General features: G+C 31.5%; 3 protein-coding genes across 3 annotated transcripts; 1 reads left to right on the top strand and 2 right to left on the bottom strand.

Annotated features, from left to right (window-relative positions):
• Positions 1-30,768: 30,768 nt before the first annotated feature.
• On the bottom strand, positions 30,769-36,349 carry LOC132748629 (ER membrane protein complex subunit 3-like). Its single transcript, XM_060738241.1, has 7 exons — positions 36,178-36,349; positions 35,273-35,330; positions 34,636-34,735; positions 34,046-34,150; positions 33,326-33,407; positions 32,639-32,718; positions 30,769-31,923 (listed from the first exon to the last, which is right to left on the bottom strand). Exons 1-7 carry the CDS (start codon positions 36,324-36,326, stop codon positions 31,721-31,723), a joined length of 777 nt encoding a protein of 258 aa, XP_060594224.1. The 5' UTR covers positions 36,327-36,349; the 3' UTR covers positions 30,769-31,720.
• Positions 36,350-45,292: 8,943 nt separating this feature from the next.
• On the top strand, positions 45,293-53,680 carry LOC132748628 (phosphoserine phosphatase-like). Its single transcript, XM_060738239.1, has 6 exons — positions 45,293-45,381; positions 45,997-46,151; positions 46,417-46,551; positions 48,265-48,410; positions 49,723-49,865; positions 52,616-53,680. Exons 2-6 carry the CDS (start codon positions 46,012-46,014, stop codon positions 52,727-52,729), a joined length of 678 nt encoding a protein of 225 aa, XP_060594222.1. The 5' UTR covers positions 45,293-45,381; positions 45,997-46,011; the 3' UTR covers positions 52,730-53,680.
• Positions 53,681-53,754: 74 nt separating this feature from the next.
• LOC132748627 (large ribosomal subunit protein bL9m-like) lies at positions 53,755-71,538 on the bottom strand. Its single transcript, XM_060738238.1, has 7 exons — positions 71,384-71,538; positions 66,072-66,240; positions 57,579-57,703; positions 57,143-57,181; positions 56,402-56,503; positions 55,083-55,163; positions 53,755-54,061 (listed from the first exon to the last, which is right to left on the bottom strand). The coding sequence occupies exons 1-7, from the start codon at positions 71,471-71,473 to the stop codon at positions 53,807-53,809; spliced, it is 861 nt and encodes a 286-aa protein (XP_060594221.1). The 5' UTR covers positions 71,474-71,538; the 3' UTR covers positions 53,755-53,806.
• Between the last annotated feature and the right edge of the window lie 551 nt (positions 71,539-72,089).

Genomic DNA, 72,089 nt, shown 5'->3' with positions numbered 1-72,089 from the left:
ACATTGATAATTTTCTTATAATATTTTCATTTCGAGATGTTAACAATTCAATAAATTTTCATATTTGTTTTGTTTTCCAAAAATATTTATCTATGAGCTGTTGCATGTAGCTGAAGATATTGCTATGGTGACATATGCCGTGTTTATTGTCTGTCAAGGCTTCATCAAGCCGGATCTACCAGTCAGATATACTGTCTTTGATACAGTTTCTCTCCAAAGATCTCCCGATCTAAGAATTTATCAATTTGTCTGTAATGACGAGTTCACCAGGAAAATGTTTCTAATCCACTGTTAAACATCAAAACAATTGTATAACAGAAAATAAACAACATTATATATTATCATCAAAGACAAATGATATAATGCACGTTGTAGTTTATTTATGTCGTAAAATTGTTTTACGCACGAGGACATGAAGTTCAAGTCTATGATATAAATTCTTAACTTGCTTGTTGCTATGCCAAAAACTCTACCGGCGTTACTGATAGCAGGCCCCTTGACAGCTTGGCACCTCCAAATCTAAAATAAAAATCCAGGCCAAACATTATTGTACCATGTTTATAAGATGAAGCACAACAATTAAGGAAATATCATACATTCAGCACACGTAACAATAATAAAATTGACTTTAGATGAAAATAAAAACAGTGCATTAAAGACTTCGTGTCGAATAATTTAAGCCGCTCAATTAAAAAATGCCCTGTACTAATAATTTGCCCTTTACTGCCTAACAAAATTTGCCCTTAACTGATAAACAATTTGCCATTCACCATCGTTCACATACAAAGAACACTCCTTGATTATCAAGAGAGAGGCCAATTCTTTAAAATTGTGTTATAAACAGAAGACCATTGGGCTTGCGATGTGTTCATCTGTAAGTAAGGAATGAAAATTAAGATGACGATAAACAAGGCAAAATCAATATTCATACAGAATTGGATCACTTTATTTTCAATGTTACTGCCCAAATTACGAGAACATAAATGTTTTTTGTAAGGTTTTCGAAATCACAACTTGTGTTTTTCAGTGTGAACGGGCGATTGTTGTTTATTGTCTAGAAATTATGTGGTAATTTCATGTTTTTATGCAAGCTAGATAACTTGAGGTCGATTTATTCTACATAAAAGGGGAACACGCAAATTTAGACCAAATAACCTGCATAATGAAAATGTGAAAGCATTTCGTTCTAAACTTTTCTGCACATCCTGTATGAACCCTACACACTTATCAAACATTATACAAGTTAAATTAAGATTAATTTTGTTATTTTACTTTTTTGTAGCCTGTTTTGTAAAGCCTCATTTTTGTACTTTAGTGCTTCTAAAATATCTGGAGGCAACACAGTGTATGATTATATAACAATATTGACAAGATCAATCGGATGCCGTCATTCTAACCAGAATTTTATAATATAAGTAAATTTGCCGGGTAAATCAGTGTATGACATAATTATAAATAAGACTGCAAACTTATAATGAGGAGATACAAAATGAAACAATTATACGATACTTTTATAAGCTATATATAATAAAGCATTTATTTGTTTACAACTTCATTATTTTAAACCAATCATATTATAGTTCAGATCTTCTTATGTCCTTTAAAGGCACATTATGTCCAAGAAATGTTTTTATTCTTATTTCTTGAAAGCTTTTTGCTTTTCGTGTCCTGTTCTAGTTTTCAAAAAGGCTACTTATCGGCCAATCAAATGGATCACATTTTGCGCCTGTTGCTCTCTAGGAGTAAGTTCAGATATATAGTGATTTAGTATTTTGAATGGAAGTCAATTTACTACTTTGTTTACATTTTGCTAATATTATGATAAATAATTTCACATTCAGCACTACGTTTTTCAGGTAATAAGCATCTACAGGTAATATGCTTTAAAACCATTATCTAAACATTTTAAAACTCCTGTTTCACCTCTCTAAATAAGGAACAGTTTATTCGTTTCTGAAGCATAATGTGCCTTTGAACCTATTGAACAAGTTTATCAATTTTGATAATTTATGAGGTAAGACAAGTGCAACATATATTAGTCATCACTCTTTGGGAAACAATTCATCAAATGTATTTTGCAATAACTAAATTGGCCCATAAAATGGAAGTAATGAAGCAAACATCTTACATTATTATTATTTGTATTTCATTATTTATATATAAAGTTATTACGTTATGAATCAATATAGACCTTCATGTGATATTTTGACAAGTACTTTCACTCTTTTATCGCTGGAATTTTACAAAAAGTGTTAGCTATTAAGTCAATTTTATTAATATCAATAGTATAGAAACAGTCAGAATGGTACAACAAACTGTATTTCGTAATGGTAATTACAATACCAGATGCTGTATCCGGGTACTATTACAGTTTTAAATCAGAAAACGAGGCTGTGGAGCAGACATAAAAATAACAGACAGCGGGGTTATACATTCTTGATCTGAGACAGAAAAAAAGTTCTTATTACAGAAATTAATGACATAACATTGTTTTTAGACACAAACACATAATGCGCTCCGGGCTTAATTCAGTGCAGTTTGTTTACTATGAAAGTTCTCAATATCCGCATTGTACTATTAAATCATGGCCTACAGCATGCAATTTGGTTCTCTTTTTGCATGCTTTTAGTTAATATTATTCCAAACTAAAATGCATTTTCTAACACGTTTTGGATAAATATAAACGAAGGCAAAAAGAAATTGTAAATATCAAACGAACTCTTTAATCTTCTAGCTAGAATCGTGTAGTGAATGGAAATAAAAATGAAACATATTGCTTCTGGTCAGTAATTAAAACTTAATTTATAACTGTGCGGATAATAATTCGTGAATAATGTGTGCCAAATACGTTACAGACACATACTGTAAACGTGATTATTACAGAAGATAATTAAATGTATGTAGTTCTTATCTATTTATAGTTACAACTTAATTAAATTGTGTACTTTACGCGAAAAAAGTCTTTAAAATCTCTTGCAAGACCCTGTTTGCCCCTAAAAGAATATTCCTTTTTAAGTAAGCCCAGAAACAAAGAAATAAACGTCGGACTCGTGTTTACATGAGACCAGAAATCAGTTTGATTTCTTATTCAACAGTACGTTAGTTATATACCAACATGAAGTTTCTATACAAAAAATGTTTCGTTGTTAGCGAAAGATGGAGTTTCCAAACCAAAATGTTTTGTTGTATGCGAAACATGGAGTTTACAAACAAAAATTGTTTAGTTGTTAGCGAAGCACGGTGTTTCCAAACCAAAATTTGTTTAGTTGTTAGGGATGACTAACCTGATTTGTCTGCATTTTTTTCCTCACAAAAAAAAACACACAGCAAAACAAAACACATTTAGCATCAGTTACAGGGTAAATGGCGTTTGATGTCTTGACTTAAGTCAAGTATTCACATGTCCGCATGACAGTAAAATATCCACAGCTAGTATCCCCTCCATATCAAATTGATACAACCATCTGAATGAAAATTTGCATAATTAGGAAATCTGGTACACGCATTTTGCTTTACTTAACAATTTTTCGCATGGAAGAAATACTCTGGGCGCTCAGACAAATAGTTGCAATTACTGGCCAATGTGACCTGATAATTCGTGACATTGTTATAAATAAATTGCTTTGGCTTTGCATATATTCTTTCTATTAATTTATTTTTTTTTCAAAAATATTTATCTATGAGCTGTTTTCTCAAAACATTGTACTATGGACATTCTAATAATACGTGAAATTCACCTTCTAGTTTTAATACATAGGCTCCCAAGAAAGGTACAGTGGTGCTTGTAACCGCAAGACATGAGACATACTAGACATGGTTCGGTGATTTTGTTTATTGACTGTGAATGTATGGTACCGTCCACTAGCCTCTACCCCCACCCTGACGAGCATGTAGCTGAAGATATTGCTATGGTGACATATGCGGTGTTTATTGTCTGTCAAGGCTTCATCAAGCCGGATCTACCAGTCAGATATACAGCCTTTGATTCAATTTATCTCCAAAAATCTCCCGATCTAAGAATTTATCAATTTGTCTGTAATGACGATTTCACCAAGAAAATATTTCTAATCCACTGTTAAACATCAAAACAATTGTATAACAGAAAATAAACAACATTATATATTATCATCAAAGACAAGTGATAATAATGCACGCTGTAGTTGATTTATGTCGTAAAATTGTTTTACGCACGAGGACATGAAGTTCAAGACTATGATATAAATTCTTAACTTGCTTGTTGCTATGCCAAAACCTCTACCGGCGTTACTGATACCAGGACACTTGACAGCTTGGCACCTCAAAATCTAGAATAAAAATCCAGGCCAAACATTATTGTACCATGTTTATAAGATGAAGCACAACAATTGAGTAAATATCATACATTCAGCACACGTAACAATAATCAAATCATCTTGAAATAAAAATGAAAGCAGTGCATTGAAGACTTCGTGTCGGATAATTTAAGTCGCTCAGTTAAGAATGCCCTTAACTGACAATTTGCCCTTCAATGACAAATATTTGCCCTTCAATGACAAACAATTTCACTATACTGACTTACATTTTGCCCTTCACTAACAAACAGCTTTCCATTTATAAACAAACAAAATTACCATCACTGATTATTGAGATGGTGGTGTGATTACTATAAGCGGGTGATTCTTACTTTTTGTGTAAGCTTCTAGCTTTATAAACAGAAGACCATTGGTTTTGCTCTGATCACCTTTTGCAGGGTGTTCATCTGTAAGTAGGGAATGAAAATAAGAATGTCTACAAACAAGGCAAAATCAATGTTCATAGATAACTGGACCACTTTATTTTCAATGTTACTGACTAAATTACAAGAACATATTTTTAAAGGTTTTTGAAATCACAATTTGTGTTTTTCAGTGTGAACGGGCGATTGTTGTTTATTGTCCAGAAATTATGTGGTAATTTCATGTTTTTATGCAAGCTAGATAACTTGAGGTTGATTTATTCTACATAAAAGGGGAACACGCAAATTTAGACCAAATAACCTGCATAATGTAAGTGTGAAAGTATTTCGTCCTAAACATGTCTGCGCATCCTGTATGAACCCTACACACTTATCAAACATTATACAATTTAAATTAAGATTAATTTTGATATTTTACTTTTTTGTAGCCTGTTTTTAAAGCCTTATTTTTGTACTTTAATTTAGTGCTTCTAAAATGTTTGGAGGCAACACAGTGTTTGATTATATAACAATATTGACAAGATAAATCGGATGCCGTCATTCTAACCAGAATTTTATAATATAAGTATACACACTTATCAAACACTATACAAGTTAAATTAAGATTAATTTTGTTATTTTACTTTTTTTGAAGCCTGTTTTGTAGAGTCTGACTTTTGTACTTTAGTACATCTGTAATGTCTGGAGGCAACCCAGTGTATGATTATATAACAATATCGACAAAACAAATCTGATGTCTTCATTCTAACCAGAAAATTATATTATAAATTTGCCGGGTAAATCAGTGTATGATATAATTATAAATAATACTGTAAACTTATAATGAGGAGATACAAAATGAAACAATTATAAGACACTTTTATAAGCTGTATGTAATACAGCATTTATTTGTTTGCAACATCATTATTTTAAACCAATCAAATTATAGTTAAGATCTTCTTATGTAGGATTCTAGTCCTAGGACCAGTATGCCCAAGAAATGCTTTTATTTTTATTTCTGAAAAACTTTTTGCCTTCGTGTCCTGTTCTTGTTTTCAAAAAGGCTACTTATTGGCCAATCACATGGGTCATATCTGGCGCTTGTTGCTCTCTTGGAGTAAGTTCAGTTATAGTGATTTAGTTTTTTGAATGGAAGTCAAAATATTACATGTAGTACTTTGTTTACATTTTGCTACTTTCATGATAAATAATTTCACATTCAGCTCTACTTTTCCATGTAATTAACATCTAATATGCTTTAAATCCATTATTTAAACGTTTTAAAACTACTGTTTCACATTTCTAAATAAGGAATAGTTATTTCTTTTCTGAAGCAATATGTGCTTTTGAACCTATGGAACAAGTTTATCAATTTTGATAATTTATGAGGTAAGACAAGTGCAACATGTATTAGTCATCACTGTTTGGGAAACAATTCATCAAATGTATTTTGCAATAACTAAATTGGCCCATAAAATGGAAGTAATGAAGCAAACATCTTACATCATTATTATTTGTATTTCATTATTTATATATAATGTTATTATGTTATTATGAATCAATATAGACCTTCATGTGATATTTTGACAAGTAATTTGTACTATTCACTCTTTTATCGCTGCAATTTTACTAAAGTGTTAGATATTAAGGCATTTTTATTAATATCAATAGTATAGAAACAGTCAGAATGGTACAACAAACTGTATTTCCTAATGGTAATTACAATAACAGATGCTCTATCCGGGTACTATTACAGTTTTAAATCAGAAAACGAGGCTATGGAGTAGACATAAAAATAACAGACAGTTGGTTTATACATTCTTGATCTGAGACAGAAAAAAGTTCTTATTACAGAAATTAATGACATAACATTGTTTTAAGACACAAACACCTAATGCGCTACGGGCTTAATTCAGTACAGTTTGTATATGAACGTTTCAATATCCGCATTGTACTATTAGATATGGCCTACAGCATGCAATTTGGTTCTCTATTTTCCATTTTTGCACGCTTTTAGTTTATATTATTCAAAACTAAAATGCATTTTCTAACACGTTTTGGATAAATATAAATGAGCAGAAAAAAATTTTTAAATATCAAACAAACTCTTCAATTTCTACCCTAAAATCTTTGTATTTAAAAGGGAAAAAAAAATAAAAACTTTTTTTTTCGGGTTTTATTTAATTTAAAAACCAAATTTTAAAAATTTTGGAAGAAAGTTTTGCCAATTACTCACAGTCACGTATTTGTAACGGGGATTTTTAAAAAGGAATTTTTTAAAAAAATTTTCCCGTAGTTCGTATCATTTATATTTACAACTTAAAGGGTGGTGCCCCTACGCAAAAAAAAAGTTTTTAAAATCTCTTGTTGACCCTAAAAGAATATTCCCTTTAAAGTTAGCCCAACAACAAAGAAATAAACGTCGGACTCGTGTTTACATGAGACCAGAAATCAATTTGATTTTTTATTCATGTAATTTTCCGTAATAGTACGTTAGATATATACCAACACGGAGTTTCTAAACAAAAGATGTTCTGTTGCTAGCGAAACACGAAGTTTCCAAACAAAATTGTTAAGTTGTTAGCGAAACACGGAGTTTCCAAATCAAAATTGTTTGGTTGTTAGCGAAACACGAAGTTTCCAAACCAAAATTGTTTAGTTGTTATCGAAACACGGAGTTTCCAAACAAAACTTGTTTAGTTTGTAGCGAAACACGAAGTTTCCAAACAAAAATTGTTTAGTTGGTAGCGAAACACGAAGTTTCCAAACAAAAATTGTTAAGGTGTTAGCGAAACACGGAGTTTCCAAACACAAATTGTTTAGTTGTTAACGATGACATACCTGATTTTGTCTGACAAAAAAACACAACAAAACAAAACACATTTAGCATCAGTTACAGGATAAATGGCGTTTGATGTATTGAATTAAGCCATGTATTCCAAAGTCCGTATGACAGTTAAATATCCGCAGCTAGTGTCCCCTCCATATCAAATTGATACAGCCATCTGAATGAAAATTTGCAGAATTAGGAAATCTGGTACACGCGTTTTGCTTTACTTAACAATTTTTCGCATGGAAGAAATACTTTGGGCGCTCAGTTACTGGCCAATGTGAGCTGATAATTCGTGACATTGTTATAAATAAATTGCTTTGGCTTTGCACATATTCTTTCTATTAATTGATTTTTTTTTTTTCAAAAATATTTATCTATGAGCTGTTTTCCCAAAACATTGTACTGTGGACATTATAATAATACATGAAATTCACCTTCACTGTAACCGCAAGACATGAGACATACAAGACATGGTTCGGTGATTTCGTTTATCGACTGTGAATGTATAATACCATCCACCAGCCTTAATCCCCACCCTGACGAGCAGGTAGTTTAAGACGTTGCCATGATGACATATGCCGTGTTTATTGTCTGTCACGGCTTCATCAAGCCGAGTCTACAAGTCAGATATACTGCCTTTGATACAATTTCTCTCCAAAGATCTCCCGATCTAAGAATTTATCAATTTGTCTGTAATGACGAGTTCACCAAGAAAATATTTCTAATCCACTGTTAAACATCAAAACAATTGTATAACAGAAAATAAACAACATTATATATCATCATCAAAGACAAATGATAATAATGCAGGCTGTAGTTTATTTATGTCGTAAAATTGTTTTACGCACGAGGACATGAAGTTCAAGTCTATGATATAAATTCTTAACTTGCTTGTTGCTATGCCAAAACTGTTCTGGCGTTACTGATAGCAGGTCCCTTGACAGCTTGGCACCTCGAAATCTAGAATAAATATCCAGGCCAAACATAATTGTAACATGTTTTTAAGATGAAGCACAACAATTGAGTAAATATCATACATTCAGCACACGTAACAATAATCAAATCATTCTGAAGTAAAAATGAAAGCAGTGCATTGAAGACTTCGTGTCGGATAATTTAAGCCGTTCAGTTAAGAATGCCCTTAACTGACAATTTGCCCTTCAATGACAAACATTTGCCCTTCACAGACAAACAATTTGCCCTATACTGACTTACATTTTGCCCTTCACTAACAAACAGCTTTCCATGTACAAACAAACAAAATTACCATTACTGGTTATTGAGATGGTGGTGTGATCACTGAAGAGCGGCTAATTCTTACATTTTGTGTAAGCTTCTAGCTTTGTAAACATGTGACCGTTGGTCTTGCTCTGATCACCTTATGCTGGGTGTTCATCTGTAAGTAGGGAATGAAAATAACGATGTCTACAAACAAGGCAAAATCAGTGTTCATAGAGAATTGGATCACTTTATTTTTAATTTTACTGACTAAATTACAAGAACATAGTTTTAAAGGTTTTTGAAATCACAACTTGTGTTTTTTTTTTCAGTGTGAACGGGCGATTGTTGTTTATTGTCTAGAAATTATGTGGTAATTTTATGTTTTTATGCAAGGTAGATTACTTGAGGTCGATCTATTCTACTTAAAAGGGGAACACACAAATTTAGACCAAATAACCCGCAAAATGTAAGTGTGAAAGCATTTCGTCCTGAACTTGTCTACGTATCCTGTATGAAACCTACACACTTATCAAACATTATTCAAGTTAAATTAAGATTAATTTTGTTATTTTACTTTTTGTAGCCTGTTTTGTAGAGTCTGATTTTTGTACTTTAGTGCATCTATAATGTTTGGAGGCAACCCAGTGTATGATTATATAACAATATTGACAAGATAAATCGGATGCCGTCATTCTAACCAGAATTTTGTAATATAAGTAAATCGGGTAAATTAGTGTATAATATAAATATAAATAATACTGTAAACTTATAATGAGTAGATATACAAAATGAAACAATTATAAGACACTTTTATAAGATATATGTAATATAGCATTTATTTGTTTACAACATCATTATTTTAAACCAATCAGATTATAGTTCAGATTTTCTTATGCCCATTATGCCCACGAAATTCTTTTATTTTTATTTCTGAAAAACTTTTTTTTTGCTTTTCGTGTCCTGTTCTAGTTTTCAAAAAGGCTACTTATTGGCCAATCAAATGGATCACATTTTGCGCCTGTTGCTCTCTAGGAGTAAGTTCAGTTATATAGTGATTTAGTATTTTGAATGAAAGTCAAAATACAAGTTACATGTACTTTGTTTACATTTTTCTACTTTTATGATAAATAATTTGACATTCAGCACTACTACCTTTTCCAGGTAATAAGCATATAATATGCTCTAAAACCATTATCTAAACATTTTAAAACTCCTGTTTTCACCTTCTCAATAAGGAACAGTTTATTCTTTTCTGAAGCATAATGTGCTTTTGAACCTATTGAACAAGTTTATCAATTTTGCTAATTTATGAGGTAAGACAAGTGCAACATGTATTAGTCATCACTCTTTGGGAAACAATTCATCAAATGTATTTTGCAATAACTAAATTGGCCCATAAAATGGACGTAATGAAGCAAACATCTTACATTATTATTTGTATTTCATTATTTATATATAATGTTATTATGTTATGAATCAATATAGACCTGCATGTGATATTTTGACAAGTAATTTGTACTATTCACTCTTTTATCGCTGCAATTTTATAAAGTGCTATTTATTAAGGCATTTTTATTAATATCAATAGTATAGAAACAGTCAGAATGGTACAACAAACTGTATTTCGTTATGGTAATTACAATAACAGATGCTGTATCCGGGTACTATTACAGTTTTAAATCAGAAAACGAGACTATGGAGTAGACATAAAAATAACAGACAGCGGGTTTATACATTCTGGATCTGAGACAGAAAAAAGTTCTTATTACAAAAATTAATGACATAACATTGTTTTAAGACACAACCACCTAATGCGCTCCGGGCTTAATTCTGTGCAGTTTGTTTTCAATATCCGCATTGTACTATTAGATCATGGCATGCAATTTGGTTCTCTTTTTGCATGCTTTTAGTTAATATTATTCCAATTTATAAATGCATTTTCTAACACGCTTTGGATAAATATAAACGAAGGCAAAAAGAAATTGTAAATATCAAACGAACTCTTCAATCTTCTAGCTAAAATCGTGTAGTGAATGGAAATAAAAATGAAACATATTGCTTCTGGTCAGTAATTAAAATCTAATTTATAACTGTGCGGATAATAACTCGTGAAGAATGTGTGCCAAAAACGTCACAGACACGTACTGGAAACCTGAGTATTACAGAAGGTAATTAAATGTATGTAATTCTTATCTATTTATAGTTGAATGGTGCACATATGCAAGAAAAGTCTTTAAAATCTCTTGTTTGACCCTAAAAGAATTATCCCTTTTAAGTAAGCCCAGCAACAAAGAAATAAACGCCGGACTCGTGTTTAGGGGGGACCAGAAATCAGTTTGATTTCTTATTCAACAGTACCTTAGTTATATACCAACATGGAGTTTCTAAACAAAAACTGTTTAATTGTTATCGAAACACGGAGTTTCCAAACAAAAAATTGTTTGGTTGTTAGCGAAACACGGAGTTTCCAAATCAAAATTGTTTTGTTCTTAGCGAAACACAGAGTTTCCAAACAAAAATTGTTTGGTTGTTAACGAAACATGGAATTTCCAAACCAAAATTGTTTAGTTGTATGCGAAACATGGAGTTTACAAACAAAAATTGGTTAGTTGTTAGCGAAACACGGAGGGTTTTTTTGTATGACAGTAAAATATCCACAGCTAGTATCCCCTCCATATCAAATTGATACAGCCATCTGAATGAAATTTGCAGAATTAGGAAATCTGGTACAAGTATTTGGCTTTACTTCACAAATGTTCGTATGGAAGAAATACTCTGGGCGCTCAGACAAATAGCTGCAATTACTAGCCAATATGACCTGATTATTCGTGTCATTGTTATAAATACATGTACATGTAAATTGCTTTGGCTTTGCATATATTTTTTCTAATTATTGAATATTTATACCCCTGTCCGAATTTTTATTACCCCTTACTATTTTAAATGTTAATTTCCTACAGGCCAATGGGAGTTATTTTTGCTGTTTATTCAAGTGTACCTGCTACCATGTGACTGAAAATTGTACTGTTACATAGGCACAGCAAAAATCTGAAAATAAAACAGCTATAGAAACAGTATGCCAATGAAGTACCGTAGGTATTTGTTCGAGGTAATAAAATAAATAATGTCTATGTTCATGTACATTATTTTATTTTATATTTGTTGCCTTATGATAACATTTAACAAAGCTTTTTGTAATGGAATCGTGAAAGTCATTAGAATTAGAGAAAATAGTTAATAAGACATGAAACAATTATTTCAGACTTAGCTGATAAAACTGTACTGTTGTATGCATAATTTGTAAAATTAGAAATCTTTAATTAATCTGTAACAAGCCTTATGTCGGTATGATTTCATGTCTTGGAGTTAATCTTGATCGGCTAGAAGTCGGATAGAGATTTAAAGCAAGGTTGAAGTAAACTAACGCGCAGCTCGGAAAGGGTATCTTCATATATATATGCATGTAGTCCCGGGGGAAAATCCGGAGATACACAGAAGAATTGGTGAAGAGCGGGACATCCCACTGAAACACGCTCAATCAACTAGCTTTAAACGTTCTTTTAGGGATTCCTGTATTTTCTAAGTACAAGATATTGTAAGCATTAAAACCATGATAGTCTGATTTCTAGCGTTCAAGTAACATTCTCTAGTGACCTAGCAATGGATCTTATATTTTAGAGATTAAAAAGAATGTTTTAAATGTTGTTGCCTTCTGTTTGCTCAAAGTTTTTTTTAACACAGCTTCAAAATATAAACTTGAAATTCTGTTGTAGGAAGCAAAGTTTATAGCTTTGTAATATCGTGTTGTTATTTAATGTTTCTGTTACATTTATAGTGATTTAGTATTTTGTATGGAAGTCAAAATGCTACTTTGTTTTGCATTTTGCTACTTTTATCACATATTCCTTTACATTAAGCGCTATTTTCTTCATATAACAAACATCTAACATGCTCTGAAACCATTACTTAAACGTTATAAAATTCATGTTTTACCTGTTTAAAGAAGTAAATATCTATTCATTTCTGAGACATAATGTGCCTTTAAATTACGAAATCATTTTGTATATAAATAACATGTTTAATACATGTACGTAATTACGTATTATATAGGCCAAATTAAAAGACGAAATTTATAAAAAAAAAAAAAAAAAAAAAAAAAAAGAAGAAAAAAAGAGAAAACTATAGGAATGACAGGAATCCGTTTGAAAGAATTGGCATTTATTTGTTAAATTGTTTAGCTCGAAGCAAACTCACTCCCGGCCAAAATACTTCTTTGTTGTTATATTTTCTGACACAGTCCATCAGGAGAATTGTTTCAATTATATCTTCATGGTAAGTTAGTAAGACTAAAACGAAATGGACGCCTTACACGGTAAAAATGAAAATGTTGAAGACTCTGATGGCCGGTTCATGTGATAAAAGTCTACTTCCTTATTTCTCAAGAAAGGCACAAGTTAAAATACATAGTCTCACAAGAAAGGTTCAGCTAGTAATCCTAAGTAGGAGGTGCTTCACGGGACACATTAAATTGTATATATATAGACCTGCTAGACATGGTTCAGTGATTTCGTTTATCTGTGAATGTATGGTACCGTCCACTTGCCTCAATCCCCACTCTGACTAGTATGTTGCTGAAGATATTGCTATGGTGACATATGCGGTGTTTATTGTCTGTCAAGGCTTCATCAAGCCGGATCTACCAGTCAGATATACAGCCTTTGATTCAATTTATCTCCAAAAATCTCCCGATCTAAGAATTTATCAATTTGTCTGTAATGACGAGTTCACCAGGAAAATATTTCTAATCCATTGTTAAACATCAAAACAATTGTATAACAGAAAATAAACAGCATTATATATTATCATCAAAGACAAATGATATAATGCAAGCTGTAGTTTATTTATGTCGTAAAATTGTTTTACGCACGAGGACATGAAGTTCAAGTCTATGATATAAATTCTTAACTTGCTTGTTGCTATGCCAAAACCTCTACCGGCGTTACTGATACCATGCCCATTGACAGCTTGGCACCTCAAATTCTGGAATAAAAATCCAGGCCAAACATTATTGTACCATGTTTATAAGATGAAGCACAACATTTGAGTAAAAATCATACATTCGGCACGCGTAACAATAATAAAATTAACTGAATATGAAAATGAAAACAGTGCATTGAAGCTAGACTTCGTGTTGAATAAATTAAGCCGCTCAGTTAAGAATACCCTTAACTGACAAACAATTTGCCCTTTACTGACTAACAATTTGCCCTTCACTGACAAACAATTTGCCCTTCACACACAAACAATTTGCCCTATACTGACTTACATTTTGCCCTTTACTGACTAATAATTTGCCCTTCACTGACAAACATTTGCCCTTCACTGACAAACAATTTGCTCTATACTGACTTACATTTTGCCCTTCACTAACAAACAGCTTTCCATGTACAAACAAACAAAATTACCATTACTGATTATTGAGATGGTGGTGTGATCACTGAAGAGCGGCTAATTCTTACATTTTGTGTAAGCTTCTAGCTTTATAAACATAAGACCATTGGTCTTTCTCCGGTCACCTTATGCAAGGTGTTCATCTGTAAGCAAGGAATGAAAATAACGATGTCTACAAACAAGGCAAAATCAATGTTCATCGATAACTTGACCACTTTGTTTACAATCTTACTGACTAAATTACAAGAACATATTTTGGAAATCACAACTTGTGGGGCAATTGTTTATTTTCCTGAAGAAATTATGTGATAATTTTCATGTTTGATTTTAGGATTACTAGAGGTCGATCTATTCTTCATTAAAGGAACACAAATTTAGATAACATAACCTGCATAATGTAAGTGTGAAAGCATTTCGTCCTGAACATCCTGCTTGAACCCTACACACTTGTCAAACATTATACAAGTTAAATTAAGATTAATTTTGTTATTTTACTTTTTGTAACCTGTTTTGTAGAGCCTGATTTTTGTACTTTAGTACATCTAAAATGTTTGGAGGCAACACAGTGTATGGTTTTATAACAATATTGACAAGATAAATCGGATGCCGTCATTCTAACCAGAATTTTGTAATATAAGTAAATTTGCCGGGTAAATCAGTGTATGATATAATTATAAATAATACTGTAAAAATTATTATAATGAGGAGGTAAAAAATGAAACAATTATAAGACACTTTTATAAGATATATGTAATACAGCATTTATTTGTTTACAACATCATTATTTTAAACCAATCAGAGTGTAGAAAAGATCTTCTTATGTTATTTAGGAGTAGACTTGAAATAATTAGACTGTATTTTAAACCTATTGAAAAAGTTTATCAATTTTGATAATTTATGAGGTAAGACAAGTGTAAACATAAATTAGTCATCACTATTCATCCAATGTATTTTGCAATAACTAAATTGGCCCATGAAATGGAAGTAATGAACCAAACATCTCAATATAGACCTTCATATGATATTTTGACAAGTACTTTCACTCTTTTATCGCTGCAATTTTACAAAACATGCTAGATATTAAGGCAATTTCATTATTATCAATAGTATAGAAACAGTCAGAATGGTACAACAAACTGTATTTTGTAATAGTAATTACAATAACAGATGCTGTATCCGGGTACTATTACAGTTTTAAATCAGAAAACGAGGCTATGGAGTAGACATAAAAATAACAGACAGCGGCGGGTTTATACATTCTTGATCTGAGACAGAAAAAAGTTCTTATTACAGAAATTAATGACATAACATTGTTTTAAGACACAAACACCTAATGCGCTCCGGGCTTAATTCAGTGCAGTTTGTTTACTATGAAAGTTTTCAATATCCGCATTGTACTATTAGATCATGTCCTACAGCATGCAATTTGGTTCTCTTTTTGCATGCTTTCAGTTTATATTATTCCAAACTAAAATGCATTTTCTAACACGTTTTGAATAAATATAAACGTATAGGTAAAATAAATTGTAAATATCAAACGAACTCTTCAATCTTCTAGCTAGAATCGTGTAGTGAATGGAAATAAAAATGAAACATATTGCTTCTGGTCAGTAATTAAAACCTAATTTATAACTGTGATGATAATAACTCATGAAGAATGTGTGCCAAATACGTCACAGTCACGTACTGGGAACGTGATTATTACAGAAGATAATTAAATGTATATAGTTCTTATCTATTTATAGTTGCAACTTAATTGAATTGTGTACTTTACGCAAAAAAATCTCTTGCTAGACCCAGTTTGCCCCTAAAAGAATATTCTTTTTTTAAGTTAGTCCAGCAACAAAGAAATGAAAGTCGGGCTCGTGTTTACATGAGACCAGAAATTAGTTTGATTTTTTATTTTTGTACTTTTCCCGGACAGTAAGTTAGTTATATACCAACACGGAGTTTCTAAACAAAAACTGTTTAGTTGTTAGCGAAAGACGGAGTTTCCAAACCAAAATTGTTTAGTTGTTAGCAGAACACGAAGTTTCCAAACTAAAATTATTTAGTTGTTAGCGAAACACGAAGTTTCCAAACTAAAAATATTTACTTGTTAGCAAACACGGAGTTTCCAAACCAAAATTGTTTGGTTGTTAGCGAAACATGAAGTTTCCAAACATAAATTGTTTAGTTGTAAGCGAAACACGAAGTTTCCAAACAAAAATTGTTTATTTGTTAGCGAAACACGGAGTTTCCAAACAAAAATTGTTTAGTTGTTAGCGATGACTTACCAGATTTTGTCTGCATTTTTTCTCACAAAAAACAACAACAAAACAAAACACATTTAGCATCATTTACAGGATAAATGGAGTTTGATGTATTAACTTAAGCCATGTATTCCAAAGTCCGTACGACAGTAAAATACCCACAGCTAGTATCCCCTCCATATCAAAATGATACAGCCATCTGAATGAAAATTTGCAGAATTAGGAAATCTGGAACACGTATTTGGCTTTACTTCACAAATTTTCGCATGGAAGAGATATTGGGCGCGCAGAGAATAGTTGCACTCACTGGCCAATATGACCTGATAATTCGTGTCATTGTAATATATGAGTTGCTTTGGATTTGCATATATTCTTTCTAATTTTTAAATATTTATACCCACTGTTCGAATTTTTAATTACTCCTTCCTTTTTAATGTTAATTTCCTACAGGCCAATGAGAGTTATTTTTGCTGTTAATTCAAGTGTACCATGTGACTGAATTTTTTTTACTGTTACATTGGCACAGCAAAAATCTGAAAATAAAACAGTTATAGAAACAGTGTGCCAACGAAGTACAGTAAATATTTGTTCGATGTAATAAAACAAATAACTATAGAAGCAGTGTCCCAATGAAGTATTTGTTCGGGGTAATATGTCTATGTTCATGGACATGTAGTCACTTTACTTTTTCCTATTTATTATAATTTATATTTGTTGTCTTTTGATAAGATTTAACTTAGAATGGTGGAAGTCAATATGATTAGAGAAAATAGTTAATAAGACATGAAACAATTAGTTCAGACGTAGCTGATAATACTGTACTGTTGTATGATTAATTTGTAAAATTAGAAATCTTTAATTAATCTGTTACAAGCCTTTATGTCGGAATGATTTCCTGTCTTGAAGACAATCTTGATAGACCGATAGTCGGATAGAGATTATACTGTTCAAACAACTATGACGTAAACTCACTTGCAGCTTGGAAAGGGTATATTCATGTATATGGACATGTAGTCCCGGGGGAAAATCAGGAGATACACAGAAGAATTGGTGAAGAGCGGGACATCATACTTTGAGTTTTAAAAAGTAAAAATATTCTTTATTAATTGTGAAGTTATATTCAAATTCCACCATTTCATACTCTAATGTTGAATTCTGCTTAAGTCGGTGCTAGCGGGCGTGTGCGGTAACTTGCACTTTCCTGTACCGCCCATAAACACGCTCAATCAAACCGAGCTTGCAACATTTTAAACTTTGTCGCTTTGAACGTTCTTTAGAGATTCCTATATTTTCTAAGTACAAGATATTATAAGCATTAAAACCGTGATATTCTAATTTCTAGCGTTCATGTTACATTCTCTAGGGATCTAGCACTGGATCTTAGACAAAAAAGAATGTTTTAAATGTTGCTGTGTGCTGTTTGCTCAAAGTGTTTTAACACAAACAGCTTCAAAATATAAACTTGAAATGCTGTTGTAGGAAACAACATGAATCGCTTTGTAATATCATGTTTTTATTCAATGTTTCTTTCGTAATACAAACACAAAACGCCCTTACAGACACTTTCCAAATAGCCTAAACAGCATAGCACTGGATGAACGCCTTTGTGAAAGGTCATTTTGTCTGAAAGCTGAAAGCACCAAAGCAAATAAAGACAAATCATCATTGTTGTTGTTTTAAAAACATTAAGTGTACAGAGCATTATGATTAAACAATATAGGTATCAGACATTTCCCATCCTGTGACAACAGGGTCCTATATCTTCATCAACATCAAATATCAATGCACCAAATGAACTTAAACCGACGGGGATGTATTAACAGTTGCAGGGAGCATGTGCAACCAAATGTTGCGGAAGGAAAGAAAAAAATCTGATCAAAAAGATGCCGCAGTAAAGTAGGTATGAATAGGTAAATAAGAAATTGCCTAAAGGGAATAACTGCATGAAGAGTGGAGCATTCTACAGCAGACGTTAGTTTTATCGTCTGATGCAAACATATGTATATGTAATATATTCACGGTATTTTACCATCTTGTTTTTTCTCTCTCAACTGGTAGTTAATATGATAGGGTTATAAATTGCGAAGCAAGAAGCAAGAAACCGCAATTATCCCTCGGTCGGTGTGATCAAAGAGCAGGGTAGACTTGTCATAAACATGCCCCTTGTTAGCATCATTATTATATAATAATGAGTAAGACTGTCACAATGACTTGCATATTTTTATTTACATATTCCCACTTCTTACAGGGATTGTACAAAACATAGGAAATGTTTACTGTAAAAATATTATAAATACGTCACGTGACAATAATCAGCGACAAGCCTTGGATTATTATATACATTTAGTACAACAAATTTTACGTGATTTTTTTACTATATGACTTTTAAGTTGTGTAACACATAGTCCAACACAATCCCACTTGTTTAAGGTTTTCAGTATATCAATAACATCGTAAAAGAAGCTCGTAAATTAGTTGAAACTAATATACATGATATTTGAATAAATATTATACCGCACAAGTACAATTTCTATGATCTACATGCATAATATGTGAGGCACTAATCAATCCTTTGTTAGATGTAGACGTATTTTTCTCTAATTTCTCTCTAATTCAGTGTTAACAAGGATTGCTGGCTGCGTGGGTTCAAACCCTGCTTGGGACAAGCCGTTGTTTCCGTGAGCAAGAAACTTCACACTCTTTGCTTAGTACTGGTTAGTTCAAAGAACGGATCCGAGAGTGTTTCAATAAGATAAATGTTGCCAACACTATCGAACTAAAATAAATAAGTATATTAGTAAACTAATTCAGGGTTGATAGGCGGTGACTGATTGAGTAATAGATTGATTAATGAGGGAGGGATGAGGCAACCCTATATTCAAGAGATTTTGGGTTGTTGGTTTTGCCTAGCATTGAAACATTTGTTGTTGTTTTTCATTTGTTTGTTTGTTTGTTGTTGTTGTTGTTGTTGTTGTTGTTTTTGGTTATTTTCTTTAAAAAGAATAAACATTGAGTGTCTGTACAACCTATTTGTGAAGGTTAAAAATTATCAAATTTTGTAAAATTGTATTTTGCATTATACTGGTATCAAAAATACCAACTTTATTTTATTATGTGATTTTTGACAGGTAAAAATGGACAAAATTGTCTTATATAACAACTTAAATAATAATTTGTCTTGAAATGTCTCCATTTGAAATATTTGCATCGTTGTAGGAAAATGTCTGCAGTTTTAACATGCTTTAATAATAATATGCATGGTAATTGGATCAAAATTTAAAATAGATAATATATTAAATCTTACTCTACATATCGGACATTCGAGTGATAAAAAAGTTAATTATTTAAAACTTCCAGGATTGCATATTTACAATTGTCTATCATTGGAAACACATTTTGACTTGCACTAAACTTGCTTTGTAAATTGCTAAAAAGAATTAATCTTACATTTGAAATGGAAAAAAATATGTTATGATGCTTCCATAGCCCCTTTTTGTTGTGATTGTAAAATTAGTCCCAAATTAACAAATTAGACCTTAATAGGATTACGAAAATACAAAAAAGAACAGCCACAATTAGTTTTAAAAAATACCCTAAAGATTGATTTGTTTGTAATATTTCAAGAAACTAAATGATAATATTTTCCATCTGGATATAACTTAAGGTGTATATAGCGCTATCAATTATCAAACGTTTATGTTTCTGACTCAAAATAAAACATGCTCACTTGGATCAAAATATTAAAAAAAGAATTGTATCATACATTAAAGACCAAAAACAATTTATTTGAATTAAAGCATCTTCCTATTCTAGATTTCGAACAATATTCAATTAGAAATAAGACATTTTACAAACCAGGTTTCACTGTAATGTGTGTGTGTGTTTTTAGAAAGTACTTGAAATTAATAATTTCGTATTCAATATAAAATACAAAAAAAAATCCACTTATTCTTAACATTTTATGTAAGTGAACTATATTATACTTAAATCAACAAAAAATCATAATTATTTTATCATTACATTCGAAAGCACTCACTCGTTAACTAATTTATTTTCTTATATATCCATTCACAAGGCAGTGATGTTTTATGTAAAGTTAATAAAGTTTATCAATCTATACAATACGTAAAGCATAAAGTTCGAATCTATTGATAAAACTTCACCACATTTACCATGAAGACTAAAATGGGTTAAAATTATTACTACGAAGCACTGATTGACAGTAATAAATGCACGTGCACTTAGCTGCTGCACGAAACTCATACTTATAAAACAATAAAATATGAATATTCTTGCTTATCAATAACAAAACTAGACAATATTTTATTAGAATTGTTATTAGTATTATTTCACATCTATCCCCACGACAGGTTCTTCTGCTTATGACAACCGTTGTTAACCTCGGGTCATAGCGTGCACGTGTAAACCAAACTTTACCCATCTTCTGTTCCCACGAGCCCGCCCCTGTTTTGCAAATCACATAAAATTGTTCCTTTAACCAGCAGAAGGTGTAAACTGTTGATTTTTTAAAAGGTTTATTAGTACAAGGTCAAATTTAGGTTCCTTGATGCAAATACAAACAACAACAAGTTCAAGCCTTATCATATTTACTGCAGAGCCATGCATGCATAATCATATTTTAATTCTTATATACGAAATAAAGAAAAAATAATAATGAAAAAAAAACACCCACAACAAAAATTAATTTAAGATAAAAAAAACATATAGTCCTTAGTCCAAATAAAGTACTTTTTGCAAGTCAAACAGAATAACTCAGTTAAATAACCATAAAAATATAAATTTGGTGACATAAATGTGAGTTTAAGGACTTGAATTTTGAATGAAATAGACAAAATACAATAAATTGTATCTCTTAAACTGAAGTTACCTGTATATTTCTTTAACATCATGTAATTCTTTTTTTTTTCAAAGAAATATTTCTTCAATGATATATGTGTACAATAAAGATAATTTCTGGACAATTATTTAATCATAGAAAGGTTAAAAATGTCATCGTCTTGAAATTCCCCAAATTGTACGGTAACCTTTATGAACTAATTAACTCTGCTTAAAACTTTTTTAAGGGGCTTCAAGATAACTGCACGTTGAACATCCTAAGTAAACCACAATCAACAAGATATCTTCGGTTAAAGATGTAATTTTTATTACATGCAGAAAAGTTGGAAAACCCTTTTTTCCACAGTAACATAGGGGTGAGAATGTAAGACCCTTCCTACTGCGAGACTGTATACATTTTGATGGGCGACCACAACTTATCCCTAAATTGCAAATTATTTTGTTTCTCGTGGAAACGTAATTAATGGATATTGACATGCACATATGATATAATTTCATTTTTTTTCTCATTCGTTTGTTTGTTCGTTTCTTAGAACAATTAGTACTCGGTGAACCCTGTTATCTTCCACGGACTTTATGAAACAAAGGTAGCACAACGAAAAAACCAACACTTTAACTAAACGTTCCATTACTTTTTAATTACAAGAACATTAATTGTTTATATTACAATCAGAATGTCCCCAGGAAACAAACCACTTCAATGTATACAATCTCAAATCTTTAATAAGCCAACAAACTTTCGGAATTCTCTGTGGTTTTCCCGCAGCACCGCCACTGGAGTTTATCAAATCTACTTTACAATTATAATGTTAATAATATTTCAATTTTCAGTGGTATTTTCTAAATTTAGAATACATCAAAGACCGAGAACTAATGGTGTCTTTAAATGGTTTCAGTTTCGCAGGGAAAATTTTGATTCATCGCTTATAAATAGCAGGGTCTTTCAAATAGACCTGGTTAAAAGACCCTGTAAAAAGAAAATGTAGTCAACTGCAAAATGATACGAAATTATTAAATATTCTTTAAAGATCCTGTAACTCAAATATTTTTATGGTTTTATATCATAAATATGATGCTCAAATGAAGATTTATCAATATTGTAAGTTCCGAAAAAGCATTATTTGTCAAGATATTACTGAATTTACATTTCATGTAAATAAAGGGAGGTAATTAGAAATTTATTTTGAAGAAATGAATGCATAAACTGAAATAATTACTGTACATTTGCAGTACATTTTTAACATATTCTTGAATGTTTGGAAATTGTTTTAGAAGAATAATTATATACACATTTAGAATTTCACTTTAGTGTTGTTAACCCCTTAATTAAAACATACAGGATATTTAATTAATATGCTTACGTTTCGGCTGAACAGCCTTCTTCAGGGTACATAAATAGTAGATGAATAATTCAACGCTTATCTAATTAGTTATTTATATCTTTCCAGTTTGTATTTGTATTCATTTAAGTGTTTTCTTAATCATTATATAAACTTTATTGATAATCTGATTTTTTAAACACACTGCAATGCATTATAACAGCATCTGAAAGGACCATTAAATTGGCCAGTAATAATCTAAATTAGATTTGTCCCGATAATTACAATATAGCTCGCCTCTCTTTCACTATTTTAGTATATATATATATATTGGTATTTTGTGGCGTTCGGGGCAATGGTCCTTTAAGAAGAGATGTTGCTGTTAAACTAAAAAGAATGTTATATAAAAAGGAACAGGTTATATAATTGAAAAATATTTGCAGGGCCAGGCAGTTGTACTGAATGAACTAAGCTATCATATTAGTTTATATTGTTTTGTCTGTTATTATATTATTATATCTGATACTGGTTAACCAAGCACTGCTTTAGGCACAATTTATAACAATTCATACTGCGTTCATTCCGTCTAAAGATTTAAAACTCTAAAATTACCCTATTCCTTGTTTACAACCGATTCCAACTGGCAGTAACTATTTTCCTGCTCTCAACGTATCACATTTTCCCGCTATCTACGTGTCATATTTTCCCGCGTTGCAAGTGTCTCATTTTCTAGTTTCAATGTTTTATTCATGTTCACAACAATAATCTGATTTTTCTTACAAAATGTCTCCTGAAAAATGACCTCGATTTTCAATTCCCTTGTAGACCTTAATGAATGATTCCCAGCGCAGCCTGGTTTATACAGCCTTGTATCTTGTATATTGCATATAGAAGAATATGTTCATTATAAACATAATTAGCAACAACAAATGTTAAATGATGGTATGATGACAGAATTGAAAAAGTATCATTACGAAAATATAAACATATTTCTTAAAAGGTAGTTACGTAAGTGTTGGACATAACCCAACCATACAGAGCAGTTGGCAGTTCTAACAATCACCCATCTTAAAAAACGCTGCAAGGGTGTCCATGCATATTATCATTTATTGTTTTTTATTCTTTTGTTGTTGTTGTATATTTGTTTATTTGATTGTTTTTTGTTTCTTTTTATACCATTTTCGACAGAATTGCATCAGTCTTAAGTATTAACTTATCACGAAGTGTTAGTATTTAAAACAATACAAATACAAAACAATATAGTTTCTGATATGTAGGTTCCAGCTATGACTATATACTAAGAAAATGGTTTTCCAGCTACAGAGCTGTTGGCAGTTCCAACGTTCTCCCACATCATTTCTACCATAACTTCATTTCTTAGCTTTATAAAATTATATTCATAGAATATCAACCTATGTACTGGAGACGATCAATGTTTATATTTCTCTGGCAGAATTCTCTCAGTTATCTCCCTTATATAAATTTATTCGTGAGAAAAAAAAGCCCAAACTGTTCGAAATGTATTTTATGGTTTGCTCTGAAAATGGCTGCTTACATTACTTGGATATTTTTAAGACAAAAATTATCAGAAATATACTAGCGACAAAGTGTACAACTATCATCAATTGATTTCTATCTTTGGCGCCGATATCGAACAGAACAATTTTAACACTGATTGAAAGGGACATTGACTTAGATAAAATTTGATAAATCTGTCCAGTGTTTGAAATAAGGCAAGAGGGGTAGACAAAACTACAAGTAGTAACTAGTAATTAGTAAATTGAAATTGTGAGTTCTGGACAATTATTTAATCATAGAAAGGTAACAAAAATGTCATCGTCTTGAAATTCCCCAAATTGTACGGTTAACCTTTATGAACTAATTGACTCTGCTTAAAACTTTTTAAGGGGTTTCAAGATAACTGCACGTTGATTATCCTAAGTAAACCACAATCAACAAGATATCTTCGGTTAAAGATGTAATTTTTATTACATGCAGAAAAGTTGGAACCCCTTTTTTACCACATTAACAAAGGAGGTGAGGGTATAAGACCCTTCCTACTGCGAGACTATATACATTTTGATGGGCGACCACAACTTATCCCTAAATTGCAAATTATTTTGTTTCTCGTGGAAACGTTATTAATGGATATTGACATGCACATATGATATTATTTCATTTTTTCTCATTCGTTTGTTTGTTCGTGTCTTAGAATAGTACTCGGTGAACCCTGTTATATTCCACGGACTTCATTAAACAAAGGTAGCACAACGAAAAAACCAACACTTTACCTAAACGTTCCATTACTTTTTAATTACATGAACCTTAATTGTTTATATTACAATCAGAATGTCCCCAGGAAACAAAACACTTCAATGTATACAATCTCAAATCTTTAATAAGCCAACAAACTTTCTGAATTATCTGTGGTTTTCCCGCAGCACCGCCACTGGAGTTTATCAAATCTACTTTACAATTATAATGTTAATAATATTTCAATTTTCAGTGGTATTTTCTAAATTTAGAATACATCAAAGAACGAGAACTAATGGTGTCTTTAAATGGTTTCAGTTTCGCCGGGAAAATTTTGATTCATCGCTTATAAATAGCAGGGTCTTTCAAATAGACCTGGTTAAAAAGTAAAAAGAAAATGTAGTCAACTGCAAAATGATACGAAATTATTAAATTCTCTTTTAAGATCTTGTAACTCAAATATTTTTATGGTTTTATATCAAAAATATGATGCTCAAATGAAGATTTATCAATATTGTAAGTTCCGAAAAAGCATTTTTTTTGTCAAGATATTACCAAAGTTACATTTCATGTAAATAAAGGGAGGTAATTAGAAAATTATTTTTGATAAAGTCTAAGCCAAATTTTTCAATAAGAAATGAATGCATATATTTAAAAGATAACTTATAATGCGTATAAACGTTTGCATATATAAAATTTCACTTAAGTGTTGTTACATCCTTAATTACAACATACATGATCTTTAATTTAATATACCAACGTTTCGGCTTAACAGCCTTCTTCAGGGTACATAAATAAATGATTAATAAACCAACGCTTATGTAATTAGCTATTTATATCTTTTCAGTTTGTATTTTTATTCATTCAAGGATTTTCTTAATCATTATATAAACTTAATTGATAATCTGATTTCTTAAACAAATTGCAATACATTATAAGAAGATTTGAAAGGACCATTAGATTGGCCCGTAATAATCTAAATTAGATTTGTACCAAAAAATACACAGAACGAGGGGGGGGGGGGGCAAATAACTCGCCATTCTTTCACTATTCTAGTATATATATATTGGTATTTTGTGGCGTTCGGGGCAATGGTCCTTTAAGAAAAGATGTTGCTGTTACCTTAAAAAAGAATGTTATATTAAAAAAGAACATGTTATATAATTGAAAAAAATCTTGCAGGACCAGTCAGTTGTACTGAATGAACTTAGCTATCATTTTAGTTTTCATTGTTTTGTCTGTATATTATATTATAATATCTGATACTGGTTAACCAAGCACTGCTTTAGGCGTAATTTTAACAATTCATTCTGCGTTCATTCCGTCTAAAGATTTAAAACTCTAAAATTACTTTATTCCTTGGTTACAACCGATTCCAACTGGTAGTAACTATTTTCCCGCTCTCAACGTATCACATTTTCCCGCTCTCAACGTGTCATATTTTCCCGCTATCTACGTGTCATATTTTTCCGCTCTCAACGAACCATATTTTCCCGCTATCTACGTGTCATATTTTCCCGCGTTGCAAGTGTCTCATTTTCTAGTTTCAATATTTTATTCATGTTCACAACAATAATCCGATTTTGCTTAATGAAATGTCTCCTGAAAAATGACCTCGATTTTCAATTCTCTTGTTAAACCTAAATGAATGATTCCCAGCGCAGCCGGATTTAAGTAGAGCAATATGTTCATTGTAAACATAATTAGCAACAACAAATATTAAATGATGTTATGATGACAGAATTGAAAAAGGTATCATCACGAAAATAAAAACCTATTTCTCAAAAGGTGGTTACGTAAGTTTTGGACATAACCCATCCATACAGAGCAGTTGGCAGTTCTAACAATCCCCCATCTTTAAATGCTGCAAGGGTGTCAAAGCATATCATTTACATATATCTTTATTTTTCTTTTTTGTTGTTTTTCTTGTTGTTGTTGTTTATTTGTTTGTTTGTTTGTTTTTGTTTCTTTTTTTTTACCATTTTCGACAGAATTGCATCAGTCTTAAGTATTAACTTATCATGAAGTGTTAGTATTTAAAACAATACAAATACAAAACAATACAGTTTCTGATATGTAGGTTCGAGCTATGACTATATACTAAGAAAATGGTTTTGCAGCTACAGAACTGTTGGCAGTTCCAACATTCTCCCGCATTATTTCTACTATATATAACCATAACTTGATAAAATGATATTCATAGAATATCAACAGATGTACTGGAGACGATCAATGTTTATATTTCTCTGGCAGTATTCCCTTAGTTATCTCCCTTATATAAAGTTATTCATGAGAAAAAAAAGCCCAAACTGTTCGAAATGTATTTTATGGTTTGCTCTGAAAATGGCTGCTTACATTACTTGGATATTTTTAAGACAAAAATTATCAAAAATATACTGCCGACAAAGTGTATAATCATCATCAATTGATCTCTATCTTTGGCGCCGATATCGAACAGAACAATTTGACCCTGATTAAAAGGGACATTGAGTGAGATTAACTTTCAGAAATCTGTTCAGGGTTTGAAATAAGGCAAGAGGATTATGATTCTTATTATACACCAATAAGTAAAGCATACCAATAAGTAGAACATACCAATAAGTAGAACACACCAATAAGTACAGCATACCAATAAGTAGAACACACTAATAAGTAGAGCACACCAATAAGTAGAGCACACCAATAAGTAGAACACATCAATAAGTTGAGCACACCAATAAGTAGAGCACGCCAATAAGTAGAACACACCAATGAGTTGAGCACACAAATAAGTAGAACACACTAATTAATAGAGCATATCAATAAGTAGAGCACACCAATAAGTAGAACACACCAATAAGTAGAGCATACCAATTATTAGAGCGCACCAATAAGTAGAGCACACCAATAAGTAGAACACACCAATAAGTAGAGCATACCAATAAGTAGAGCGCACCAATACGTAGAGCACACCAATAATTAGAGCATAGTAACAAGTAGAGCACACCAATTAGTAAATAACACCAATACGTAGAGCACACCAATAAGTAGAACACATCAATGAGTAGAGCATGCCAATAAGTAGAGTACACCAATAAGTAGAGCACACCAATAAGTAAAGCACACCAATACTTAGAGCACACCAATAAGAAGAACACATCAATAAGTAGAGCATGCCAATAAGTAGAGTACACCAATAAGTAGAGCACACCAATAAGTAGAGCATTGCCAGTAAGTAGAGTACACCAATAAGTAGAAGCACACCAATAAGTAAAGCACAACAATACTTAGAGCATACCAATAAGTAGAACACATCAATAAGTAGAGAAGATGCCAATAAGTAGAGTACACCAATAAGTAGAGCACACCAATAAGTAGATCACACAATAAGTAGAACACACCAATAAGTAGAGCACAACCAATAAGTAAATCACACCAATAAGTAAAAAACACCAATAAGTAGAGCATACCAATAAGTAGAGCACACCAATAAGTAGAACACACCAATAAGTAGTGCATACCAATAAGTACAGCGCACCAATAAGTAGAGCACACCAATACTTAGAGCACACCAATAAGTAGAGCACACCAATAAGTAAATTACACCAATATGTAGAGCACACCAATAAGTAGAACACATCAATAAGTAGAGCATGCCAGTAAATAGAGTACACCAATAAGTAGAGCACACCAATAAGTAAAGAACACAAATACTTAGAGCACACCAATAAGTAGAACACATCAATAAGTAGAGCATGCCAATAAGTAGAGTACACCAATAAGTAGAGCACACCAATAAGTAGATCACCCCAATAAGTAGAACACACCAATAAGTAGAGCATACCAATAAGTAGAGCACACCAATAAGTAAAGCACATCAATAAGTAGAGCACACCAATAAGTTAGAGTACATCAAGAAGTAGAGCACACCAATAAGTAGAGTACACCAATAAGTAAAGCATACCAATAAGTAGAGCACACCAATAAGTAGAACACACCAATAAGTAGAGTACACCAACAAGTAGAGCATACCAATAAGTAGAGCATACCAATAAGTAGAGCACACCAATAAGTAGAACACACCAATAAGTAGAGCATACCAATAAGTAGAGCACACCAATAAGTAGAGCACACCAATAAGTAGAGCACACCAATAAGTAGAACACACCAATAAGTAGAACACACCAATAAGCAAGCTAATATAAATATATATAGCAAGTATATAAATAAGTTAAGCATATCAATATTATAAGTAGAGCACATCAATAAATAGGAATGAAACCAACAAAATGAAATGTCTCCCACACTGAGGTTTCTGTGCATTTCTTGAACATGTTATTCATTTTGCGAATACGTACGGACAATTTCATTAAATGAGAACTAATCACAACAAATATAATTTCCCCGCCAACAATGATAAGATCCCTGCTCTGACCTTGTATTTGAATAACAATAGATTTAACCACAAACATTGACATGTGTTCCTTTGTAAACAAAGATGTTGTGGAGAAATTCTTATTGTAATCCACTTATCTGATAAGAAGAATTAGACAGGTTAGGGATCTATGCATTCAATGATAGAAAAGTAAAAAATGTCATCATATAACTGTTTACGACACTTTGTTAATAACTCGTTTAATCTGCATGATTTTTTTTAGACAGAACTTAACAGGACTTAAAAATTACTGCACATTAAAAATCTTGAGGAAGCCACAAACAACGAGATATCTTCGGTTAAGATGTAATCTTTACTACATGCAGAAAAGTTGAAACCCCATTTTTACTTGCCTTCCTTCTCACTAATATAACGGTATTTTTTATTTGTCTGTATTTATCTATTTATTTCTTTTGGGGCTAGGGTGGGTGGCCGGGCTTTGGGCAAAATATCATGGGAATTCAAGAAGAGATGATTAAATAATCAATAAACATGTTATATTAATGAGAACATTGTAGGGCCAGTCAGGGCATCAATCATGTACTGAATGAACTTAAGACTTCATATTGCTTTATATTGTTTTGTCTGTTATTATATCTAATACTGGATAACCAGCTTTGCTCTAGGCACAATCTGCAACAATCCATACTGTGTTCATTCAGTGTAAAGATTTAAATCTCTAAAATTACTTTATTTCTTATTAGCATCCATTTCCTACACATAGCAACTGTTTTCCCGCTATCTACGTGTCATATTTCCTCACGTTGCAAGTGTTTCATGTTCTTGTTTCAATGTTTTATTCATGTTCACAACAATAATCTGATTTTTCTTAATGAAATATCTCATGAAAATGACCTCGATTTCTTACACTATATGAACGATTCCTAGCGCAGTCGGATTTTAAGTAGAGCAATATTTTTATTGTAAAACAACTATTCATGATATGATTACAGAACTGAAATTATATTATTACGAAAATATAAAGCTATTTCTTTAAAGAATAATTATTATGCAAATATAAGCATAGCTCCATTAGGAAGACGGCATTCCCAGCAACAGGGCAGTTGTCAGTTTTAACAACTGTCCAAATTATTTCTCCCATCTGTAACCAGACTATTTTTTTCTAATTTGACATACGCTACAAGAGACAACAACCGATGTACTGGAGACGATCAATGAAAAAGTTGTCTAAGTTACCTCCCTTATTATATAGTCATTTGTCAATTAGATATGCAAACCATTAATTCGACTAATACATGTACATTGTGTAGTTTGTTTTATCAGATATAATTGAGTTCAATGACTCATGAAAACTTGTTCTACAATTGATTTTATAGTTTCAGTGTTGACACTCCTAAAAGATATCAAACAATTTTGAAAAATGTTCAAAATAGACGTGAAAGGGTTAGTTACACTTTTATTACAAATAACTGATATATATCAACTTTGTGAGAATAAACAAAACCAAATATGACACAGTTTTACTATCCATTTATTCTCAATGCTTCCATATTTCTCTACAATAAATATTGCACACACTTGTACATACAATATATTCCACTTATACTTTCAATTTCCAAGAAAAATACAAAATTCAAAAGCACAAGATTTAAGATATTTTAATCTACAACTACAGCACAAAAGTATTTTGATAATGTTTTCCAAGATGTTGAATGGATGAACACATATATATTTCACAGAGTAGAGATTTTGTATTAGACTACATAACTTAACATAAAGATTTCAAGTGTCCATACTATAATAACTTAGAATTTAAAAAAAATCTTGATAGTGAGTAAAAATGTCTCTGACTGAAAAGTTAAACTTCATTTCAATAGTGTAAAATTAAGTTTTTAATAATGGTTCAAATAGTTTTGATTTCCAGGCATTAATATTTTGCACTGACAGACTGTTAAAGAGTCTATGTGGTTTACATAACTTCTTGTCTTAAGCAGATCACTGCTGAATTACTAATTTACTAACTTACTTATTGAATTGAACTATTAAAGCAGCATGCCTCTAGATTCATGCTAATTTCATGAAAATTTTTAAAATGTATTGGAAAGTAAAATATTGTGAAGTGAATAAAGATATCAATTTACACATTGCCAATGCCAATGTATAATCCATGTAAATTAAAAAATCAATAAGTCAAAATATGCAAAAATAGCCCTTAATCCATTAGTAATGCTTTAGAAATATGGTAATAAATACTACAAAATCAGGCATAAATTGAACATTACATGTAAATTATAACTTGAATCTATTTACTTTTAATAAAATTCTAAAACATTTTTCTCAAGTTCGATTTTCTTGAAATATTTTGGTTTATCTGTAGGCATACAGCTTTATCTGTGCTGGTTTATTGAATCCTATGTAAAATGACTTGATGAGTAATGTAGAATAAGCCTAATTGAGATTCTAGAGTTATGCAAATTTGTCTTTTATATAGATAGTTTCCGGTGGAATAATCTGCCCTGTAACATCTTCCTCTACCCCCTGCAGGGCCCACTGGGGGTTACATATCTCCAGGGCCTCCCACTCTGCTTTAAATGCCTTCTGAGGGTCCTGAGGCCCTGCCATACCTGCTCCAGAAAACTGTTCCTGCATGGCCTTAGTCTGGTCCGCAGCTAAAAATATAATTATAGATATCATAAAATGTATTTTACTAAAACAAGAGGGAAGAAGTTTGTTATAGTATGTGACACCTTAGTCTGGTCCGCAGCTAAATATAATTATAGATATGCAATGTGTTGCATCTTATTAGAAGAGTGGGAAGAAATCTGGTATGGTATGTGACAAGACAAATATTAAAGCAATCAGGTTGAATTTAGGAACAGAAAATTTAATAGTCATTCTAATTTACAAGTTATACAAATACTGTTGACTGAGCACCGACAGCAAGTCATATCTGGCTATGATTAAACACTTTTACTTAAAGAAGAGGAAAGGTTTGGTATAGTATGTGGCAAGACAAATATTAAAGCAGTCAGGTTGAATTTAGGGACACAAAATTTAATAGTCATTCTAATATTTACAAGTAATATTAATACTGGTGACTGAGACATTGACAGCAAGTCTCATTTGGCTATGATTTAACATTTTGATCACTTACTTACTGACCTACATTCTATAACCTTTCTCAATGCAAACAAACGCAACTTAAGATAAATGATTTTGAGACATTTTTAAAAGAAGCACCATTTTAAGCTCTATGAGTAACTTAGCAGAAAATAATAAATAATAAACTTTTTATTTCATGAAGGTAACATATGAAAAAATACATATGATATTTACAATATGGCCTTTAATTAAATAAGATAAAGAAAATCACAAATATCTTACCATTATCTTGTCCCAGTATTAATGTGTACATACTTCTCAAACCAAACACATTGAGGAAATACCAGGATGCTGAACTCACCCTGTCAACAAATATATCTAACATTATTACATGTTATACCTTTACATCTTAATTATATTAAGGTCAAGGAAATAGTGGACCAGGGGCCGTAGTCAAATCATGTACCTCTATAGTGGTCAAATTCTGTCAGACATGTTGCAATCAATATAGTAAAGGATCCCACATCAATTTTTGCATAATTTATGTTTAAATCAGGATTAATTCATTTTACGCTAAGTGGTTTCTGCCACAATATATGGCTTTCAAACTCTGCTTGTGTGAAAAATGAAGATCTTTTACAACATTACGTCAATTATTGCATATCCTAAAATTTATCACATGAAAAGCTTCCATTTGCATCTAGAAGTCCAATAAATGCAAAAACATTGAAAGTTGTGATACATATTATAAAGTTAATAATTAACATTCTTGATATCATTCAGAATGCATTATAAATATCTTACATATAAGCTTTGAGTCACATCAAAATAATTAAGATTTACAAAGGCTGGCACAAGGATAGCACTAGCAAGACTGGTATCTTTCTCACATGTAATAATATATTGTCACTGTCAGGACTCAAACATTAACTGAGAAGAATGGGGATCAAAGAAAATGAAACAATTTACCAGGATGCATCCAAAGCAATAAGTTCCACACCTCTCTGTAACATAGGTTTAAATCTAAATGTCAAGGGGAATGGCACTTTTGCTAAAATACAAACATAAACAATCATGTAAAATCATTAACTTAGAAACCTTGCAATCTGTATATAATTAAATTATTTATCACATTTTAAACATACACAGTCATGTATCAATTTTTGCTCAGTAGTCATGACAACTTGAAGCTTAATTGAAACACTGTCTATTCTGCTTCCTGGAACTAACCAGTACTGGTGTGAGCAGTGTCATGTGAGGAAACATTGTCATGACCTTGACCTTGAAGGGCTCAAATCCACAATCTCTGAGTTGAGAAGCAGTCACTTTTACCACTAGGTATCCTCTCCCCTTATATAATATATCAGAATCACGGTTCTACATTATTTAATAGGTATCAATTTATCACTGCAACTCGAAATATCTATGTGTATATAAAATTAATCATAGTTTATTGCAAAGGTTTATGCTTAGGAATTTTGGATTGTGTGCTAAAGGAATTCTAAAATTTGTGAACATATATGTCCAAATATGTTTATTTCTTTGTTTTAGCTGAGTCAGAAGAACATGGTGAACATGTACATAAGGTTTTGTTATGTGTAGACATTTTGATATGTAAGAAATTTTATCAGATTTTCTTTATTATATGTATATTATTATTATTTTCTATTATTAAGTATAATGACTTACTAGTTAAGAATCCAGAGAATGCCCAATTAATCCATCCACCAATAACTATCATAGGTAACATGTTAGTTACATTTCCCTTCAACATATCTGTCATCATACTGGGGTCTGGAAATAATGAAATATGACATATATATATATCTAATTTTATGTAAGAAAAAAACAAACAGATTTAATGTAATTATAACATATACCTTACTTCTTTTAAAGTTAACATATTCTTGGAGTTAGCATACATGTACATAAATTTTTTTTCAATTTCAAAATATATTTGAAATAGAAGCCAGTACATACAGACTATAGAAAAACCCAATATATAACCAACTGGCGGCGTGGCCGAGTGGTAAATACATCGGACTAGTAATCTAAGGATTGCTGACCGTGTGGGTTTGAACAATGTCAGGTGCAAGCCGTTGTTTAACTTTACATTCATTGCTTAGTACTGGTTGGTTCTAGGAAAAGATTCGAGAGTGTTTCAATAAGCTTATAGCTTCCAACACAATCAACTAATATAAATTTGTATAAACTAACCAATTGACATACAAGTACAATGTAATATTACAAATTAAAAATAATGGCATTATTTTACAAACCTGTCATTGGATTTTTAACGGGAGCTTCTCTATCTGTCTTTGCCTTCGTGAGATAACCATTGTGCTCATTATTGAAGAAAGCTTTTCTTATCAGAAATGACTGAAGAAAAAAATACATGTTTCTAGATCTGTTATCAGTCTTGATGCTTTAATAGTTATTAAAGCTAACGAAAAAAACAACTACATGTAGTTCATCTCGGTAAAATGAAAGATTTCACAGTTTGATAAATAATCATATGACTGTTTTAAATGCACTGATCTTCCAACAAATGGACAGATATCTGACATCAGATTTAATTATCAAACAATATCATCCTGGTATACTTTAAAAAGTCTGTACACTTGAAAATATTTATGTATTATATGACTTAAATACTTAAACTATCAAAATTTGAGAAATTATTATAAGCAGTAAGAGTAACAAGAAAATCTGTTTTGAACTTTTCTATCAAATTTCCTTAAATTCAGACAAAATGTATGTAAACAAATTCATAAACTATTAGTTTTGAAAGCTGTCTGAATCTGAGTTCTAACAAACTGAAAAGTTGCATATATAAGTGCTCATTTATATCACTGACTTCCAGCCCACCACTCCTTCTGGAAAACAAAAAAATTAAACTCAAATTTAACAACTTACATGTTTTGGTATATATTTGCCATTCTCTCGTAATATTCTACTTCTTATCAAGGCATGACTGAAAAACATACAATAATACAATATATTATGATGAACAGTTTAAACTCTTGTTTTAATTATTTTTAACCATTCATTTGTTTATATCTTAAATTATTTCCTAATTATATATAATTTAAACAGTCAGCAAAAAAATAGGCCTGAGTCTAGCATAATTAAAGTGTGTACAAATTCAGTCTGTTACTTGAAAATGCCAAAGTCTTCTATTCTAAATTACATTTGTGGTAGATCTGAAAAAAAAATCATTATCATTTATTAATAAGTACTAAAGTAAAGTAACATTGATAAACATAATAAACTTTTTAAAAATCCATTGTCATAAATCGTCATCTTTGAAAAAGGTACAGACAACATCTTTGATTAGAAATTAACAAAAAAGGCGGACAAAATATTCAGAACCACTCAAAACTCTTCACTGATAGGTTGAAAACCACCAATCATCATTCATATAGGAAAAACAATACTAAGAATGTGCATTACTTTTAATTAACTATGTCTGTGAAAGATCTGTTTTCACATATTTACTTTTTAAGATCATGTAGAGTCTATGAGCATCTTAAGATGGGGTTGGCATTACCCAGAGTCAGAGATAGATACTTACTTACTTTACTTTTAATATCGATATTAGCCAGCTGAACACGAAACGAAACATTTTTACACTTTAATCTTTTTTAAAATTTTGTACTTTACATAAAAGTGATGCACAAAGTTTAGGTCCTTAGCAACTGTTCGACTGCACAGAAAATAAATGAATTTCAATAATAACATCTTCAGTAGTATTGATTCAAAAACTTGCATATATTTCGGATAAATGTCTATCCGAATGTAACGAAACTATTTTTTCATACCTGTCTTTGACCTGTTCAAGTTCAGTCTTTTTCTCTGAAGCCAGTAAAATAGTTACATAATGTCTAATGATTCCAACAAGAAATGTGATTATTACTATAGGTAAAAACACCCAAAGCCGAATGTCAGAATCTAGCAGCAATTCGGCCATTTTTGTTGACGGTGTCGCTGTGAAAATACCAAGTTATGAAAATAGAAAGTTTCAATACTGCAACGGTTAAAACTTTATATCAACTCACTCAGATAAAAACGCTATCAACCTTCTCAGCATGACCAATTTAACTCCGCCTTACGTTTAACTCTTTACTGTTTTACTTTGAACACGGGTGTTGTAATTCGGTGTTGTAAAGAAACTAGATTAAATTACTCGATAATAAAGGAAGTTATTCATTAATAAACCATTAATATAAAGCATTGAGTAATATTTTACTGTACAAAAGGATTCAACAGGATAGAAGCGATATTAAAAAAATAAAATGGTGAAAAACAGAATCACTGTATTTATATACAGTCCGATCTGCATTTGAGCATAGATCGATTTTATTGGCACGAAACGTTTTTTTTTTTTTTTTTTTTGTTTTTTTTTTGTTTGTTTTTTTTTTCTTGTTTTTTTTTGTCTTTTTTTTGGGGGGGTCAAATTTTGTAATTCTGTATTAACTAACCAGTGTAACTGAATGAACCAAAGCACCATATTAAAGCAATTGTATCAAATCGACTGAAAAGGTTGATGCCGATATTTCACCAAAAAATAAGAAAAAATATTAAATTTTCTAAGCAATTTTTAGATTTTATATAGATCTTGGACTTGAAATATACATATATACATATTTTAAGTGTCAGTATCTATAGATCTATAAATAATTGAGCTTAAACATTATTAAACTATGCGATTAATTAAACACCTATAGCTAACTCAGAAAACTTTTATGCAGTAGATCTAGATATTAAAGTAAAAAAAAATCGACTGAAAAGGTTGACGTACAATTTCTCAGGATAACTTACAAATTGAAGAAAAATTTTCATATCTTTTTAAATAGTCTAACGTGAGTGTTAATTGAACATACAATTAATGACTAAAATTTCAATGACTTAACACATACTTACAATTCTCTTCTTTGCCTGTCGGAGCGATATGCTATTTACTAAATAATTCGGCTGAAAAGGTTGATGCAGATTTTCACAACAGGAATCATTGCGATAATAAAAATGTGTTAATTCACAGTGAAGTTCGCCTTACCTGAGTATATATGATATGAACAATGCTCAGAATTAATCAGATTATTAAGCCCTTTTCCATTAAATGTATGATTGTATAGCTAATTTCTGTACAAATCGGCTGAAAAGGTTGATGCCGAAATTCCACTAAAGAAAAAAAGAATTGACTATATTTTAAATGATTATTAAACAGTATGTTTTGATTATTCAATTTAAACATTATTTAACTGTATCATACATTTGATAGGCAAATATTTTTAACACAATTATTACTATTTTTCTACTTTGCCTTGAGCGATACACTAGATAAATACTAAATAAATTCGGCTGAAAAGGTTGCATGATGCCGAAATTTCACTATATAATGGTGAGAAATGGTTAGATTTCAAACGAATCTTAAAAATTATGTTTAGATTTATTTTGAACATAGTTAAACTGTATATAATTTATAAGTGAACATTTTAGCACATTCATTACAATTTCTCTAGTTTGCCTGAAGCGATATGGTAAATACTTATAATTCGGCTGAAAAGGTTGATGCCGAAATATCACTATAGAAATAAAAGAAATGATTAGATTTCAGACAATTCTTAGAAATTATGCTTGGATAATTCAACTTCACCATTATTAAATTGTATTATATCTCTGATTGGCAAATATTCCTTAACATTATTTGATGCAATAATAAATCATCTGAGAAGGTTGATGCAGTTTTCTAACCATTACTTGCAATATTGTTCTATCATTTTTCGTCATCCGGTAAAGACAATCTAAAATGACCTTTTTCACAACAGTTCAATTGACTTAAAACACATAATTACAATTTTTTTACTTTACCTGAAGCGATATGCTATATACTTATAATTCGGCTGAAAAGGTTGATGCAGATTTTCTCAACAAGAAAAATGAGATGATGAACATATCTCAATTCATTCAACAGTTAGTCTTACCTGATGTTAAGAATTTAACAGATAATAAAGCCCTTTTCCATTCAATGTATGATTAAAGCAGCTAATTTCTCTACAAAATATATCATATTGTGACAAATCGGCTGAAAAGGTTGATGCCGAAATTTCACTATAGAAAGATGAGAAATGGTTAGATTTCAAACGAATCTTAAAAATTATGTTTAGATTTATTTTGAACATTGTTTAACTGTATATAATTTATAAGGCGAACATTGTAGCACATTCATTACAATTTCTCTATTTTGCCTGAAGCGATGTGGTAAATACTTATATTTCGGCTGAAAAGGTTGATGCCGAAATATCACTATAGAAATAAAAGAAATGATTAGATTTCAAACAATTCTTAGAAATTATGCTTGGATAATTCAACTTCACCATTATTAAATTGTATTCTCTGATTGGCAAATATTCGTTAACATTATTTGATGCAATAATAAATCATCTGAGAAGGTTGATGCAGTTTTCTAACCATTACTTGCAATATTGTTCTATCATTTTTCGTCATCCGGTAAAGACAATCTAAAATGACCTTTTTCACAACAGTTCAATTGGCTTGAAACACATAATTACTATTTTTTTACTTTACCTGAAGCGATATGCTATATACTTATAATTCGGCTGAAAAGGTTGATGCAGATTTTCTCAACAAGAAAAGTGAGATGATGAACATATCTCAATTCATTCAACAGTTAGTCTTACCTGATGTTAAGAATTTAACAGATAATAAAGCCCTTTTCCATTCAATGTATGATTAAAGCAGCTAATTTCTCTACAAAATATATCATATTGTGACAAATCGGCTGAAAAGGTTGATGCCGAAATTTCACTATAGAAAGATGAGAAATGGTTAGATTTCAAACGAATCTTAAAAATTATGTTTAGATTTATTTTGAACATTGTTTAACAGTATATAATTTATATAGGCGAATAATTTAGCACATTCAGTACAATTTCTCTACCTTGCCTGAAGGGATATGGTAAATACTTATAATTCGGCTGAAAAGGTTGATGCCGAAATATCACTATAGAAATTTAAAAAATGATTAGATTTCAGACAATTCTTAGAAATTATGCTTGGATAATTCAACTTCACCATTATTAAATTGTATTATATCTCTGATTGGCAAATATTCCTTAACATTATTTGATGCAATAATAAATCATCTGAGAAGGTTGATGCAGTTTTCGAACCATTACTTGCAATATTGTTCTATCATTTTTCGTCATCCGGTAAAGACAATCTAAAATGACCTTTTTCACAACAGTTCAATTGACTTGAAACACATAATTACTATTTTTTTACTTTACCTGAAGCGATATGCTATATACTTATAATTCGGCTGAAAAGGTTGATGCAGATTTTCTCAACAAAAAAAACTGAGATGATGAACATATCTCAATTCATTCAACAGTTAGTCTTATATGATGTTAAGAATTTAACAGATAATAAAGCCATTTTCCATTCAATGTATAATTAAAGCAGCTAATTTCTCTACAAAATATATCATATTGTGACAAATCGGCTGAAAAGGTTGATGCCGAAATTTCACTATAGAAAGATGAGAAATGGTTAGATTTCAAACGAATCTTAAAAATTATGTTTAGATTTATTTTGAACATTGTTTAACTGTATATAATTTATAAGCGAATATTGTAGCACATTCATTACAATTTCTCTATTTTGCCTGAAGCGATATGGTAAATACTTATAATTCGGCTGAAAAGGTTGATGCCGAAATATCACTATAGAAATTTAAAAAATGATTGGATTTCAGACAATTCTTAGAAATTATCCTTGGATAATTCAACTTCACCATTATTAAATTGTATTATATTTCTGATTGGCAAATATTCCTTAACATTATTTGATGCAATAATAAATCATCTGAGAAGGTTGATGCAGTTTTCTAACCATTACTTGCAATATTGTTCTATCATTTTTCGTCATCCGGTAAAGACAATCTAAAATGACCTTTTTCACAACAGTTCAATTGACTTGAAACACATAATTACTTTTTTTTTTACTTTACCTGAAGCGATATGCTATATACTTATAATTCGGCTGAAAAGGTTGATGCAGATTTTCTCAACAAGAAAAATGAGATGATGAACATATCTCAATTCATTCAACAGTTAGTCTTACCTGATGTTAAGAATTTAACAGATAATAAAGCCCTTTTCCATTCAATGTATGATTAAAGCAGCTAATTTCTCTACAAAATATATCATATTGTGACAAATCGGCTGAAAAGGTTGATGCCGAAATTTCACTATAGAAAGATGAGAAATGGTTAGATTTCAAACGAGTCTTAAAAATTATGTTTAGATTTATTTTGAACATTGTTTAACTGTATATAATTTATAAGCGAATATAGTAGCACATTCATTACAATTTCTCTATTTTGCCTGAAGGGATATGGTAAATACTTATAATTCGGCTGAAAAGGTTGATGCCGAAATATCACTATAGAAATTTAAAAAATGATTAGATTTCAGACAATTCTTAGAAATCATGCTTGGATAATTCAACTTCACCATTATTAAATTGTATTATATCTCTGATTGGCAAATATTCCTTAACATTATTTGATGCAATAATAAATCATCTGAGAAGGTTGATGCAGTTTTCTAACCATTATTTGCAATATTGTTCTATCATTTTTCGTCATCCGGTAAAGACAATCTAAAATGACCTTTTTCACAACAGTTCAATTGACTTAAAACACATAATTACAATTTTTTTTTACTTTACCTGAGGCGATATGCTATATACTTATAATTAGGCTGAAAAGGTTGATGCAGATTTTCTCAACAAGAAAAATGAGATGATGAACATATCTCAATTCATTCAACAGTTAGTCTTACGTGATGTTAAGAATTTAACAGATAATAAAGCCCTTTTCCATTCAATGTATGATTAAAGCAGCTAATTTCTCTACAAAATATATCATATTGTGACAAATCGGCTGAAAAGGTTGATGCCGAAATTTCACTATAGAAAGATGAGAACTGGTTAGATTTCAAACGAATCTTAAAAATTATGTTTAGATTTATTTTGAACATTGTTTAACTGTATATAATTTATAAGCGAATATTGTAGCACATTCATTACAATTTCTCTATTTTGCCTGAAGGGATATGGTAAATACTTATAATTCGGCTGAAAAGGTTGATGCCGAAATATCACTACAGAAATAAAAGAAATGATTAGATTTCAAACAATTCTTAGAAATTATGCTTGGATAATTCAACTTCACCATTATTAAATTGTATTATATCTCTGATTGGCAAATATTCCTTAACATTATTTGATGCAATAATAAATCATCTGAGAAGGTTGATGCAGTTTTCGAACCATTACTTGCAATATTGTTCCATCATTTTTCGTCATTCGGTAAAGACAATCTAAAATGACCTTTTTCACAACAGTTCAATTTTTGAAAACACATAATTACTATTTTTTTTACTTTACCTGAAGCGATATGCTATATACTTATAATTCGGCTGAAAAGGTTGATGCAGATTTTACTTAACAAGAAAAGTGAGATGATGAACATATCTCAATTCATTCAACAGTTAGTCTTACCTGATGGTTAAAAATTTAACAGATAATAAAGCCCTTTTCCATTCAATGTATGATTAAAGCACCTAATTTCTCTACAAAATATATCATATTGTGAAAAATCGGCTGAAAAGGTTGATGCCGAAATTTCACTATAGAAAGATGAGAAATGGTTAGATTTCAAACGAATCTTAAAAATTATGTTTAGATTTATTTTGAACATTGTTTAACTGTATATAATTTATAAGCGAATATTGTAGCACATTCATTACAATTTCTCTATTTTGCCTGAAGCGATATGGTAAATACTTATAATTCGGCTGAAAAGGTTGATGCCGAAATATCACTATAGAAATTTAAAAAATGATTAGAGTTCAGACAATTCTTAGAAATTATGCTTGGATAATTCAACTTCACCATTATTAAATTGTATTCTCTGATTGGCAAATATTCGTTAACATTATTTGATGCAATAATAAATCATCTGAGAAGGTTGATGCAGTTTTCGAACCATTACTTGCAATATTGTTCTATCATTTTTCGTCATCCGGTAAAGACAATCTAAAATGACCTTTTTCACAACAGTTCAATTGACTTAAAACACATAATTACAATTTTTTTACTTTACCTGAAGCGATATGCTATATACTTATAATTCGGCTGAAAAGGTTGATGCAGATTTACTTAACAAGAAAAGTGAGATGATGAACATATCTCAATTCATTCAACAGTTAGTCTTTCCTGATGTTAAGATTTTAACAAATTATAAATCCCTTTTTCATTCAAGGTATGATTGAAGCAGCTTATTTCTGTAAAAATATATTATATTGTTACAAATCGGCTGAAAAGGTTGATGCCGAATTTTCGATAAAGAAATAAGAGAAAAGATTAGATTTCAAACGATTCTTAAAAATTAGGTTTTGATTATTCAACTTGAACATTATTAAACTGTTTCATCACTTTGATAGGTAAATATTTCAGCGCTTAACTTAACATTATTTGATGCATTAAGTATCATAACTTTGATTGGCAAATATTTTAGCGCTTAACTTAACATTATTTGATGCATTAATAAATCATACCATTTCTTGCAATATTGTTGGAACGTTTAAAACAATCTAACCGGTGCATATTTTACACTTCAATTTGACTTAAAGACATAGTTACAAGTTCTCTTCCTTGCCTGAAACGATATACTAAATACTTACAATTTTTCTGAAAAGGTTGATGCAGATTTTCTCAACCAAAATCAGGAAAATAATTGGTCGGTATTTTGTAAAGTTAGTCTAACTTGTTTATATTGTTTAATGATTTTGGTAAGACACTAGAAACTGAACGGATTATATGTTATAAATTGCATTATATTCTGCACACGAATATTATTCATATAGAGAAAAAAATCATACTCTTCCTGAAAAAATGGATGTTTATTCTAAGAATATGTTAAAATGCAAATTTATTTAATTTCTATAAGAAACGGGTATTTGGTTATCACACAACAGAAGTATATCATGCGCAGGAAGATTTAATGCTCGATTTTAACATATGGTTATCGGAACAAATCATCAGAATTGCACTAACTCATTTCAGTCTTTTTGACCAAACTTTTCATTTGAAAAGCACGTGCACTAACCGGGAAGAAAGATAATGGGTCTTAAGTCGTAAAAATTGTTATAACTTCACGAAAAGATTATCTTAAACAACACTTCTTTTAAGATAGTCTGTTAAAAGTTTGAATTTATAGATGACAAGCAAATTTCTTACAGAACTTATGAATTAATCTAAGAAAATGTATTTATACTTTTGCAAATCAAATACATGTAGAAAGAGATAACATTTTTATGAATCTTTGAAAAAAGTTTACTAATTATACATGATTATAATGACTTTTCTACTGCAAATCGCTACTTTGCATAAAAAATAAATATTTGTTTGGGTGCATAAAAAGTGTATATAGCAATTATGCGCTGTCTAGTACATTTGTATATCTATAAGTAAGAAAAAAGCTATATTTAAAGTCATGTTCGCACGTACATACCTTCCTCATCATCTGCCATACTTCTTTTCAAGTAAATAACTCGTCACGAAGAGGTTTCGAAGAACAATATATTTTTATGTATTTTTTTTTGTTCATTAAAACATGTACTTTCAGTGTCGGATTCAGGCCCGGGCTTCAGGGCTGCAGCCCCGCCCCCAAACTCGGCCCAAAGATACGTTTACCAGCTGGGCTGGAAAATGTTTTTGTCAGTTTCAAACTTTATTGGCTGTAGTGTACTCCCTTATCAAAACATTAATTGCTGTCATCCAGTTGTTAATCTCCTGCCCGGGGGCTTATCAGAGATCTTTCTCTATCAACATGCTTGAATGGCTTCAATGTTTAAACTGCATAATTGTGCATTATTGGTTTATTACTTTCCCAAGGTCTAATGAAAAATTCTTATTGAATATAAGTGTTTGAAATTATTTTTGTACAATAGAAAGGCATTATTTTAATATCACTTTACTTTGGAAAATCGTCTATTATTCAGATGAGTAAATTGATCAAGTGTTATCAACAGTCGCGCATAGTTTGGTTAGTGCAGGTACGTATACTTTGGTTAGTGTTAGTGTGCTGTTAATTTGTAAATGCTTAATACTAATACCAGGGGAATTCTATTTGAAATAGCCTGCAAACACTAGCCTGTAAAACCATCCAAAAGGTACCATAAACAGCACTAGAAAGTCAAGGAAATAACACCATTTTCAACCTCATATTTCAAAATTTTCTCAGTCTATGGGAGGGGACACCCCTCCCCTCCCTGGCCCACCCCAATTACATATATTTTTCTTAATTTCATATCATCTAAAATATTTGCAGAAATATTAGTATACACATATATAAAGCGAAAGTACATTGCCACTCACCAATTGAGCTATAAAACACATCTATTACATTTTTTTTGTCACATATGCACAATTTTCGCCTGTTGCATTAGTTTTGTCAAAATCTTCCACCCATATGTCAGCCCCCCAGGAACCATACTGTATCCGCCCCTGACTTTTTGCGAAGTTACTCAATATTTTTAAGTAACGTTAATATACGCAAACTAGACTATTATCAAAGTCATTTTAATTACAGATTTGTTAATAACAACTAAAATATTTCTATTATGAAAAATGAAAGCAAATTATTCATTTCATTATTTAATCTAAATTTCAATAAATCATGTATTTTATAATAAACGCTACATTAAATGATTTTTCACTAAGGTTTAATACTTCCGCTCTTTAGGAAATAGTTAGAAGAGGCAGGAAGTGAGACTATGTCACGTGACTTGGGCGGAGTCAACAGGAAAAGCGCTGAGTGTGTTGATAGCGAATAATACTGAGTGTGTTGATACAAAGCGACAACCTACTGCAACAGCTGATATGGGAAAATTCCATGGAAAAAAGTAACTAAATTTAGCTCTACACTTTATAAGGTATGTAGCAAAGTAGTAGAAGATTTTGTAATGATGCTTATGCCATGTGCTCTTGGTGTGCATAGACACTTACTTTTAAGCTGCCTGATTTGTGTAGAATAACTAGTCTCAATACATGTACATATGTCACACTGTAGCTATATAGTTCATCAGCTGTACATGCATAGTACTGTATTGATGAAGGAAAATTACAACTACAAATCTTCAGCTCTGAAAATTTTATAGATCCAGAGCATATATATATTTGGTATGTAGCAAGTGGTCTCTGTAGTGTGTAAAATACACTTTTTAAGGTTAAAATTTGCACACCCAGGGGCTGGAGTCACATGGTTCAAGACCTAAATATTTTTCATTTATCCTCTTTTAATCAGGTCTTTTTATTTTTTTTTTTTTCGCCATCTTGAATGATGTGCATTCAATGTCTACGTCCCCATTAGGGGTTTAACATTATTGGAATAGATTGGATAGATAGCTAGATAGACCTTGGGGTTTGGAGTAATAAAAACTAAATATGTGAACAATTCTATACCCCAATATAGATGCATGTTATCTACAGTAATTAAAGCACCAATGATATAATCAATATTAAGTATATGAAGTGTTTGTGTATTTCAGAATTTCAACAGAAGTATGGGATCTATAGAACAATATAAACAGATATGGTGTAATGCAGACGTTGTGTGTTTTGATGTTGATTCTACAGTTATCAAGGATGAAGGTTTAGATGAACTTGCAGAATTTTGTGGTGTTGGTAAACAAGTTAAAGAGTGGTAAACATATGTACCTTTATGTAATACAGTATTATCAAAGTAAAGAGAGTGTTAGAAAATTTTTTAACAAATTAAGTTTTGAAAAACTTAAAAGTGTTAAATTTTCTTCATTTCTTTTCATTGATGTCTTGACAATTAAAGTTCAGTCCAAGCAGAGCTTGATTTTTGTTAGTCAACCTTAAGAATCCAGATGTTTCTGATTTTTTCAAATGGCATGGCCAGATTAGTACAATGACTAAGTGAGGAATTACCATGTGTTTTACAGGACAAATAAAGCAATGGGAGGAAGTATGAGATTTAGAACAGCATTAGAAAAGAGGTTAGATATTATACAGCCCACCATGGACCAGGTAACAAAGTTCAGAGAGACACAATCTATCAGGTTCTCTGACGGTCTAGAGTAAGAGCATTTTGTTTGACTTTCTTTATATTTGATGCCTATTCTTGTAACTTGCTCCACTTTTTAAGCACAACTATACGAAGTATATGGAGAGCTGTCCTACTTGCCCCGGCGTCGGCGTCCAGATTTAGATTAAAGTTTTGGTGCAGTAAAATATTTTTCACTATAACTTTGTCATTTCTTAAGGTATCAACTTCAAACTTCAAATATATGTTCCTTATCATCAACCACATCTTATGTGACAAGGTTCATAACTCTAGCACCAATATTTTCAGATTTATCTCCCCTTGAACTTAGAATTTTTCTTAAAAAATACTATTTTTTACTGTTGCTTCTTTATTTCTTAAGGGATCAACCTCATACTTCAAATATATGTACCTTATCATCATCCCCATCTTATGTGACAAGGTTCATAACTCTAGCACCAGTATTTTCAGATTTATCTCCCCTTGAACTTAAAATTTTCCTCAAAAAGTACTATTTCTTACTGTTGCTTCTTTATTTCTTAAGGGATCAACCTCATACTTCAAATATATGTACCCTATCATCATCCCCATCTTATGTGACAAGGTTCATAACTCTAGCACCAATATTTTCAGATTTATCTCCCCTTGAACTTAGAATTTTCGATAAAAAATATTATTTTTTACTGTTACTTATTTATTTCTAAAGGGATCAACTTCATACTTCAAATATATTTACGTTATCATCGTCCATATCTTATGTGACAAGGTTCATAACTCTAGCACCAATATTGCAAGAATTATCTCCCCATAAACTTAGATTTTTTTTACTAGAAAAATGTTATTTTTTATTATAACTTTTTTATTTTTAAAGGTATCTACCTCAAACTTCAAATACTTATTCCTTATCATCAATTACATTTTATGTGACAATGTTCATAACTCTTGAAGCAATATTTACACATTTATCTCTCTTTGAACTTAGGATTTTCTTTAAGAAATATAATAACTTCTTTACTTTTTAAGGTATCTACTTCAAACTTCAAATATTTTTATATTTCTTATCATTACACAAATGTTGTGTGACAAGGTCCATAACTCTAGCATGACTATTTCTAGAATTATTCCCCTTGATCTTGGAATTTATGTTAACAAATATTATTTTTTTACTATAACTTAATACATAATTATACATAATTGATTTTTCTTTCATAGTTTTGTCCTCCTTACTGCGTCCAGTATTTTATTAGTCGAGCTTCGCTGTCTCCTGTGACAGCTCTTGTTTACATGTAAGGTCGTTCTAAACAGTTAAGGCTGACCTGTTAAACTTTATTAACATTAATTGTCTACCTATTTTACTTATTTAATAGTTTAAGTCTACTTCTTTGATTGTCTTAACAATTAAGACTTACCTGTTTGACTTCAATCATATTTAAGGGCAACCTCTTTGACTCCTATCTTATTTAAGGGCTACTTGTTTGATTTCTTTAAAATTTAAGGCCTTTCTTCACATATAAGGCCAACCTGTCAATATTCCTTCACATATTGAAATAATTGTCATTTGTGGTATATGTCTTTTTTTTTTTCTTTTAGAAATTTTGGAATCATAAAGAGTGCATGATTTATTTCAAATGGTGACTCGAATTTTTAGTGTTTGTGTTTACATTTGTATTAAAATGCACTTTGCCAATCTAATGTCTGTATTTGCATTATGTACTGAATGTTCACAATGTTTCTGTTATTGTTTCAGAGAACTTGTAAAGTTGCTACATGAACGAGGAACAAAGGTGTATTTGGTATCAGGTGGATTTAGAAGTATAATAGAACCAGCAGCCAAGTTGTTACATATACCATACACAAATATCTTTGCCAACAGGCTCAAATTCTTTTATAATGGTATTGTTGTTTTGTTTAAATTTACCTTAAATTTAAGTTTCATGCCCCCAGATAAGCAAGAAAAAGAAAAACAGGAGAAAATTGTACTAAGATTTTAAGAAAAGTAAATAGATTCAATATCAAAATATTAATTTACATGTTATGTGTGATGAACAACTGATTTTGCATTCCATATTTCTACTACTATGTTACTAACACAGTAAGGGCTATTATCCAATATATTGACCTCTCTTGGTAACTTACCTTGATTGTAAGCACTGTTTGCAATAAGTAAATATATATATTTGTTCACTTCATAATATTTTTTTCATCTTTAAACACATTTTCAAAAATTTCATGAAAATTAGAATGATTCTGAAGGCATGCTGCTTTAAATGGTATAGTTTGTTAAGCCTTCAAAATACAGTGCAACCTGTGCAAAGCAGCCCTCTACAGAGAAATAGTTTCTTAACAACAACAGTATCAATTCTTCCACAATAAACTTCTTCTCAGCAACAACACAAGTATTTGTCTCCCAAATTGTCTTGCTGTACGAAATGTTTTACTGTACAACTACATTCATATTGAATATTCTTTTACAAAGAAACCTACCTTACAGTCCTGTTGAGCTCCCAGAAATTTCCTTTGAGGATTGAAGTAAGATTGATTTATATGGTCTTAATTTAATTCAGAGTGTTTGCTGCAAATCACTTTTCAAAACAGTTTCTTAAGATCATAATTATGAAACAGAAATCCACTTATTTCTATCTTAACTGTCATAAAAGGTTAACTTAAAAATATAAGAATCTGGAATGAGGTAGTCTTACTTTAAATTGTCTGATTGTCTTCAACTCTGAGCACATCTACACATTATTCAAAATTAAACTCCATTTCCATGCTTAAATATCAAAATCTACTAAAACCAGAGCAAAGGGGGGTTGGACAGGAGCTGGCATCTATCACCACTGTCCATGAACAGGCTCAATCATACCAAGTTTGCTATATTTTCAATTTTGTCATGTTTGGTGTTCTTTAAGGTTTCCAGTTTTATCTATTTTACTTCATTTTGTTTATATAGAATTGAGCCGCGCCATGACAAAACCAACATAATTGGTTTGCGACCAGCATGGATCCAGACCAGCCTGCGCATCCGTGCAGTCTGATCAGGATCCATGCTGTTGGCTTACAAACCCTATTACAAGTAGAGAAACTGATAGCAAACAGCATGGATCCTGATCAGACTGTGCGGATGGGCAGGCTGGTCTGGATCCATGCTGGTCGCAAATACGTGATGTTGGTTTTGTCATGACGCGGCTCATTTTGGTTATTTCAGGAGATTATGCAGGGTTTGATACAGGAGAGCCTACCAGTGATTCAGGAGGTAAAAAACTGGTAGCCGAGAAACTAAAACAAACCAGTAAAAACCTCGTGTTTATTGGAGATGGGGCAACAGATCTTGAAGCTTATCCACCAGCTGTACGTACTATATGTTAACTTCATTTAGGAAGTAGATATAAATTTGAAATTTATTTAAACCATATGAAATTGTTTTTGTTTTAAAATGCCTGAAAAATTGATTAAACCATACAAAATTGTTTTTGTTTTAAAATGCCTGAAAAATTGGTATCTATTTCCTTGGCAACATGCTGATAGAAATCCCATCGTTGTTATATCTTGAACTACATTGTGCAGAGAAGTAATTTTTACATGGGTGCAAGTTAAAAATTTTGAAAAACCTGAACTATATGTTTGGGGCCCAAGGGGCCGCAAGGGCCCCCGGTGGGTCCAGGGCAACGCCCGGCCAGGGGTTCAGGGGGCCAGAGGCCCCCGGAAGCTCCTGCATTATAGCACATTTGAAGGCCTAAAATGCAATTTCCTTGAATGATTACATGCCAGATAACATACATACTGTAGTAAAGTATTTTCACTTAAATACTGCTCACATAATTATTTTCTTCTTTTCTCTCTCTTTTTCTTAATTATATAAACTAAAACATTTCAACACAAAAAGAAATGTGCATTCATATATTGTTTCCACTATTTAATATTGTGGTTCCAACAGTAAAGAGTGATAAAACAAACCAATATATAAATAAATTGAAAATTCTGTTGATTTGTACCGAGTTTACGTTTTAATTAGGGCTGAGCTGACCCTGATTCCATACAAACAATAAATTGTTTTCAAATAAGATAATTAAAACAAGTCTGGTTATGTTTCACAGTAAGTTTGTTTTTCATATTCACGAATTCGAAAACCTAGCTAAACGCCGTTTTCCGGTACTTTCCGTACATAGCTCTGGGGAATTCACCTGATGGAGTGTAATAGCTAACTCGATGTTTTCGGCCTTTTTTAAAATGAAATTGAAATAAAACAGTTATTTCTTTATAAGAAAATACATAAATATCATTGTATGAATAATTCCACACAAAAAATGATGTAAATACGCAAGTTTACCCAGAAAATAACCTTATTTATTATGGAAGATTCCACTACGTCTGTTTTAATTCTATTGATTTTTATTATAAACAATTTATTTTTTGAAAAATTTGCAATAGATATTAAAGGAATATTGATAATTTTCAAAAAACATACATTTTTTCACCTTAAACGGTAAAAAAATGATAGAAAAATAGAAATATCATGTAACTGTGTTATGTACTTCATTTGGTGTAATTCCCCAGAGCTAAATCCGTAATGTACCGGAAAATGGTGTTTAGCTAGGTTTTCGAAAAGGTCAATGGTTTAGATCGTCTGCATACATTTAATTCTTTTTTTCCCGCTGGATCCATACTTGAGCTACGCCGGGAACGTCACGTCTGGCTTTTCCAGCCAGTTTCCGTAGTTATCCTGTTTCGATCACATACAGACAACCATTCCCATCTCCATTTATTTGTTGAGGTCTTCTCGATATCTTTTGTATTAAATCCTTCGTGTAGAAACTTCATTTTGACTAACAAATTGTACAATTACTCTGTTTACATATTACTCTGTAGCCGAATCGGTAACGAAGCCGCTTTTTCATTGGATGATTATAATTAGCGCGCCAATCTAAATCGTTGTAATAAATTCACGGATAAAATTGCATGCCGGGATTAATAATACATAATTTCGTAAACATCTCGTATATCTTCGGAAACTATCGGCAGTTTCCGCGAAAGTTTACTATTGAGGCTTCGAGAACAACCGTGAGCATCCGTATGTTATATAGCGTTCTCAATTATGAACTTCTAATAGGTGGTACTTCTCCGTTTGAAAGAGTAGACCCGCACCATACCCCTCCAAATATCTCAACGGATTTACGTGATTTGCAAAAATGATCCCTCCGGCACGTGAAAAACCGGAACTTCCGGCACATGCCGGAAAACTTGCACCCATGTTTTTATGATGTCAAAAATTTTGGTTTATTGTCACGACAAATGAGCTGCGTCACGACAAAACCAACATAGTGTGTTTGCGACCAGCATCGATCCAGACCTGCCTGCGTATATGCGCAGTCTGATCAGGATCCATGCTGTTCGCTTACCAACTCTATTACAAGTAGAGAAACTGATAGCGAACAGCATGGATCCTGATCAGACTGCGCAGATGCGCAGGCTGGTCTGGATCCATGCTGGTCGCAAACGCACTATGTTGGTTTTGTCGTGAAGCGGCTCAAATGGCAATAAAAATGTGCCTAATTTCCTTTTCCTGTACAATAGTGTGTAACAATACACTAGACTGCTCTGTGTTAATAAGGAAAGGATTTGAAGCGTGTTCAAATATTAGACAATGTATTTTTTTTTCTAATCTTAAACTTGAGAATAGTATATAATCTTAATATTATTATATAAGGAACTTCACCTTGTCTTTCACTATATCTTCCTATATGTTAGCAATGTTTTAATGACGTTATTTTGAATGATTAACATATAAGACATATTTAGGGGGCGTCTGTGGCCGAGTGGTTAAGGTTGTTGACTTCAAACCACTTGCTCCTCACTTCTGTGGGTTCGAATCCCGACAGGGACTTTGGATTCTTTCATGTGAGGAAGCTATCCAGCTAGCTTACGGAGTGTCGGTGGTTCTACTCAGGTGCCCGTTCGTGCCTGAAATAATGCATGGAAGGGCACCTGAGGTCTTCCTCCACCAGTAAAGCTGAAACATCGCCAAATGACCTATACTGTGTCGGTGTGACGTAAACCCAATCAAAACAAAGACATATTTACTTTACTGTTTTATATTACAGGATTTATTTATAGGTTATGGGGGAAATGTTCAGAGAGAAAAAGTGAAACAGAATGCTCCGTGGTTTGTTACAGATTTTCAGGATCTTATTCAACCATTACAAGGCTCCAGATAATGTTAACTTTTATATAGGAATTATTTTTCTTTACAGATGCAATATATTTTACGAAAATTTTATGTCAGTCAGTCAGTATTAAACTTTGGATATATAATGTACAATAATAGTTCATGTATGAGGTTTATCATACATTGTCTAGTACAATACTGAAGTTCTTTTGCTGTAACACCTATATTGGATGTGGCACAAGTCATGTCCAATACAGGTTTTGCAGTTGTGTACTGGTCCAATAAAATCACTTGAGTAATGTACTTAACAATGTTTAATGATATCTTTTATTTCACACCAACAATTAAATATTTTATACTGCCTGTTTTTACTTTCAAGGTTGTGTTGTTGGGTTTTTTTGTGTTTTGGTGAATAAAATTATTAATTCTGTTATCATTTAATATTTGGACAGAACTTTGTTAACTTTAATAAAGCTTTCTTGCGGACAACATCCAATCCATTGTTAAAACAGAACAAATATGTTAAGAGAGATAACTTTTACAAGAATGATTCCAACCACTGGTAGAGTTACTTCAAATACAATATTGTTTTGATACGGATTTATTTTTGGACTAAAAAAAAAGGCTAGATGAAGTACAATATGAATTTGAAAGGGATTTATCAGACTTTGAAAATGAGAACAAGGTTAAATTGACCACATTGGATCCAATGATTTAAATCCAAAATTTATATGGTGCAAATGGTACAAAATAAGTTCACAACAAAATACAAGTGCTTTATTATTTTAATGGTGATGGACAGAATTTTATACGTGCTTGATGGGGGTAAAATATTGAATTATAATAATTTACTGTCATTGATTGTAAAGTTCCAATATTTTCATAAATTAGACAATTTATTTTTATATTTTTCAGTAATGAACTTGCTGGCAGTCATTTAATTTGAAAATGCATTTTTAATTATGAGCAAAATATTGTATTGTTCAATGTAAATTTGAGAGAAATAAATATATATACCATACAAATATTGTACAGTTTTCATCAAAGTGCTCTTAGAATGATAACAAAAACACATTCAAATTATCAAACATATTTATTTGAGATAATATTTCTCGTTAATTTATTTTTACTTGGATTCATTATCATCATTACTTAGTTCATTACTATCAGTGTCTTTATTGTTTTCTTCCACTTTATCTATGTTATCTGTGACATCATCAACATCTGCTGTATTTAAATCCGGTCTGTTTAAATACTCTATGGCTGTGGTGGAGGCAGTTCCACCCCAGATCTTCGGGAAATTTTTCTCCGAGGGAGGAAGGCCGTCGGGTTTGAGAGGGTAAATGGTTCCTTGAAGACGACAAGCTATTTTGTCAAACATCTGCAGGAAGAATGAAAATTAAAACATCATATTAGATATCAGCAATATCAAACAAAAGAGCGAAACCTATAGGACAAATACAATTTAAGTAACTAATTGGTTATTGGTAATATCTATACAAAAAGAGTGAAATCTGTAGGAACCGATAATTATTTATTTCTCAGCAAGTGACGATTAAGTTCTCCCACAAGATTTCTCAATCAGCAGTGAGAGACAAATGCTCAGCACACTCAATGTCCAAGATTGTCACTGACAAATTTGGCATAGCTCAAAGATCAAACCAGGACCACTGGACTTAATCTGATACTCTCCATTGTGCTAAACAGGCAGACCTTGGACCAGAAAGAAGGACCACCAGTATTTTCTTCTAGCAAAATATGATCAATTTTGGTTTATATAAAACAAAATAAAATCAGGATCATTTTACCGTTTACATCTTTTGTTAGGGACCAGGTTAGAACCACGGCTCTCCCAATTATAAAAATGTAATAGTCAAGGTAAAAGCTACATAAAAAGTTCCATCCATGGTAACTTGTGTAATCTAAGTGCCTTAACTTTTATATAGGACAACTTGGCAATTCCATATACCACATATCTTTGCTTAAGACTTTTGTGTGATAAAGGGTCCACTAGGCCAGTTCAATTTTTATTCTGGGTCATGATTAATGAATGTAACTATAGAGGATCAGCAGGAAATGCTATCTACCAAATATCTTACCTCTATACTTTCATTTGAAGATTACAGTACTAGACACCACACAATATATTATATACAAATACGATCAGTAACTGTTGTGTTCAGTCAAAAACTACCAACACATTTGGCAGAAAATTTATCTTAGAATAAAGATAGACATTGACACTAGGTGAGCACAGAAGTTTGATAGCTGAAAACTTGATCATAAAAAGAAAAAATTTACATCAATTGATAGTAATTTATCAGGTGAAGATGATTAATAAGATTTGAGCCAATACACTACATGTAGTTTATTACACTGTAATTACATTAATGCATCAATACCTGAAGTTTGAAAGTAAAATTTCCAAAGTCCATCACAGGCTCTGTTGGCATAATAATGTTTTCCTCATTCAGCATTACACCCTAAAATATAACATAAATCAAGTCAGTTTAAACTTTATTTAAGTTTAGCTCAATTGTAAAGTAATCTTTCCAGAAACTAACTAGAAGTGGTGTCATATGAGTAAACATTGTTGTTAAACTGGCCAGAATTAAACCCACAATCCCATGGTTTAGAGCTAGACTATCTAACCACCATCCCTGCCTCCCTTTTTCTAAGGGGTCATAAGTCAGTTTCAAACCAAAGCTGAAGTAATTTCAAACAAATATAATATCTTATATTAAAGTTTTATGTGTTTGCTGTCTGGGGATAAGTGTGCTCCACCTTCCTCGGTACTATTTTCTGGGTTAGGTTTCATATTGCACCAACACAGTATAGGTCATATGGCAACTTTCCAGCTTTACTGGTGGAAGAAGACCACAGGTTTAATGCCCTTCGATGCATAATTCCAGGCACAAACAGGCACCTGAGTAAAACCACTGACATGCCATAAGCTACCTGGATAGCTGCCTCACATGAAAGAATCCAAAGTCTGTTTGCATTTGAACCCACAGTGGTGAGCAGCAAAATGTTTGAAATCAACAGCCTTAACTGCTCAGCAACAGACGCCACTTTTTTCTCAGTACTTGATAGCATGATGAAAGGAAATTAGTAAAGGATGCATAATTCTGATCAACTTTGGCAGAAATGTTTGCCTTGATTAACCTTAAAAGGTAAGACAGGACAAAAAATACAAGTCAAAAGGGGCATAACTTTGCAAAGTATAAATTTATGATTACATTGTATCTGCCCTTTTGATATTTCATCACATGGTAAAAGTGAACAAAGAAATCAAGTTTAAAGTGAATAGCTTTAGTAGTATCTGAGAAAATTTACCTTAATCTATTTACCTTTTAAAGGTCACAGTGACCTTGACCTGTTGACCTCAAAAGCATGTGACAAGAAGAACTCGTTAAAGTGTATAGTATATAGAAAGTTTCAATGTTATAGCTTTACTAGTAATGAAGTTAATGACCATAAACAAAAGATTTGCCAAGGCTGACGAGAGGGTCCTGACAATAGCTCCACTTTATTAAATAATTTGACGAAAAGTGAAGCTAAAAATGTTTGTAAGACTATAAAAGCATTTTTTAAGACAACAATTATATTATAAGCAGATAAAGGGGCATTTACAAAAGGGCAGTGTATTTAAACAGGGTTAAACAAGAGATTGTTGATCATAATTATATATACATGTATATATATAGTCATAGATACATACCATTTTTCTGAAAGCTATCCGAACATGTGCCGGTTCTAAAATCCACTCATTATTTGGGTGCATGAAAACTCGTAATTGAAATTTTGCCATTCTGCGCATCAACTAAACATGATAAAGATACAAAATTAAGCAACTTAAATGTATACACATCATATGATTATCAATAAGGCAAAATTTGTATGTTTAGTTCCCTAGTTCAACATGTTTTTGGTCATGTGTCAGTTGTATACACAGGTAATCAGCGCCATTCCTGGATAACTAACCAGTAATTACCCAGTTTTTTCAACCAATGATCCACTATATATCTGTTATCTCCCACGATGTTGAAATCAACAATGTGAGTGATTGACCCCTGATCAATTGTCAAAGTTATGATTCAGTTCTCCCTACATACACTCTTTTTTTAATTTACTGACTTATTTTTTCTGGTTTATTTCTTTTAAAGGCCCATGACTCTAAATATGCTATTATTCTTATCAGGCCGATGTCTGTAAAAAATCAGTTTGACTTCCTGTAAATTGTACAGGGAAGAACTGAATATAAGAAGAATTTTCATTGGTCATTTTAAAATTACAAACTGAAATCTGGGAATCTGATTGGCCATTCTAAAATAAAATGGTTTAGGATAGTTCTTTCCATTCTCAAATAAAATTTTAAGAATAGTTCTAAAATAAAATATAAAAGATAGTTTTTATATTAGATGTGAGAGAAAGTCAAGTTATATAGTACAACATTTCTTACCTGTTTTGTTTCATAATCTATGCCCCCGTCGTCAGATAACTGAAAGTAACATTATTTATCATTAATATTCATCATTAAAACGGACATGGACAGAAACATCCATTAAACATACTATATGTATTTCATATGTACTATGCCTCTATGACGAAGCTAAACATTACGTTTTTATTTAAATATTGGTAATTGGACCTAGATCAAAGAGAGTCTGTTCATTTGCTGTTTCTGACTGACCAAACCAAAACTTACAAAACCATTTTCCCAATTAAGATTACTGGAAAAGTCCAAATAACACTTATACATGTATGATAAAAAATATTTTAAATCATATCTGTAATGTTTTAAAGCAAAAACTTTTCTTTTTCATGATGTACGTAATGTTTTAGTGTAACAAACTTTATGTTTTCATTAAGAACGTAATGTTTTTAGTGTAACAAACCTTTCTTAAGTCTTCATATAAGATTAAATTTTCCGGAGACGCATACACAGCGGCCCCTGATGGATACAGTTCATTTCTAAACAGCTTCTTAGGTACCTCCACCACTGTCCCTTTCAAACCTATATCTGAATTATACAAAGATTACATTAGGTAATAATGGACTCTCCACACAGAAGCACAAAAGAATAGGCACAAAGTATGGAGGATGTAGTAGAGGAAAACATAATTAATAATGTATTTAAGTCTTTGCCTTACTTTTTCATACAATGAGAAAATTTAAATTTTTATTTTTTCTGACAATCCATTTCGCCTTAACTGTCCTCTACAGAGTTTGTTTAACCATTCATTTAAACACTGCCTCTTTCTTGATCAATACAATGCATGCCTAGGTAAAGTAGGTCAACAACTAAGTAAGAGGCTCAAGAAAATATTATATCTTAAACAGCTACAGACTCTTCTATATCAATCTTTTCGAGATGTTCAAAATGTTTAATATTTCTGAATACAGTAAACTCTACTTATAACGCACTCATTTGGATATTCAAAATCTGTTCCTTATAGCTGGAGTTCCTTGTAAGCATATAGCGAATTAGTTCCTTGTATCAGGAGTTTTTATAGCGAACAGATTTACATATATATAACAAACTGATTGTTTATCATTGTCCTCCATTTTGAAAATCATTTGATTAAGAAAAGTTAGTTATTTACTGTATGTGTAGAAATATTCGCGTGCTTCAAATTTTCGCGATCTTCGAGGTGACTTTCGACCCGCGAATTCATGTTTAGCGCGACTATTTCTGCAACAAAAATTTCTTAAAAGTCATATTTTCGCGCTTCTATAGAACAATGTATTTCAGTATGTGATGTACTTTCACACTTTATATTTAAATCTTTACTGTGTAATTGTGTTTTGTTTTCCAAGTTACTAATCATTTAAAATCGTTTATATTTGTGTTTTTTAATTGTTTGTTCAGAAAAACAAAACATGCTCTGATCAGAAGTCAAGACGTTTATGACGCAATCTGTGAAAATTATGCACGTTAACGGGCATTCTTTTGTTTTCTATAATCTGTCCGCTAGACAATGACTTTTTTCTGTACAATGGAGTAATTTTGACACCTGGTATTGAAAATAACTGTGAAGTCCTTTTTTTAACCTGAGTGGTCTACGCAAATTTATGATTTTTGTCACCTCCGCGAATTCAAAATAGCGCGAATATTTGTATAGAACCCCAAAGTGGACCTTTCCGCAAAAATTTGCTTCCGCGAATTTAAATACACATACAGTATTCTTTTTTAGACACAATACCCGAGAGCATACTTTTTGGAATTTGAAAATCCTTTGCTATTTTAGTTTTACCTTTACTCCTTTTCTCAATTTCTCATAAAATATCATATTTTATTTCTAAACTCAGTGCTTTTTGTTTTCTTACCATGATTAGGAATAAACAAGATTTTCGATTTGTCTTCGGGCTTCCTTTTATATTACTTTTACTTATGAGAGATATAGATATCTTTCATTTCAATAAAGCGTACTTTGTAGTTTTCAATGGATTAGCAAGCAATTGTGTGATTTTGCTAATAACCGACTATTAATGATCATAATTATTTAACTCGAAAAAAAACTATTAAAGAAAAGAAATAACAGAATAAAAGGAATAACCGTTTTATCTTGGTGCTAAATATATCCTAAAAAGAAAGCTATAACTTACTGCTATACAAATTCATTTTCACAGCTGTAATGATGAACAAACAACAATAAACGGTACATTCGGTCGAGTTTTAATCTGTGCCAATGAATATGAAAGTTGAAAATGCTAGATCAGGCCTGGACACTAACTTTTTCAGCAGGTGGTAAACCGGACCACTAGATTTGAAATTTAGGTGGTCCTTCCAGAAGTCAGGTGGTCAATTATTATTATTATATTATTATTTTATTGTTCTTGAATTATTTGCTAGTTGCTTGTTGGTTGATTGTTATTTTTGACATCAAGTATTTTCAACCCTTTAAAGTAATTTCAACTCTGGAATGGTTAAAATAAAGATAAATAGCAAAAAATTACTTGATATATTTTTTCCATTTCCTTTCGTTTGCTGCCATTATTCAAGTATCTGAATGATTTTAAACAGATATATTTAGATATATATTTTTTTCATCTATCAGAAATTAAGGAGAGCAAGTCAGTAGGTATTCTATCGTAAAGTTATTTGGTTTTTTTTTTATCTCATTCAAAAATACATAACAGGGCTCGTATTTATGCTATCTTTTATATTGAAGTGATTTCTCCCTCAAATCAAGTTAGGGAATAGTGAAACCATTTGTGTCTGTCTTATTTTCTTACTGATATTCAAATATACATTGCTGATACATGGTATGTCTTATAATCATAATTATCTTTTACAGACTAACATTTTTAATAAAACTTAATAATCTTATTCTTGTCTTTGAAAACAAGGAAATCTCTCAAGGATAAAAGATTATACCATTGTTAAATATAACTAGTTTAGCTTATTTTTCTCACAGATTTAAAATACAGAATTTCTACCACCCTGTTGCTTGTTGGTTGATTGTTATTTTTGACATTGAGTATTTTCAACCTTTTAAAGTAATGTCAACTCTGGAATGGTTAAAATAAAGTAAATAGCAAAAATTACTTGATACAGTAAACTCCGCTTATAACGAACTCATTGGGACATTCAAAATATGTTCCTTATATCCGGAGTTCCTTGTAAGCATATAGCGAATTAGTTCCTTGTATCAGGAGTTTTTATAGCGAACAGATTTACATATAACGAACTGATTGTTAAACATCGTCCGCCATTTTTAAGAGCATTTGATTAAGAATAATTAGTCATTTATAGACACAATACCCGAGAGCGTACATTTTGGAATTTGAAAATCCTTTGCTATTTCAGTTTTAGTTTTACTTCCTTTCTCAATTTTTATATTTATATTTTAAGGGTGACTTTAACTTATGAAATATATAGATTTTTTTTTCATTTCAATCAAGCATACTTTGTAGTTTTCTATGGATTATGTTTGCAAGCATGCGTGATTATGTTGAAAACCGATAATTATTTTACTCGAGCAAAACTATTAAAGAAAAGAAATTATAGAATAAAAGGAATAATTATTACCGTTTTATCTTTGTGACAAGAACTGAAGCTAAAAATATCCTAAAATAGAAAGCTAAAAATATCCTAAATAGAAAACTATAACATACTTCTATACAAATTCATTTTCATATATTGAATTACATACAACAATAAACGGTACATTCCGCGAGTTTTATTCCGTGCCAATGAAAACGAAAATTGAAAAAAAACGGGATATATTTACGAATAGCCGATATTTGGAGTTCGTTATAAAAGTGTAATTTTATGCACTTTTAACTAAATTGGGACTAAGAAATGAGTTCCTTATAAGCGATAATTCATTATAACCGTGTTCGCTATAACCGTATATTTTTATATTAAATAAAGAAGGACAAAATTCGGGCCAAAATAAATTGTTCCTTATAACCGGAAGTTCGCTATAACCATGTTCGCTATAAGTGAAGTTTACTGTATATTTTTTTCCATTTCCTTTCGTTTGCTGCCATTATTCAAGTATCTGAATTTTAAGTTTATCCGACATCCAATACAATATCATAACTAAAAATGTGTCATCATGCCACGGATGCCCCCGCATGCAGCCAAAATTTCAGATGTTATGATATTTAGTTCCAAATTTGTTTGCACAAATTATTGTTTTTCATTATAAGTTCAAAGCCCTTAAAACTTTCAATGTTAACACAAACCATTTTTATACAAAGTTCAAGGCACTTAAACTATTCAGTGTTAACCTTTTGTAACTTGCATATTGCCTATTTGTCGCCAAAATAATGGCTACATACATTTCCACAAAAGTATGAGTGCTGAAACTGAAAATTCAAAATTTTTCTAACATTCAAGAGAGATTACTTTGTCCAAAATTATAGAACCACAACCAAATTCAAACTTAAATTGCTTATTTCTAAGATGTAACTATATGTCAAATTTGAGTTGAATGTGTACAACAATTGGGGAGATAATGAACGGAAACTAAAAATTTCTGACTTCTTTCAAAGTTCAAGAGGGATAACTCTGTCAGCTATCATCAAACCATGACCAAATTCGAAATTGATCAGTACATTCTTATGACATATTCATATCTTAAAATTTGAGTTGAATGTGTACAACTGTTGGGGAGATAATGAACGGAAACTGAAAATTTCATATTATTTTCAAAGTGAAAGGGGCATAACTCTGCCAAAAATAATCGAACCATGACCAAATTCGAACTCAATCTGGGTATCCATATGTCAAGTTGGAGTTGAATGTGTCATACTGTTGAGATAATAAATGGAAACTGAACATTTCATATTATTTTCAAAGTGAAAGGGGCATAACTCCTGGTTTGATGACCAAATTAGAACTTGACCTGTATTTTCTCATGACATATCCATATGTCAAATTTGAGTTGAATGTGTGCAACTGTTACTAAGATAATGAACGGAAACTGATGATGACGGAATGACGGAACAGGGTAACACTATATGCCCATAATGGCTGGGGCAAAATGACGGAATGACGGAACAGGGTAACACTATATGCCCCAGCCATTATATGGCCGGGGCATAAAAACAAAAGTTCATTATTCATCTGTGCTATATTTCAAGATCTATATATGTATATGTTTTGTATGTATTGCCAAAGGCAAGGATTTACCGATTTGCAAATAAAATTTGAACTTTGAACTTTGATTCATCAATTTTTTTATGGAGCATAATAATACATCATTCATCAATTATTATGGAGCATAATACATGTAATACATTAGAAACCTATGAAACAAGGGGATTTGTCCAGCCTTGCAGTACTACAAGCATAATATCTTAGCTAAACTATCAGGGTAAAATGGGCCAAGTTTGACCCCAATGACATAATTTAAAATCAATAGATGTCAATTGGTATAAATGTTATAAGGTCTGCAAAATAAGTTTATCACTCTTTGCATAAATTATAGTGAAACTTACACTGATCTGCTCACAGGAAAACGTCGCGTGGCCATGACTTACACTATACCCCCATTCCCCCTCTACAACCCAAAACCCTTAAAAATAAATTTTATGAAAAAAAAAATTTTATGACTGTAATAAATTATATTACGCGATGTTTACCTGTGGATCTGCTAAGCTACATGCAGTATATTTTGAACTCATAAAATTCCACTTAAAATACCAACACCCACGAGTTTACCTGTGTAAACTTTCAAAACAGTTATCAGTGGTTTAAGTTCAATAAAAATAGATAGCGCTGTATAAAAAGAAATATTGACTTAAACAAGAGAGCCATGAAGGCCCTGAAATCGCTCACCTGTATATAGACCCCAGGGGTGTGGCCAATTTTAACCCAAGGGCTTTTATTTGAACAAACTTGGTAGACACCCATTAGAAGATGTTTCCTGATAAATATCTAAGCTCTATCTCTTTGGGGTTTTTATAAGAAGATTTTTTAAGTTTTTACTAGATACATAATTATAGGGAAAAATAATGACCACCCCCCCTGGGTTGGGCCAATTTTGACCCAAGGGCTTTTATTTGTTCAAACTTGGTAGACTCTCACTAGAAAATATTTCATGCTTAGTATCTAAACTCTAGCTCTGATGGGTTTTTTAAAGAATATTTTTTTAAACTTTTACTATACACATATAAGGAAAATCAATTAACCCCAGGGCGATTTTTTCAAAGAAGATCTTTTAGGTTTTTACTATATACATAAAGGGAAAAACAATGTCCCCTCAGTGGGGCGGGGTCCATTTTTACCCAAGGGCTTTTATTTGAACAAACTTGGTAGACACCCACTAGAAGATCTTTCATATCTAAGCTCTAGCTTTTTGTTGTTTTTTTTAAAAGAAGATTTTTAAGTTTTTACTATATACAAATAAGGAAAATCAATGATTCCCCAGGGCTGGGCCAACTGACCTCATTTATTTGGACAAACTTGGTAGACACTGTCTAGACAATGTTTCATGCCAAATATTTAAGCTCTAGCTCTTTCGTTTTCTATAAAAAAAGACTTTTTTAAAGGGGTTTTTTTCGGTTGCCATGGCAACCACTTCTGCATAAAATAAAATTTTCTGAACAATTTTTTAAGTTGACTACAAAAAGAACACTCCTGTGAAGTTTGGATGAAATTGACTTAGATGTTTTAATTAAAATTTTACGGACGCCGGACGAAAAGCGATCACAATAGCTCACTATGTCACTTTGTGACAGGTGAGCTAAAAACTGATAGCAAAATATTTTTTTCAATAAAACTTTTTAGTGTGAACTTTGGAATACTAAACATTATTATTAAGATATAATGAAATAAATGATTGGTTAAGAAAAATATGAATTTTATTCATGGAAATTAAAGTGTTTATAAAATAACCAACTTTATATTAATGTGGATAGAAAAAAGTGATAATTAGCTATAAATAAGGCATATTTCCTACGTTTGCCTTATTTTGTTATTAATAAAACCTGTCGGTATTTATGTTTAACAAAGTTTAGATAACAAGCATTTTGGAAAATTGGATTAAGGAGCACAAAGCCAAAACATTCAAAAGACAAAAAGATGGATAATTCAGTAAAAAAAACCAAAAAATCTGGAAAAAGAAAAACTGATGTAGGATTCCAAGCTAAGAAAAACAAAGCCAAAATATGCAAAATCAATGAGTCTGCACAAGTAACTGATGAATCTGATACAGACACAAAAAATTTAACAAAGATCAAGACTGAGGACACTGAAGCATCAATATTTCCCAAAATACCGATCATGGACTCAAGACCAACAGAATATGACGTTGACATAGACAAATGGGATGAAGAAGAATGCCACCAATCAAGTGGTTATTCTGAAAAATGGGAGGATGACAAATGCCTCAGAACAATAAAAACTATTGCGATTACACGGAAGAATGCGTTGGAGGAGAATATTTTTATGAATAAACTCAGAAAATGTTATCAGGAAAAGATTGAAAAAGCTGAATCATCACCTTCATACAGATGTTGTAGTTCTTACAATAATGAGACACAGATATCAAGAATGGATAAAATCATAGCACAAGGGAATATCCCTACTGTCTCTAGGGGAAATCGTCCTGCACCTCCACCTCCTGATCTTCTAGATTAAACTATAACCTTGAACTACAACCTAGCGTATTTTTTCCAGAATAAGAAGTTATATATTATAAACATTAAACTGATACATCCCTCTTTTGATATTCATGAATAGAGTGTTAGTAATGTCAGACATTTTATGTTATTTTTTCTCAAAATTTATTATCTTCTTGTGGATTTAGTTCAGCTTTGCCGACATTGGAAATAGTGAAACTGTGTTATTCTTTTCTGAATTTTTGTTATTAATTCATCATGTAAATATTAGTAACCTTGACCTTTGACCCCTTGACCCCAAAATCAATAGGGGTCATCTGCTGGTCATGACCAATCATCATACTAAGTTTGAAGTTCCTAGGCCTAAGTGTTCTTTAGTTATTGATCGGAAACCAATTGGTCTACGGACCGACCGACAGACAAATGCAAAGCAATATACCCCCTCTTCTTTGAAGTGGGGGCATAAGTACTAGCTTCATTTGAACGAATTTTCTACCGAAATTAATATCACAAATTCTTAACTCTTTTAACTTGCATCAGCAAAGTTTTAACAACTTTCGGACCAACGGACCACTGCTAATGTTGAGGCCTGAAGATCTATTTAAGGATAGCCGATATTTTGGAGTTCGTTTTAAAAGTGTAATTTTCTGTACTTTTAACTAAATTGGGACTAAGAAATGAGTTCCTTATAAGCGATATTTCCTTATAACCGTGCTCACTATAACAGTATACTTTTATATTAAATAAAGAAGGGCAAAATTCGGGCCAAAATAAATTGTTCCTTATAACCGGAATTTCGCTATATCCGTGTTCACTATAAGTGAAGTTTACTTTATATCAACTTTCTTCTGGAGTTTCACCAATGTGGTTTTCTGGTGGTGACTAAAAAATGTAATAAATTTATATCACACATGCATATTAAAGGCCCATTATGCTCAAGAAATGCTTTTATTTCTATTTCTCAAAAGCTTTTTACTTTTGGTGTACTTTTATAGTTTTCAAAAATTTCATTGGCCAATTACCTGAACCATCTGGAAATCAGTACAATTATAGTGTTTAGCATTTAGTATGGAAGTCAAAATACAACTTTGTTAACAATTTGCTGCTTTAGTGACAAATTTGTTCGCAGTTAGTGCTACTTTCTTCAGGTAACAAGCATCTAACATGCTATAAGACCATAAATTAATTTTTATAAATCTCATGTTTTCCCTTTCTGAAGTAGTAAAGTTTTTATTTGTTTCTGATGCATAATGTGCCTTTAAAAATATGTTAAATTTACATAGTAAGCTTGGCTACTATAGTGTCAAAATTACCTGTGATTTCTTTAGTTAAAATACATTTAATTGTGGATTTGTAATCACCAGGATGCTTTAATTTATCAAGTAAATAATGCTTCTTTTTCAAAAGTGGATATTTTCCTACAGCAACCTGGCCAATCTTGTGTTTTCTTTCAAATACAGCAGTTGCAGGATTCTCGTAAAACTGTAATACAAAATACAAAGTTGAGATAGAAAATACATGCGCAAGCTGGTCTGGATCCATGCTGGTCGCAAACCCATTATGTTGGTTTTGTCGTGACGCGGCTCACGTTGTCATTGGGGGATACTGAAAGAGTGCATACTTAATACTAAATTTATTGAACGAGTTGAATAAAATCATATTATGGAAGCCTGAAAGGATTTCAATAAATATAATATTCTTTTTATCACCTCCACAATAAGAACAGTTTACAGTTAAAAACAGTCATTTTTTTCATTGACGCCCTATTGTTAGCATGCTTCAATGCTATGTATAAAACACTAATGACGTCACTTCCAATTGTTATTACAGTATTAGTATATTCTTTTTATTACACTCCTGCACAGCTTTTTCGTAAGTATTTTTGTAACTTTAAGCTTACGTTTAAACTAACGTAAATTGTGTGTTTTCCAAAACATTCGTTAGTTTTTTCTTAAACTTACATTATATTAATATAATAGTGCGTAACTCTTCAAAGAAGGTTTAAAAATAAGTAAATAAGGAGGCGTTTTGGTAATATCTAATGACCGCAAAACATTTTTTAAAAAAGGCTAAATTGGGCCTGGTATTTAGTAGAGTCATCTATGGTTACTCAGGAATGTTGCTGGGCAATTCATATTTTTAATTGCATATTATTTCAACTGCCATCTATCACACAGGGGTTTCTCTTGATTTAAAAAAAATGCATTTATAGAGAAGAAAGGAAAACCCTACATGTATATGATTCATTATGGAAGATATTTAAAGGGTTTTTGTTTGTTTTGAGAAGTGAAAAATCTGTAATGTCCGTTAGTGAAAATGTGGCCTTTTTTCTCATTTTATAATATTCAAGTAACCCACAATTTTTAAAATATTTTTTCTACTTATTTATCTTTATTTTTTTATCTAGTTTACACCTATCAAGTAAAGAAAACCCCTTGATTTTTTAAAGACTTTACACTAAAACTTGGGAAAAACATGCGTAAAAAAAGACGACACAAAAACGCCACATGCAAACAAAAGATATTAAAGCTACATTTAATAAATTTCATAAAAATCTAAGTAGCGACATTTCATTATTAAATTGGGTTTCATATCGATACCAGGTATTATTTTAGTTTCCAGACAACTAAAATGAGTTTTAAAGGCATAAAAAGGGTAACCTCATTGTGGCGAAATGGGAAGTACAATTTATTATTGCATGAGAAACTCCGCCTTCGGATCAGCCGTACATGAATATTGAATCAACAAACACGACTATAAGTAGTAGTCCTAATTTAACGGTATATTTCCCGCATTGTAACGGATGTTTTCATACCAATTTAATCTATTTACGAGATGATTATTTTTTCTGAACCCCAGGCTTAGTGCACCGTGAAGCTAAAACGGTAAAAGTGTGTTTGCACAAGAAAATATCATATTTGTTGTGTTCCGGATAGGAACTATTAAACTGTGACGTACACGAACTCATAATAGGCTTCATTTGCATGTTAAAATTCGTATACGAACTTTAGTGTTACCGTGGGGTTTTCCGTTTAAAATCCTAATTTATGAACAATATTTGATGATATTTACAACAATACTGTTAAACATGTTAATAAAACTGTAGAATGCTTGATTTTTAGGTCGACGACAAAATATTTTTAAAATATTTATTTAATGTAGCTTTAAAGATTTAAGTCATCATTGCAGTTTTTTTGTGAAGTAATGATACCTGAATACTTGCCATAAAAAATAAGTGCAACAGATAATTTTATGTACATTTGCAAATCATACAATTTAATGAACATGTAAAATCACCATTTTGAGATACTTTCCTATTCCGTCTTCAGTTACTTGATATAGTATAAAATAAATGAAATTTACTGAGTTTCAGTTAATATTATATGTCATTTATAAAATTCTCAATAAATCAGCATCAAAGCTTGTGAAAGTAAAATAAAATAAAACACTTAATAACTGATTTATAATACTTTGGGTAGAGGTCAATCACGACTAAGGGTGGTATGTGATACAAGAATATTTTCTGGAGAAGAAGATAGTTATTAAAAGACTTTCATCTTTAAGCTGATAGGACGACTTCCATAATAGCATACATGTATTTTTTTTACTAAATTTTAATTTTTAATAATAAGTCCGTAAAGCCACATTATCCTTTCCTTACTTAGACTACTTTTCTAGAGCCGCTTTCACCATTAAAAAATATTACCAATCACATCCATCTCTAACATTCTCGCTTTCCTGCTCTGCCATTATTCATATATGATGTCAGTCTTACTTACGTAAGTTTAAAGTTAACAAATTTTAAGCGTAACTTTATGTAAAAACTAACGGAATTCTTACTTGCGCACATTTTTAGTAAAACGCTTTTACGTAAATAATCAGACGAAAGATATAACTTACGCAAATCTTAGGCGTAAAAACGTTAGTAAAACGCTGCCCTGGGGCTTTGTTTATGTGATAAATATATTTATTTGTTATTGTATGAGAACAGACTAAGTTTCACTATGTGATCATTGTACACCAGAAGCAAAAATGTATAAGACTTGGAAGGAAAAGCATATCTTATATCATGAATGCATGAAAATCTGAGGAAATACACTGTCTTGATTGTAAATAAAAATGTACATGATTCCTGCATGAACCAATGTACATGATTCCTGCATGTACATGATCATTGCATTTTTAATGTACATTGTCCCTGCACAACAAACAAGTTAAGAACACTGATTCATTTACAGCTTATTAACACCAACTTTTTCCAATTTTAACATGTGAACATGTGAGCACCAGCTTTTATTTGTTCAAATTAAGAATATCTGTTACGGAATAAACCTTATTGTTCTGTTTACAATTAGATGGCCCTCTAACCCTATTCAGTAGTGCGTGCGGACGGATGGACAGACAGCAAAGATAACAAGAGGGCCATGATGGCCCCTGAGGTCGCTCACCTGTATATAGCCCCCCCCCCCCAATTCTTATCCAAGGGCTTTTATTTGTTTATTTGAACAAACTTGGTAGATACCCATAAGAAGATGTTTCATGCTAAACATCTAAGTTCTAGCTCATTGGGTTTTTTAAAAAAGATTTTTTAAGTTTTACTATACACATATAGTTAAAAACAATGACACCCCTGGGGCAGGGCCAGTTTTGACCCCCGGGCTTTTATTTGAACAAACTTTGTAGATATTTACTTAAAGATGTTTTATGCTTAATATCTAAACTCTAGCTATTTGGGGTTTTTCAAAGAAGATTTTTAAGTTTCTGCTATACACATATAAGGAAAATCAATGACCCCCGGGGCAGGCCAGTTTTGACCCCAGGGCTTTTATTTGAACATATTTGGTAGACACCCATTAGAACATGTTTCATGCTAAATATCTTAGCTCTAGCTCTTTGGGTTCTCTAAAAGAAGATTTTTTTAAGTTTTTACTATATGCATATAGGGAAAATCAATGACCCCCTGGGGCCGGGCCAATTTTGACCCAAGGGCTTTTATTTCAACAAACTTGATAGACATTCACTAGAAGATGTTTCATGCCAAATATCTAAGCTCTAGCTCTTAAGGTTCTTTAAAAGGAGATTTTTAAAGTTTTTACTAAATGCATATAGGGAAAATCAATGACCCCCTGAAGCGGGGCCAATTTTGACCCCAGGGTTTTTATTTGAACAAACTTGGTAGACATTCACTAGAAGATGTTTCATGCCAAATATCTTAGCTCTAGCTCTTACAGTTCTTTAAAAGAAGATTTTTTAAGTTTTTACTATATGCATATAGGGAAAATCAATGACCCCCCGGGACGGGGCCAATTTTGACCCCAGGGCTTTTATTTGAACAAACTTGGTAGACACTCACTAGAAGATGTTTCATGCCAAATATCTTAGCTCTAGCTCTTACAGTTCTTTAAAAGAAGATTTTTTAAGTTTTTACTATATGCATATAGGGAAAATCAATGACCCCCCTGGGGCGGGGCCAATTTTGACCCCAGGGTTTTTAATTGAACAAACTTGGTAGACATTCACTAGAAGATGTTTCATGCCAAATATCTAAGCTCTAGCTCTTACAGTTCTTTAAAAGAAGATTTTTTAAGTTTTTACTATATGCATATAGGGAAAATCAATGACCCCCCGGGGCGGGGCCAATTTTGACCCAAGGGCTTTTATTTGAACAAACTTGGTAGACACTCACTAGAAGATGTTTCATGCCAAATATCTTACCTCTAGCTCTTTGGGTTCTTTAAAAGAAGATTTTTTAAGTTTTTACTATATGCATATTGGGAAAATCAATGACCCCCTGGGGCGTGGCCAATTTTGACCCCAGGGCTTTTATTTGAACAAACTTGGTAGACACTCATTAGAAGATGTTTCATGCCAAATATCTAAGCTCTAGCTCTTAGGGTTGTTTAAAAGAAGATATTTAAAGATTTTTCTTTCGGTTGCCATGGCAACCAGAGTTCTGTATGGAATTAAATTCTTTGAACAATTTTTAAAGGTGACCACCAAAGGAACATTCCTGTGAAGTTTGGATGAAATTGGCTCAGTGGTTTATGAGGAGATGTCATTTAAAGCAAAAGTTTACGGACGGACGGACGGACGCCGGACGAAAAGCGATCACAAAAGCTCACCCTGTCACTTTGTGACAGGTGAGCTAAAAACAATATGTCTCCCAAAAATTTTGGGAAACCAGTGTTTTTTTTGGTCGAAATATTCGGCGATATTCGGCCCCTTTCCCCACCTCTCGGAATATATATTTTTCCCCATGAAATTGCGAAAATTCCCCACCGTCAAAAAAATAAACCCAAACAATAATCAAACTGAACTGAAGTCACTCAGTTAATAAAGTTGTTAACCAATTTCAATTAGTTGTTTTATTTGTTTTATAGGATTGTTAAAAAATCATGTATTTTAAGTCTTTTTATTGAATATTAATAACACTGAAAATTCCCCTTTTTTGGCATTTACGCGCTATTTTTCCCCACCCAATGGGCACTGACCCCCTTCCCCCAAAACTGAAAAAAAACACTGGAAACAATAATTATGTCATAACTTATTAATTACATTAGATAAATACTTTTAACCTAATGAGAATTTTAATGATATCAGCTTCAGTTTCACACAGTGAACCTACCTTTGTGTCTGTTGTACACAGTCCACGAGAACTGTATTGAAGCCAGCATCTACACGTACATTGGTAAGATTGCCTTAAACATGCCAACATTCTGAACTACAGTCTGTAAGCTACTGAAATATACATGTATAATGTTATGTAATGTCACTTGTAACTTTTGTATGGTAACAGGTCAGTTTGGACCATAGACATTTCTGGCCAGATTCAAGGACAATCCGCACTTCATTTTGGAACACTCCAGACCAGATTACAATGACTTTAATTGTTATAGAATGTTTAATTTACTTTTTTAAGTCAGCAATTTAAAAAACTGCTATGATAGATATGCCACTGAACTTGAACACAAACCAAACCACAATTTGTTAACTATAAGTGTTGACGTTTATTTCATGTACATATCATTTATTATTAATAAATATTGACTTATCTTCTTCTTTAAGCTTGCCAATATGAGAATGTATGAATGTTTAGTAACTTTAAAGATATGTTTACAATGAGTCCTTCCACAGTTTCATCTTTTGTTATGGTGTATATATGATCCCGTATGAATAGACTTACATAAGAACATTTTGGGTCTTTTCCAGCTTATCTGGGGACACAAACAAACTTTTACAGTTACAGCTTCGAAAATAAACGTAAAAGGTTGATTAATCTATTGTGACCTGTATTCACCTTGAAGCTATAACGGTAAATTAACATGATACTG

The sequence above is a fragment of the Ruditapes philippinarum genome, unplaced genomic scaffold, assembly GCF_026571515.1.
Source record: "Ruditapes philippinarum isolate M1 unplaced genomic scaffold, ASM2657151v2 ctg7409_1_1_1_1, whole genome shotgun sequence".
NCBI classification, from domain to species: domain Eukaryota; kingdom Metazoa; phylum Mollusca; class Bivalvia; order Venerida; family Veneridae; genus Ruditapes; species Ruditapes philippinarum.
Note: the sequence above shows the minus strand (reverse complement) of the source record. Positions and strands in the feature narration are given on the sequence as shown.

Coding starts and splice junctions, on each gene's coding strand:
- LOC132748629 (XM_060738241.1), bottom strand. CDS start 36,326: ATGGCCGAATTGCTGCTAGATTCTGACATTCGGCTTTGGGTGTTTTTA. Junction 34,151..34,635: donor CGTTAAAAATCCAATGACAG/GTTTGTAAAATA, acceptor CATTATTTCCAG/ACCCCAGTATGATGACAGAT. Junction 33,408..34,045: donor ATTCTCTGGATTCTTAACTA/GTAAGTCATTAT, acceptor TTTGTATTTTAG/CAAAAGTGCCATTCCCCTTG.
- LOC132748628 (XM_060738239.1), top strand. CDS start 46,012: ATGGGATCTATAGAACAATATAAACAGATATGGTGTAATGCAGACGTT. Junction 46,152..46,416: donor GGTAAACAAGTTAAAGAGTG/GTAAACATATGT, acceptor TGTGTTTTACAG/GACAAATAAAGCAATGGGAG. Junction 49,866..52,615: donor TTGAAGCTTATCCACCAGCT/GTACGTACTATA, acceptor TTTATATTACAG/GATTTATTTATAGGTTATGG.
- LOC132748627 (XM_060738238.1), bottom strand. CDS start 71,473: ATGTTGGCATGTTTAAGGCAATCTTACCAATGTACGTGTAGATGCTGG. Junction 66,241..71,383: donor TGTGTACAACAGACACAAAG/GTAGGTTCACTG, acceptor TTTGTATTACAG/TTTTACGAGAATCCTGCAAC. Junction 57,704..66,071: donor TTTAACTAAAGAAATCACAG/GTAATTTTGACA, acceptor TGTATAATTCAG/ATATAGGTTTGAAAGGGACA.